Source organism: Gossypium hirsutum, chromosome A02 (genome assembly GCF_007990345.1).
Source record: "Gossypium hirsutum isolate 1008001.06 chromosome A02, Gossypium_hirsutum_v2.1, whole genome shotgun sequence".
Taxonomy (NCBI): Eukaryota; Viridiplantae; Streptophyta; class Magnoliopsida; order Malvales; family Malvaceae; genus Gossypium; species Gossypium hirsutum.
In genome coordinates this window covers 104,304,781-104,376,869 of record NC_053425.1, presented here as the reverse complement: position 1 = coordinate 104,376,869, position 72,089 = coordinate 104,304,781, and the positions used below count along the sequence as shown (strand labels likewise).

Here is a 72,089-nt window from a genome sequence, read left to right as displayed (position 1 = left end):
CCAGTATATACCTAAAATATATGGAATTGATAAATGAACACAAGATGTAAAAAGATTATGAATATAGAAATTTGATATTTGATGAGCTCATACATGTTTCTTGATATTCATGTGAAATATATGACTAACATGTTTGATGAGGACATGTGTATAGGCTATTGGCCAAATTGCTTTGGATGTATTTTGTATGCTTACCTTAAATGTAAATGAATGGTAAGTTAATTTCCTGTTATACGAACTTACTAAGCTTAAAAGCTTACTTTGTTTTATTTTCCCTGTTTTATAGTACTCGGAAGCTCATAAAGCTTGGAAGCTGGTCGGAGCTACATCACACTATCCATCGGTCTTTTCAATATATATATATAGTAAACTTATTTTGGTTATAATAGCATGTATAGGTTTAATAGCCAATGTTGGCATGAAATTGTTTTGGATGTAACTAGCCATTAGAATGGCTTGTGATGAACATGTTTTAATTTGTATGTAAGTGGCCTTGTCATGATCAATGTGTGCTAGTATGGTTGAATGATGGATAATTTAAACATGTTAATGGTTGGTTTAAAATTTGGTAAATTAGGTACAAATAAGCATATATATGTAATTGGTCAAATTAGTAAGTAAAAATTCTTGAATGGTTATGGTAATATGTTAAGTGTAAAGCTTGATTTTGGTTTGGTTGAATGTTTTATTATGGTCTATTGATGTCCAAAAATGTTTGGTTAGGTTGTTGCCAAGTTTGGGTGAGAAATGTGGCCTTGGAAATGACATATTTTCGTCCACATGGGTAGATACACGAGCGTGTGTCTCGACACACAGCCTTACGCACGGGCATGTGGTTTGGCTCTATGTCCTTTGCATCTTTAAAATTGCAAAACAGAATGCTCAGATATTTTCACATGGCCTAGTACACGAGCATGTGGCTTGGCCGTATGACCCAAGTCAAAGAGCACCCTAATTTGGACACAGGCTGGGACATAATTGTGTGTCCCTATTTCGAATACCCAAACAACTCGACCACAAGGGCGTGTGTCCCCTACATTTTGGCAAAATTTTGATATTTTACGAAAATTTTCTGAGTATCCGGTTTAGTCCCGATTTGTTTCTAATGTGTATTTTGGGCCTCGAGGGCTCATATAAGAGACCATATGATTAATTTTAATTGATTTATGATATGAATGTCAAATGAAATGAAATGTCTGTAATTGATCTGTAAATTTTGGTAATGTTCTATAATCCTGTTTTCATGATGGATATAGGTTAAGGGTGTTACATTTATTGGTATCAGAGCTACGATTTAGTCGATTCTTAGGCTAATGTAGCATATACGAGTCTAGTTATACTTGCCATTCTATAACCTGTGATAGTGTGATATATCCTGACCATTTTAAAACATGTTTTCATATAGTAATGTCATCCAACCAAGCTGAGTCTAAAGAAGCTGAGAGCAATGCTCAAGCTTCAGTTAAAAGAGCAGCCTTGAGTAGTAGAAGGACCATATCTAAGGGCTGAGTAGAAGAGGCTAAATAAGCCTTCTTCCAAATGATGAACGAATGGTTTACAAAATTTGTAAGAACAAATTCGACTATACAACAACCTCCACCCCTTCCTGTTTCTCAACCGGTTCCCGAAATGCCTTAAGGTATAGAACTTGTTAGAATCGATAAGCCACCTATTGATAGAATTCGTAAATATGGTGTTGAAGAGTTTAGAGCTACAGCTGATGATGATCCAGAAAGAGCTGAATTTTGGTTAGAAAATACCAACAGAGTTCTAGATGAATTATCTTGTTCACCGGATGAATGTTTGAAATGTGTTGTATCTTTGGTAAAAGATTCAGCCTACCAATGGTGGAATACCTTAATTTCTGTTGTACTAAAAGAGAGGATTACATGGGAAACTTTTCAAACTGAATTAAAAAAGAAGTATATCAATCAAAGATTCCTTGATCAGAAGTGGGATGAATTTTTAAAACTTAAACAGGGGCATATGACAGTATCTGAGTATGAACGGGAATTTGTCCGACTGAGTAAATATGCCAGAGAATGTATCCCGACTGAAATCACCGTGTGTAAACGGTTTGAAAATGGTTTAAATGAAGATATAAAGTTGTTACCTGGGATTATTGAATTAAAAGAATTTATTGTACTGGTCGACCGAGCTCATAAAGCTAAAGAGCTAAGTAAAGAAAAAAACAAGCTGAGATGGAAGCCCGAACTTCAAGTAAAATATTTACGGGAAAGTCATAACAATCGGCCTCAAAGAAATTGAAAATATATTATGATCATTTTACCATATTTGCGAAGTACTCTGGGAGAGATAGAAATATTTAACACTCTAGTCCAAGATCTCAGGCTACATCTGTAGCAAGTTTGGGCAGTGTTAGAAACATTAAACATAGATGCAAGCACTGTAATAAATTGCATTTTAGAGAGTGCCGCATGAAAAGCGGAACATGTTTTGGATGTGGTTCATTTGACAACTATTTCAGAGACTGCCCAAAAAAGTCTAAACAAAATACCGTCCAAACTTCAAGGTCGAACAACCCCGCTACAAAAGGTAAACCACTTTATAATCTCAGTAATGTAAGTGGTAGCCGGGGTACGATAAAAGATTCAACCGTCAGATCTGAAGTAAGAGCACCAGCCAGAACATATGCTATTCGTGCATGTGAGGATGCTTCTGCACCCAATGGTATTATTGATACTTTCTCTCTTCTCAATACTGATATAACTGCTTTAATTGATCCCAGTTGAACTCATTCATACACCTGCACAAATTTAGTGTCTAATAAAAACTTACCTGTTGAGTCCACTGAATTCGTGGTTAAAGTATCGAACCCCCTAAGCCAGTATGTGATGATGGATAAAATTTGCAATAATTGTCCATTAAGGGTACGGAGTTACTGTTTCTCGACTGATTTGATGTTTTACCATTTGATAAGTTTGATGTAATTCTGGGCATTGACTGGTTAAGTCAGCATGATGGTGTATGAACTGTTCTGGAAACTCTGCGTGAGAAATAACTGTATGAAAAAATTTAGCAAATATGAATTTTGGCTTCGAGAAGTTCGTTTTCTTGGACATATAGTATCTGCTAAAGGCATTAGAGTGGATCCGAATAAAATTTCAATAATTGTTAACTGGAAACTACTGAAAAATGTGTCGAAAATTAGAATTTTTTTAGGATTAATTGGTTACTATCGGAGATTTGTAAAAAGGGTTTTCGATGATAGCTTCGCTGATGACAAGGCTACTACAGAAAGATGTGAAGTTTGAATAGACCGATAAATGTCAGTAAAGTTTTGGCCGGTTGAAAGCCCTGTTGATAGAAGCACCAGTTTTAGTTTAGCCTGAATCAGGTAAGGAATTTGTGATTTATAGTGATGCGTCATTGAATAGTTTAGGTTGTGTTTTGATGCAAGAAGGTAAAGTAATAGCCTATACTTTTAGACAACTAAAACCACATGAAAAGAATTACCCGATATATGATCTAGAACTGGCTGCTATTGTCTTTGCCCTAAAAATTTGGCGACACTATTTGTTTGGTGAAAAATGCTATATATTTACTGATCACAAAAGTTTAAAGTATGATATCGCAGAAAGATTTGAATCTGAGACAGCGCAGGTGGCTTAAGCTGTTGAAAAATTATGATCTGGTTATTGATTATCATCTGGGAAAAACAAATATGGTTGCGGATGCTTTAAGTAGAAAATCTCTGTTTGCTTTACAAGCCATGAATACCCGATTATCATTGTCTGATGATGGCTCAGTTTTAGCTGAGCTAAAAGCTAAATTGTTGTTTCTACAGCAGATCTGTGAAGCTTAGAAAAGTGATAATGAGTTGCAAGATAAGCGGGTACAATATGAATCTACTTTGATTCAAAATTTCAAATAGGACCCGATGATTGTCTGTTGTTCAAAGGAAGAGTACGTGTACCGAATAATTCAGAGCTTGTACAGAAAATTTTGCATGAAGCTTATAATGGTACTATATATGTTCATCCAGGGAGTAAGAAAATGTACAATGATTTGAAAAAGATGTACTGGTGGTAGGGAATGAAACGATATATTTTTGAATTTGTATCTAAATGTTTGATATGTCAGCAAGTTAAAGCTGAACATTAGGTACCTTCAGGATTGTTATAGTCAGTTTCGATACCAGAATAGAAGTGGGATAGAGTTACAATCGACTTTGTATCGGGGTTACCCTTATCTTTGAAAAAGAAAGATGCCATTTAGGTAATCATTAATAGTTTGACAAAGTCTGCACATTTTATTTCGGTACGTATGAATTCCTTCTAGGACAAATTAGCAGAATTATATGATTCAGAAATTGTTAGATTACATGGTGTGCCAGTTTCTATTATTTCTGATAGAGATCCGCGGTTTACATCCCGATTTTGGAACAAGTTACAAGAGGCACTGGGTACACAATTACATTTCAGTACTGTATTTCATCCTCAAAATGATGGTCAGTCAGAGCGTGTAATTCAGATTCTTGAAGATATGCTTCTGTGTTGTGTATTAGAATTCAAAGGCAATTGGGAAAAATATCTGCCATTAGTTTAATTCACATATAATAACAGTTATCAGTCAAGTATAAAGATGGCACCATACGAAGCTCTGTATGGTTGTAAATGTAGAACTCTATTGTATTGGACTGAGCTCGGTGAGAAAAAGATACATGGAGTTGATTTTATTTGTGAAACAGAAGAAAAGTTGAAAGTGATCCGGGATAACTTGAAAGCAGCCTCTGATCGTCAGAAATATTGTGTAGATTTTAAAAGAAAGGAAATAAAATTTCATGTTGGCGACAAAGTATTTCTGAAATTTTTGACTTAGAAGAAAGTTCTTCGGTTTGGTCGTAAAAGAAGATTGATTCCACGATTTATCGGGCCATATGAGATCATTAAAAGAATCAGACCTGTTGCTTACCGATTGACTTTACCGCCAGAGCTTGACAGAATTCACAATGTTTTTTTATGTGTCTATGTTACGACGGTATCGGTCAGATCCTTCACATGTTATCTTCCCGATAGTGGTTGAGATTCAGCCTGACATGACTTACAGTGAGGAGTCGATTAGAATTTTGGCATGTGAGACAAAAGAACTGAGAAATAAAAAGGTAGCTTTAGTAAAAGTTCTCTGGCAACGACATGGTATGGAAGAAGCTACCTGGGAACCTGAGGAAATAATAAGAAAGCAATATCTGAACCTCTTTACTGGTAAGACATTCGGGGATGAAAATTCTTTAAGGGGGGAGAGTTGTAACAGCCCGTTTTCAGTGAAACTGGAACAGTGGTTTCGGGACCACAAATTCGAGTCCGAAAGAAAAATAATTTTAATATTATTTCATGGTTTGCGTTTTGATTGAAATATCATATGAAAATTTCGTAGAGAAATTTTATCGGTTACATATTTATTTAGATGGAAAGGACCAAATTGCATAAAATGCAAAAGTTGAGTTCTAGTAGCTATAGGTATCAAATAGCTATGGAATTCAAAATTGGAGGTCTTTATATGACAACTAGACCATTAAAAGGAGTTAGTAGATAAGTATGATGATTCATCATTGAAAAATTTAATAAAGAAAAGGATAAAATTGAAAAGATGAAATAATTAAATATGATAAATAATAAAATAAAACAAAATATCATCATATTATCCTCTTTTCTAAATTAAAAACACGGAAACCCTAGCTATGGAGACTTGAAGAAAGACAAGCTTTTTGGCTTAATTAGGTGAGTATCATTGTCCCGTTTTTAGTAATTTTTATATTTCTGAGATTATAATAACTTAATCTAGTATCTCGAGGATTAATTTGTAAAGTTATCAAAGTATTAGGGTTTTTCCATGGATGAATATAGTAGAATTATGAAGTTTTATAGTAGAAAATGAAAGGTTGTTGATAGATAACCAACTTTTGTAAAGGGAATTTTGATGAAATTATGATTTAGGGACTAAATTGAAAAGATGTAAAATTCATGGAAAAATTATAAATTTTATGAAATATATGGGCTGATATAATTACATATAAAAATCGGCTAGGCTTGGAATAAGGATTAAATTGTATAAATTTTATTTTCTGAGCCTAGGGATAAAATCGTAATTAGTTAAAAGTATAGGGGTAAAATAGTAATTTTTCCAAAGTTGTATTGAACTGAATGGAGTATGAATTGTATTAAATTGATGTCAAATTCAATCGTATAGATCCGAATAAATCAAATAAGGAGTTAAATCGAGGAACATAGAGTAACGAATTAATAACTTTTGAGTACACGAACATTGTCAAGGTAAGTTCGTGTAACTAAATTGTAAATTTATATGTTTTAAATTGAATATTATTGTGTGTGACTTGTACGTTTTTCATGAATATTATTGATCATATATCCGAATATATCTGATAAGTACTAAATCCTGTATGAATAAATGAAATTCGATGGATACAGGGTTCCCGAATTGGTTGTGGTCCTACATGTGTTACGGACACACCACAGCTAGAAAGAGCGTCCCGATATTTGGCTCTTATAAGCTTCTCGTTATATGGTTCTTGTGAGCTTCTCGGTTATGACTCTTATAAGCTTCTAGATAATTGGCTCTTTGGAGCTTCCCGATAACTGGCTTTTATGAGCTTCCTGATTAATGGCTCTCCAGAGCTTTTCGATATTGGCTCGCTTGAACTTCTCGATTATAGGCTCTTTCATGAGCTTCCCGTTATATGGCTCTAAAGAGCTTCCCGTTTATGTGCTCGTATAAGCATTCCTGAATATGAATTGACGGATTACAGATTTGTATACTTCGTGTGTACTACTCGTGTATCCATTGATATTTTAAATGATTCTATGAGAAAAGTTCTGACATGAGACAACATGAAATTGAAATGAACTATACCAATATATACCTAAAATATATGGAATTGATAAATGAACACAAGATGTAAAAAGATTATGAATATGAAAATTTGATATTTGATGAGCTCATACATGTTTCTTGATATTCATGTGAAATACATTACTAACATGTTTGATGAGGACATGTGTATAGGCTATTGGCCAAACTACTTTGGATGTATTTTGTATGCTTACCTTAAATGTAAATGAATGGTAAGTTAATTTCCTGTTATACGAACTTACTAAGCTTAAAAGTTTACTCTGTTTTATTTTCCCTGTTTTATAGTACTCGGAAGCTTGTAAAGGTTGGAAGCTGGTTGGAGCTATATCACACTATCCATCAGCCTTTTCGGTATATATATATATATATATAGTAAACTTATTTTGGTTATAATGGCATGTATAGATTTAATAGTTAATGTTGGCATGAAAATGTTTTGGATGTAACTAGCCATTGGAATGACTTGTGATGAACATGTTTTAATGTGTATGTAAGTGGCCTTGTTATGATCAATGTGTGCTAGTATGGTTGAATGATGGATAATTTATAAACATGTTAATGTTTGGTTTAAATTTTGGTAAATTAGGTACAAATAAGCATATATATGTAATTAGTCAAATTGGTAAGTAAAAATTCTTGACAAATTGGTAAGTAAAAATTCTTGAATGGTTGTGGTAATATGTTAAGTGTAAAGCTTGATTTTGGTTTGGTTAAATATTTTATTATGGTCTATTGATGTCCAAAAACGTTTGGTTAGGTTGTTGCCAAGTTTGGGTGAGAAATGTGGCATTGGAAATGGCATATTTTTATCCATATGGGCAGAGACATGGGTGTGTGTTTTGGCACTGTATCCCTGCATATTTAAAATTGCAAAACAAAATGTTTAGATATTTTCACACGGCCTAGCACACGGGCGTGTGGCTTGGTTGTGTGACCTATGCACCTATTTATTATAAGTCAGTATGCTTACATGGCCTAGCACATGGGCGTGTGGTTTGGCCGTGTGACCCAAGTTAGAGAGCACCCTAATTTGGACATGGGCTGGGACAAGGCCGTGTCCTTATTTCGAATGCCCACATGTCCCGGCCACACGAGTGTGTGCCCCTTGCACATTGGCAAAATTTTGATATTTTGCAAAAAATTCTCTGAGTACCGGGTTTAGTCCCGATTTGTTTCTAATGTGTATTTTGGGCCTCGAAGGCTCATATAAGGGACCATATGATTAATTCTGATTGATTTATAATATGAATGTCAAATGAAATGAAATGTATGTAATTGATATGTAAATTCTAGTAATACTTTGTAAGCCTGTTCCAACAACGGATATGGGTTAGGGGTGTTACATATAATAAAATTATTAAAAAAATAAAAAATAAAAAAATATTTATACATACACCAAGAGATTATATACTACTCTAAGTTGCTTCTTTTAATTTAACAGTGACAATTCCCTCAACCTTTTGGATGGATTCCATGTTATCCCTTGAAAGTCCCATGTCTCACATTCCACACTTATAATATACTATAAATTTTTATAATTAAACATTAAGGATTAGTGTTTTTAACCGCATATACATATATAATTTTGTATTTTTTTTCTTTTTATTATATTAATAAATTTTAAATTAAAAAATAATATATATGAAATTCAATTCAATTCGAGCTTTACCTGGACATAATCCGGACAAAATAAGATTACTATACTAGAAAGTTACAAATTTAATTTCTGTACTCTAATTTGGTCAGTTTTAGTCTTTATATTTTTCAAATTATAAATTTTAATCCTGACTCAAATGCCAGTTATTAAATTTATTAAGTTAAACTATGTTATCTCTAAAGCCTTATACATCAAACATATTGTCACACATGCAATATCATGTTAACTTGCTATTATCACATAACACTCATAAAAAAGTCACATCCTTTTAGTTAATAACAACTACTGTTTGAATCATAATTGAAATTTTAAAATTCAAAAAATATAAAGACAAAAAATAATAAATATGAATTAAATCTATAATTTATACTTCGAGACTAATAATAGAATTTGACCTAAAAGACTTTATTGCTACTGACTGGATTAAAACTAAAATTTACCAAATTATACCGAGAATAATCTGACGGCGGGCGGCTTTTATGTTGTAAGATTATAAGCTAAGCAGTGACATCAAAATGAAAGAAGTAGTGGCCCTTTTAACTTTTTTTTTTCTCTTGATTTAATTGGACAATCGAGGAACACAAATAATTTTGTATTAAAATTGTTAATGCATTGGAGAACAATATTTCATAAAATAATGACACTGAAAATTAAAGAAAATATTAATGTAGGTGAGTTGTCTCCTTAATGAAAATGATAGCTTTTTTGCTCTAAATTTTCTTTATTAATACAATTTCTTTCTTTGTCCATCTCTTAATTAATCTGCCATAGAATGACTTAGTGGGGATTACGAAGATCCGCATTTCTTAATTATTTAATTAATATATTAATTAAGACAAAACTTGATCTACTTTAGGCATAAATTCAAAGAAAATAGCGTGTCATTAACGATAATCAGATTGTTTTAACCATTAAATTATATATTAGATTATGACATGTGGGTGAAAATTTTTGAATAATGTAACAATACGAATTTTAATTCAATGTGTAATGTCATACATAATTTTGATTTAATTAATTATTCATAAATCACTAATAAGATTGTCGATATTGTATACACAAACAATTATACTAATTCAATATGAAGATAAATGTATTTATTCGTTTATTTAAATGTATACAATTGAATCAAAATCAAAATATCATGTATATATATATGAACCACAATTCAACTTTCATATATAAATTCAATAGTTATTCCTATAAAAAACAACATAAAAACAATTGAGGCTTCGGTTGAAATAGTAAAAAGATGTTGAAAAATATAAAGTCTCACGTTTAAATCTCATTATGTATGCGTTTTTTAATTTTTATGTAAAAGATAAAAACATCCTCAAAATAATATAATTTATTTTGTAAAATAATGATATTGTTATTACCCAATTGAGTTAATGTCAATTGCCTCGTGATACCAATTCAATTAAGACATTAATATATATATAGTATTGTAACCCCTAGAGATTTTCAATTTTTTTTTTATAATTTATAATCTATAAAAGATGTATAAATGAAACAAAATATATTTTCTCTCTTTTTCTTTATTTTTGTTAGAGTTTGTGTGACCTAAATCCAGTCACTTGTTGAAAAAAATAAATATAGTGGCAAAATAAGGAGATTTGTGAGGGCGAGAGGGTCGTAACCATTAAGCGCAAAACTAGAATGGGGGTGACCATACCGCACAAGCCTGTATAGGACTATACTTCTACTATTTGACTTTAATTAGAACATGATTTTTCAACCCTCAAATAGATGTAGTTGAAACTCCTATTGTATTATTCGTTTTTCAATATTAATGAATTTCTTCTTCTCTGTCCGTGCTTTTCACATAAAATCTATGTGTTTTTATTTTTCCTTTCTTATTGCTTTGTGATTGTTCTACCGTCATTATTCACATTTATTATAACAAATTTTTTTTTTGTCTCCACATCTTTTTCTCTCCCACACCTTAGAAGAAAAAAAGTCAACTGTCAAACATTGAGAGCTTAACATTTACAGTGCCATCAATGTACATTATTTTATATAACATTATAAATATTTATAGTAATTGGTCAAACAAATTGTTCATCATTGGTGGTGTCGTGTTGAGGAAAATAATAAAAAAGAAATGCTATTTGCGTTGGATTCTATCTAAATTTAGTAAGTTTAAAGATAAAAAAATTTATTTAGAATCCAATTATCAAAAGCTTTAAAAATATTTGAGTAGGCCTTCTTTGTTTAATTTTGCCATTAGGAGGCTGGCAAAGAACAAAGGAAAGAAAGGAACAGCTCTGTCACATGATCAACGGGGTTTAGCTTTTCTCCTCTAAACAAATTAGATGAGTGATTTAACAATTTAAAGTTATGCGCTTTTTTTTAGCTGTTATTTACTTAAACTCCTCCTACCCCCCTTTTGCTTCTCAAACGTAATAGTGTATAGCAGTCCCTGTATTATATCTCAAATTGCATTTTGATCCTTTTATTGAAAAAATGGATAAATTGATCTTTGTATATTAGATGAAACAAAATAGTTCCTCTGTTAAAATTTTGCTGTTAAATGATATTTTGGTGTTTTATATATAGGCATAATAATAAATTTAGCCTTCAATCTTTATACTTTTATTCAATTTGGCCACTACTATTTTATTTAAAACAATTTGGCTCTCAACCTTTCGTTGCTAACGTTAGAGGTTGTGTGACCCGAATTCTGTCACAAGTTGAATCCGTATAAAATTATTCTTCTTCTATTTGACTTTAATTAGAATAGGGTTTTTCAACCCTTAAATAGATGTAGTGTAAGCTCCTCTTTCATAATTCATTTTTCAACATTAGTGAATTTCTCCTCCTCTACTCGTAGTTTTTTCCCAAAAGGGTTTCCACGTAAAATCTGTGTGTTTTTTCTATTCTTTTATTTTGCTTTGCGATCGTTCTACTACCATTATCGACGTTTATTATAATAGCTAACGTGATACTATTTTTCCAATATGTCAAGTTAGCAAATCTAAGATAATAAAAAGTTTTTTAAAAAAATTATAAAAGAAGTTCAAATTTTCAATATGCTATCGTTTGCAGCGCTAATTACTGGCCCTAATTGCTGCTCGAGACAGACCGACCTGAATCCAGAACGTCACATTAGTCACTTACGTGACCTCCGTACAACCACCAATCACACCACAAAATTTTATATACATGCATATCCATCAATCATATAGTTCAAAGTAAACATACAACTCTAAAAAAAAAAAAATCCTTCCGCAACCCTACTCTGATAAGAATAACATCAGGGTAGAATTGTCATTTAACACATGACATAAGTAACATTCTTAATCCAACAAATAAATCATATGTACAATATAAAACAATTCAACAAGGACAATAATTGACAAAAAATACCCAAAACTGATAAGTAAAACTCATTTAGTTTTAAAGTAAAGTTTAAGGACCAAATCATAAATTTAGTAAAACATTTAGTTGTAACGCCCCAAATTTTTGAACTGTTGTTGTTAGTTTTTTTTAATAATTAAATATTCGTTTCAGCGATTAAGTGCTTTGGTTGTGTGATTGACGTTAGATGTTCAAATCTCGTTTTTAATTTTTTTTATTCTTTTGGTTCAACTCTTATCCTCGAATGTTTAACTTAAGTTTATTTCTGCATTAATTTATATCAAGAATGAGTCTATTGGTTTGATAGTTAAGTTCTGTGTATTATTGGGTCTTGTGTTTGAGTCTCTGTGTTTTATTTCTTTTTCTTTTTTTTTTCTTTTTGCTTGCCTCTATAAATTTTTATTGGGTCGAATTGGGAGTTCTATGTTGCCCATTGTGTTGATTGAAAGGTTATTGTGTAAGTTCTGTCATTATTCTCTTCTATTTTAGCGAGTTTTGCATTTGTTATCATTTGTTTTGTCGAAATGGGTTTTCTACTTATTTTGCTTGGATTATTTGTTTAAGTGTTTGATTGACTTTCTTTTTAGATAAAAATCTTACTGGAGATGCTCCTCTAATGTGCTAGTTTCGTTTTTTGCTTTTATGTGCAATGTGAGTGTGTGAATTTTAGGTTGGGGTTGTGTCGAAGCTTTTCAGACATAACTTTGGTTTGATTGTTATTTCTAGTGATTTATTTGAGAATAATTGTGTAATTGGTTGCTGGATTTTCATTTTTAAGCCTCAGATTCACCCCGGTTGCTTATACGTCAAAATCGTGTTAGGTACGTTATGAAAACCCGAATTTTTGCAATTCACAAACGCTGAAAAACATGGTTGTAAATGCCATACATCCGTGTATTAGGCCACGTGGTAAGTCATGTAACTCATTATTTTCGAGTTGGAGGCACAGAGCTAGGGATATGGGCGTGTGTCTAGGTTGTGTAACTCACTGTTTTGGATTTAGGGTCACATGGGCCAAGAACATGGGCGTCTGTTCAGGCCGTGTGAGGGGTTGTGAGTTACACGGGTGTGTGCTTGGCCGTGTTCCAGACCTTGTAACTCACTATTTTGAGCCACACAACCATATGAACCACATAGGCCAGAAATTCAGGTCGTCTAAATCCACATAGGCGTGTGAGTCAAAAATAAAAAATTTTCCCTAGGGCCTTAATCGTTGTTTAGACCAAATGTAGGCCTACTGTAGGGTCCGTACAAGCTAAATAGACAATGAAGCTATTACCTAACGATCTGTTACTGAGTAATCTGTTCTTTTTCTATATATATGTTCAATATGGAATCTGATAAGTAAGTTGTGATAGCATTATATGAACATGATCTAAATTTTTATTTCTGTATACACATATTTGATATCTGTTACCTCTGCATCTGTATTGGGTTGGAATTGTGAAAAGTAGAAAGTGTGGGCAGTTTAATAATTTGTCGAACCTGGTGGTTAAGCCACAAATTTATATATGATTCTGGAAAATTATCACATTTTCATCTGGTAGTTTGACTTCAAACATTCTGAAACGTGACACATGGTCACTATGTGGTGTGTAGGAATAGAAGGGTACTTGATACCCTATGTGGTGTGTAGGGATAGATGGAGATGGTGTGTAGCAGTTTGGGGTAAGAAATTGCATCTGTATCTGATATCTTTTGTTTCTGTTTCTGTATCCGATTTTAAGAATTGATTGATTAATAAGGAACTATAATTATATTTGTTATGTTGTTGTTTAATTGAGAATGTGAGTTATGCAATGAGTTGGAAACTCATTTTTTCTGTTTGTTTGGATTACATGTAACCTACAAACTTAGGAGGGTCGATGTGGCAGGAGCTCGATCATCTCTTTTCTTGTTACTTAACGTTTTACCTAGACTTATACTTTTGTGCGTCTATTCTGGACTTCAGTTTGTAACTTGGATTTATATATTGGTTTATCTATATAAATGATTTTCGATTGTTAAACTTTGGACAATTAAGATTGGATTTTTCTGATGGTTTGATGTAGCCCTTCAGATTTGGTTTTAGTGTCTAGGCCAGGTATGGGGTGATACATTAGTAAAACCATTTTGTAAAATCGAGAGTAAAATTTTGAAATTAACCATATAAGACTTAATCATACAAATTTTCAAGTCATTTCATAATATTTAAGGACTTCAATTGCGTAGCATAAAAATTAGGACACAATTGCAAAGATAACAAGACATGCCCAAAACTTGTATATGACACATTGACAATAATCCACACATACTATTTCATGTTTTCATGTCAATTTTCCTATTCTAACATATCATATAACATACATAGATCATACAAATCATGCTCAATTACACAAAAAACATTCATTAACATATTTTAACACTCTAACCAATTAGCTATACTAGCATGCCATCTTGAAGTCACAATTCATATTTTCACAACATGTCAAATTTGCAGTTTATACATTTTTAAGTGCATTATATGTTCATACCTTACCATTTGGTCATTTTAAGCTTATCTTAATGTTTAGTAAGTCATTCAACCATCTATATGAATAATTCACTAAGCACATGCATATCGTGCATCATGCAACCAAACCCTAATAATCATGCGTTTCAAACTTAAATCCAACCAATCAATCAACCAGAAACCCAATTCTTCTAACTCTGCTTTTAGGATGTGGTAGACTTCAAATAGGAGAATTACTTACTAAGGAGCTGATCATATTTAATTCAAGTTGGATTGAACTTGTTGAAGGTAACTTATCCTATTACAACTTGAAGATAAAGTTATTTGAAGCCTATTGATAGGTTGTTGATTCGACACAATTGGGATGCGCTTTTTGTGTGGTATTTTTCTTGAGATTTTGATTGTTGGTTATTGTGTATTCAAACACCTTTTACTTAGGTATTTATTGGAGAGTTATATTGATTGTATTGTGAGATTTTTGGGAGAGTGATTGTAACAATTTGGGTTTGACTTTGGGGATACAATTATCCATTGCTCTAAAGATAGATTGGCCTTAAGCCAATAGTTGTTTCGGATGAATTGTTGAAAAATATCATTTTCTGAACAAGATTCTCTAGAAGTAAGGTTGGTAAATCCGAACTACGTTAGTAAATATCGTATGCCAATCTTACTCGCCTTACTTTCATTGCATAATTATCTTGTCTCAACTCTTGTTCCTTCAACTAATAGAACATTTATTGGAGCAAAAGGCAAACCGCGGTGAAGCTTTTTCATTTGTATAGAGGGGTATATGGTAATGGTGGCCGAGGGTGCTTACCCCCTTCAAAAAAAAAATTAAGGAAATTTTTGTTACTCTTTTGAAAATTTTAATTAGGATCTCAATTTTTTGAAAATTCTGATTATGCCTTCTAATTTCTTTTTGAAAAAAATTTAATTAAGTTCTCTTAATTTTTATAAATTCTCATTAATCTCATAAAAAATATAAAAACTTCAATTTAACCCCTTAACTTTTTCTGATTAAACTCCTAAAATTTTAAAATTTTTAATTAAGCTCCCAAAACTTAGTCCCAAATACCATCACTTGGTCATTTCAATTAGAATTTGAAATTTTGGACCTAATGTTTACTAATTTAGAAAATGATGATGTCCATGCGTTCAACGTAAAGTTAATTAATCTTGTGCAACTCATTAAAATAGCCTCAAGATATAATAAATTAAAAGATCAGGATGTAGTGATAAAATCATATTTCAACTTTTAAGAAGAGAATGTAAATTCGAATTTTAAAGATAACAATGTTAAAAAGAACAATTACGAATCCCAAACTTGTAAATTGTTACTTCCATTAATCAATTTACGGCATTATTGGAGAAAATGTAATGAATTTTCACTAAAAAATGAAATATTTATTTACAACATTTATTGTTTTAGTTTAATTTTACTCTTAATCTTTGTCCTCTTCGTACATTTAAATTTTATTATTTTATTTTTAATTCTATAAATTTAGTAAGTCACACCTGAAGTGGTGAATACCCTAACCATCAGAGCATCACTTGAAATTATTTTATATATTACTTTAACCATGTATTAATTGACTTTCAAATCTTATTAATTAATAATATATAGTTTTCTTTCAAAAGAAATTAATAATATATAGTTTTGTGATCAAACTAATGACCATTTTAGATACTTGGTTAATAACGTGACAATAAATAAACTTTAATAACATAATATAAGACGATTTGTTTAAAAATGGATGAGTGGAAACTTGAAATGGCTTATCAAATAGGTTAACTAGGCAAGGGAAAATTATTCAACACTAACATATCACCAATTTCAAATTTTGTTTTGAGAATATTCCCCAAAAAAAAAATTGTGGTAATAATGCTATCAATCTCTGTATTCTTTCTAAATTTATAATTTAATTTTTGTATGAATTTAATTTTTTAATAAAATAATTTTAATAATATTAACAATTAAATTTAAATTTTAAAATTTTAAAAATAAAAGGACTAAATTCTTAAAAATAATAGTATAATTTTGAATTTAAAAAGAACATAGATACTTATTACAGGCGATGTTGAACTAATCACGCATTAAAACATCTTACGAGGTTAATTTGGATATTACCAAGTAGTTGGCTATCTATTTGGTTGTTTGATAACCCATTTTTTTCTACTACAAAAGCTGGCATATTATGAGTTACAGCATTGTTAGGTAGGGTTTAGAAAGTCAGAAGATAATCTTTTACTTTGGTACATTTGATGATTGTTTAAAATTTTTAATTTTACAAGTAAATTAAAAAGTCATTTTTATTAATTTTTAATTTCATTTATGAAATCTAAAAAATTATGAAGGGGCTATATTTACATGTACAACAAAATCTAGATGAAAGATATGATTGTATCACACAAAGTTAATGGGAGATAGAGATATTGTGGTAAATAGATAAAAGAAAAATTGACCATTTGAGATAGAGATTGTATCACACATGGAGGTGGTATGAATGCAAAATGTAAGGGAGTTGTTGATTTGCGGCTAGTTGAGTTGTAATTTAAAAAAAAATTAAGTTTATTTTCGAGTGAACTTGATTTGTCACTATTTAAAATCACAGGCGATTTTAAGAATTTTTAAGGACGGAACTAAATCATAAATTTTGGGATATTAAAATATAATTTTATCATTTATTAATTTATAGTTCTACTATTTTTGAAGGAACTAAAATGATTTTTTTTTTCATTTGGGGAAGTGTAAATTTACCATATGTTAATTTATAATTTCATTATTCATGGGGACTGAATTGTTAATTTTTCATTTTTTGGGGCCAAGACCTCCACCTACCCCTAGATTCACCCTTACTCAAAATATTAATAAAAATTAAACTTAAATTCAAAACTATATTTATTATTTAAATCAAATTCAAACGAGGCAGAACCAATAAAAAATTAAAATTTTTTATTCAAACTTGACCCAAACGAAGCTAACTAATTCCAATCTTGTTTTCATGGAGGGTGGAGCAAAATAATAGAAGTCAGCTATGAGATACTACGTTGGTTTAATAGTAAGAGCATTATGTTGTAGTCATGCGATCTTAGATTCCATTTCAAATAATTTCATTCTTTTTTCTCAATTAAAAAAAATACGAGGCGCTAACCATTATTATGTTAATCTAATTATGGTTTTAACCCGTTTCCTAAATTGCAATTAAGAATCCAATCCCCTTACTTTTATCATATTAAAATAATTTATAATTTTTGTATTAATCAGAATAATTTTAATACCTCTGTAAAGTGGATTAATTTATAATACTAAATTATTTAAATATCTAAAGTGTAATTAATTAATTATTTTTTTTCACTGATTCAAATAATTTATTCATTATTTTTTCAATAATGAGACATGCATTAATTTACTGTAAAAATATTAATGTGTCAAGCAATGAGGTTATTCACTTGTCAAAAAAGAAAATAGATATACCACATAATATTTTTCTTAAATGTATAAATGAAAGTGATTTTAAGGGTAATAATCATGACTTTTTAAAGCAATTTTTCGTTGTGGTTTTGTAGTCAAGTACCAATAGGACCAGTTGCAATTTTACTTTATTAATACCTGCTAGTTGGGGGTATATAAATACCCCAATTATTTGGTGTCACATTTTTCATAGGTCATCTAATTGATAATAGAGATTTAAAAGTGAAAAATAAAAGTTGAAATCTATTCTTTTTTTGGCACTTTTTGGGGGCGGCTATACTTTTTTGACTCTTGCAAATTTGGCAAAGAATTTGTTTAGTGTTTACTATAATCCAATCCCTTTACTTTTATTATATTTGTTAGGTTCGAATTAATATTTGAAGACATAATGAAAAGTAGAGAAAAATAAACAACACAAAAGATGTTTATGTTGTTCAGTTTTTCTTCATCTGTAGAGTCTTATCCAAAGAGAATATTCACTATCTTAAAACTTAGTACAACAAGTGTTTCTAATATGTAACACTCACCAGTTTAGACTTCTCACTTTTTTTTTACCTAAGATCCAAACATCTCCTCTCTAAGTTTTCCTTTTGAAGCCTTAAGACTTATTAAATCACACACTTATTATTATAGTTTGTTACACTCACAAAAACGTTCCTCACCTAACAAAATAAAGTGCTCTCAGTCAATACAAAACCTATACAAATCTCCACAATATGTAAGTGAATAAGACTTACTAACATGTTATATCTTTTACAATCAATTATCCCTTTGAGTTAGTAAGATAACTAGCACAAATAATATCTCCTAAAAAGCATAGGAGGCGTGGCTCGTGATCAGAATGGAAATTGGATAGTGGGATTTAACAGATTCCTAGGCGTGTGTTCTCCATTTGAAGCTGAAGTTTGGGCCATTCTAGACGGTATCCTTATTTTACTTAATAAGGGATATAAAAAAACTATTATCATGACTGATAATCTTGAAGTTGCCCAAATCTTGAATGATATGGATTCGGAAGATTCAGGAATCACTGTACTCCGAAGGACTCTTCGCATCATGCAATCAGAAGGGGAGTGGAGGATTAAGCATATATCAAGAAATCAAAACTTGGTAGCGGATCGTCTTGCTAAACTCAGTTTGAGTTGGAAATCAAGCTTACAAATTATGGATGAGGCTCCTAGGGACATTTTAGATTTACTTCAAGAGGATAAAATTAATGGTTGCTTTATGTAATTGATGTTTCTTTTCACCAAAAAAAAAGAGCATAGGATTGGGCTTGAATCATCTGGATATACTTCCCTCTATAGCTGGATATACTTCTTTCTATAGCTTGATTGGATTCGATCCATAAGTTAAGGGATATTGGTCGCTTCAATCTAATCTAAACATATTTCTAAGATCTCTTGCTAAGTGAAGTTCGGATATCAAGAATAAACTAATAGATAACCCAATCAATAAAGAAAACACAACCCAAAGAAATTTGTTGTCAAAATTTATTAATTCAAACACGACCATTTTTCTGAGTAATTGGTGGTACTACCAGTTGATATTGGTTCAAGCACTTCTTGAAAATTTATACATTACAAAAATAGCTATACCACATACAAGAATTTCTTGAATGTTTATATGAAAGTGATTTTAAGATAATAATCATGACTTCTTGTAGTAATTTTTCGTAGCCGTTTGTAGTCTAGTACCTATGGGACCAAATTGCAATTTAATTTTATTAATACCTGCCAACTGGGGGTATATAAATACCCCCAAATATTTGGTGTCACATTTTTCTTTGGTCATCTAATTGAAAATTGAAAAAGGAAATTGAAATCTGTTCTTTTTTTGGCACTTTTTGGGGGCGAGCATGCTTTTGACTCTTGCAAATTTGGCAAAGAATTTGTTTAGTGTTTATTATTTTGTGAGATTGAAAATTTAAGTATAAAAAAATAAAATAAAAACATTTAAATATTCAATCAAATTGACCCAAATAAATATGTATTATAAGATGAAAATATGATCAAAGTATGTATTATATTTTGGATTACATTTTAGTTTTTTTATTGAAAAATAGGTAAATTAGTCTATATTCGTTATATGAGTGAGCAAAATTGTCTCTCACTTAAAATTTGCTGTTTATATATAAAATATAATAACAAATTTATCCCTCAACCTTTACATATTTATTCAATTTGATCCCTACTCTTTTATTGGAAGTAAATTAGACATTTTAAAAACTAATGAGGCTAAAGGGTCAAAAATGCCATAGTAACAAATTTTAAAGGGTAATTTTTTTATTAAAAAATAAAAACAACCCATTAAAATCTAACGGTTATGAGATTTTTAAAAAAATTGACCCTTACTCTTTTATTGGGTCGGTATTGTTATTTTTAACTAAAAAGTTATAATTATAAATTTATTTTAATTTTAAAATGGCTTAATTGATTGTTTTTAAATTTGTTACTAAGGTCTTTTTTACCCTTTAGCCTTATCAGTTTAAAAATTTCTAATTTACTTCTAATAAAAAAGTAGGGGTCAAATTGAATAAACGTGTAAAGATTAAAGACTAAATTTATTATTATATCTTATATATAAACACTAAATTTTAATGTAGCACTCATTCAACGTAGAGAGACTATTTACCTATTTTTCAGTAAAAAATTAAAATACAATTTAAAATATAATACATGAGACTATTTATCTATTTTTCAGTAAAAAATTAAAATACAATTTAAAATATAAATACAAGAAGTTTTGTAATAATTTTACCGGAAAAAAAATACATGTTTTGTCTACATTTTGTCCCTTTGATGATGTAATGTGACATTCACATTAGTTTGACTTGAAGTTAGTATATAACTCAATGGTTATTTTAAACCAGAATTAAATTGATTTAATGAGTCATGCATGATGTTTATCATTTACCATATTAATATACACAATTTGCCATGTCATATGAAAAGGAATGAAGATGGACTCTACAAAATTAAAATGGGAAGATTGGTCGACTATTTATATATATAAGTAGAAGGGGGCGTGATTCGCGAATAAAAATAATCTTTCAACAATAATTGGTATGAGATTATTTTAGTACCTAATTATTATTAAAAAGTTTAATGATAAACAATATTTATTGTTATCATTGTAAGAGAACGTGAGTTCGAGTGCGTTGAAGTGTTTTATCTTTTTCTTTTACTTTAACTAAATTTCATCATTAACCTTTTAAAAAGAAATCAAATCGCTTGTTTCTTTTATCAAAATTCTTGATTAAAACATTAATTTTTTAGTAATGTTGGTATGACAACCGTCATGACTAAAATATAACACTATTTATCTTATATGTCATATCAAGAAATAATTTAAATTATTTAAAATATTTAAAATTAAAAAAATATAAAAAGTTCATAAAAATAGCATAAAATATACTTGGATTGTCATGTGAGCTGTCATGTTTAAAAATTTAACGTTTTAGTCAATATTTCCGTTAAAAAGCAACAATTCAATTTAGGGGCGAAGCCAGAAATTTTTTTAGGGGGAAAAATTAAATTGTAATTTTTAAAATAATAAAAATGTAATTTCACCATTTTAGTAGTCTCTATCTTTATACTTTTTTAAATGATTAAATCAATTTGTTATCATTTTAGGAGAGGCCAAAGTGTAATTTTACCTTTACTAATTGAGAATTTTAAAAATTTCAAAGAGCTTAAATAGAATATTTTTCATTTTAGGGGGTCAAGCCCTTGCCAGTCCCTTGGTTTCACCCATGATTCAATTACTTTTTAAAGGTAATTTAACTTTCTATTATAGGTTAAAGGTTAAATTGATAAAAAGAATAAGCATTAAGGGCTTAGTTAGTATTAAAACCTAATTTGATTGAAAACCAAACACTTAATTTAACGTATGGTTTCTGTGGCTACTTAATTTTTCAACTAAATTAAAAGAAAATAATTTAAAAAACCCCTAATTTGAGGGGAGCGATAGATGAACTGAAACAGTGTGTTCACATTTGTGGAGTAGCTTTCATTGAGGTTTTTACTTTGTTTCCTTTGCTTTATTTTATTTGTGATTAAGGTCATAGAAACCTCACATTATAAAATTAATCCTCTTGAAATTCTACATTTGTAGCATTAAAAAAGTTTAGGTAAGAATTATATTTATAAAAAAATAATATAAAGAATAAATGAGATTTCATAATTAAAATAATAAAGTTGAAATATTTAAAATTACAATGTTTTGGGTTCAAAATTTAGAAATGTTATTGTTTGGAGAGACAATTATAAACTTCGAAATAATTCATCTTTATGAATAATAAAATATAAAAAAATGGTTTTTTAATTAATAGCTTGATTTAGATAAAAATGTTCAAACTATAACTCAATAAAACTTAAACAAGTAATTTATATTTTAGGTCACTTAATTTAGCAATTTTTATTTAGGCCCTTTTTTAGCTTATTTACAATCATATCAATTAATTATTATAAAACACAAATCGAACATAACTTTCTTTCACTAGAATAGCTCTTGACAGGATCCACATGGGGTGGGATTTAAGTTAAAATAAATCTGGATAGTATCTACACATGATTTATGCAATGGGTGACTTGAACTTAGGCATTGGAGGTCTGAGGCCTCCTCATTGTCATTTCATTTAAGTCTTAACTCAGTTGACATCAGCATTGTTGCATTGCATTGTTGTCAGTATAGGAAGATGTAAATTCGAATACGCCAAAATGCATTTATTCTCCTATTTAAAAGTTAGAGAAAGTTATTGATAATTTTAAGTATTATATAAAAAATATATTACTCAACTTCTATTATTTAGAAATTAAGTCGTTAAATAATTCTCATGAAAAAAATTGACTCAAAATACATTTGTCACCTAACACAGAATTTCAAAATCAGTACCATATAGAAAATAAATAAAATTATTATAATAAATTAAGGAAAGCGGTCTAATTTGTTAATAATAACAAATAAAATAACATAATTTGATGAAATTAAAATGTTATGACTTTTATCCAGATTTGAGTGTAAAATTCAATGACATGAAGTACAAATTACCCAAACTTAGATTAACAACAAAATCCAGTAATTTTTTTTTCTACCAACCCTAATCATTATGTTGGTGAGAAATTCTTTTTCAACAATTAAATCTGAGCTTTTCTCCACTTGTCACCAATTATTGTGTTACTTTTTGAGTAATCATTTTAATAGTATCCTGGTTCACATTGAATTGATGATTTATTTATATTAAATTATAGAGTAAAATTTGAAAATTAAAATATACCCTAAGCTTATTTATATTTTTAAAAATTTAGATTCGATCGTTATTATTGTTATATGATATTTTAAAATTAAAAAAATTAATTAGTAATGTTTATATAGATTTTTTTTCTTAAAAACATTCTTTTGTCCTCGACATGATAAAATAATTTTTTTTTGTTAAAATAGTGTTCTTAAAAAAATTGATGTTAGTATTTTGATTAAAATAATTAATAATTTTTTAAATATTTAGACTAACTGAAGTTTGATGGTTGTCTTATAATATAAAAAAAGGAAAGTAGGACAAACTTAAAAGAAATAAAAAGCCACATATCCGTCTTTAAAACTCTTAAGGCATTTAAATTAAATATAACAATGTAATATTTTAATAGAAAAATTAATTATAATAACTATTTATAACATTATAAAGCTATAGGACCAAAAATATTAGAAATTAAAGTATAGTAGTTAAATATCGAATTTAGGCATAATAGAGGGACTAAAATTAAAATTTAACTATTTTTTTAAAACTTCAATAAAAAAGGTAAACTTAAAAAAAATAGAAAACCACGTGTCAATGTCTAACACTTTTAGGGTACTCAAATTTTATATAATCAAATAATGTTTTAACCGAAAAGTTAACTATATTAATTTTTTGAACTAATTAATAACATTATCAAAATATAAGAACCAATTTATGTTAAAAATTAAATTATATATCTTAAATATCAAATTTTAAGCATAATAGAGGGACCAAATGTGACATTTAACCATTTTTCATAAAAGGAAAGGAAACATAGTGAAAAAGCCACGTGTCAACAGTTTGGAGTTTCCTTTTATATATAGTATTGGCACATAAATTTTCTAACCCAAGGACTTCAATATGAATTTTTGATACATAATGTTAAATTATTTGATTGAATCCAAAAGAAAGGGGTTAACATTTCCCTTCTATATGTGTTATCCTTAAAAAATTCATGTAATTCTTCATTGGTACAGATTAATTTTTTATATATTTGTTATGGTTATAACTTATAAGCCATATTATTATTTATTGATAAATAAATAAATAACTTAGAAAGGAAAAATTCACATTTGATTTTATTTAGTGCAATCACTGAGGAAATTGAATGAAATATTGTCTTATTATAAGTATTAATTATTGACTTGGCTAAAAGTTAAAATGCGTAGACTTCTTTGTAATACAAAATATTAAATTGAAGTGAAATCCACTCTTACTTCATCATTAAATTTATATTACTATTTTTAACCTTTTAATTAAATATTAAAATTTAACTTTGTGAATTCATAATCTATTTAATTTTGTAAATTATTTGTAATTATTCGATTCAATTAAATTGGGTGTAAATTGAGTACCTCAATTACGTTCTCCAATTCTTAGAGAGATGATGAGAATCGTGGTAATTACAAATAATTATACTCAAATTCAATCATCCTATGACTTTCCAAAAACAACTGTATTTAATTGAGTTTAAATAATTATTTTATATAATAATATTTTATTTTTTAAAATATAATTATATATCATTTTATTGATCTTATCTAAATAACTTGAAATTTTTATTCACAATAAATAATTTCTTATACATTTTGAACTATTGAATATTTAGACTACATTACATAGTATTTGCCGACTTTTGGATCTAGCATTTTTTATGTTATTTACTATGGGTCTTTTATGGATATTTAAGTGATTAATTTTAAAAAGTTTTAATTTTTAAAGGGATTAAAAAAATTTAAGGTTTTGAAAGAAATATCAAGGACTAATTTAGACAAAAAAAAATTCAGGTCTTAGTGTAGGAACAATGTTAAGTTCAGGGACTAACTTCAGGTCCTAATATAGAAACAATTGACAAGTTCAAAGCTTAACTTAAACAAAAGAACAATTCAAACCTCAATATGAAAATAATTATCAAGTTCAGATCCAAAAAATGATTTAACCCTTTATAATTTAAGATCGTTCTTATTTGAATCGAAGATAATATTAAGGTAAAACCTTTCCAACAAACACAACACCAAAATTCCAACATGATAGAAATGCATGGAAAAAGAGGGTCTATTTTCGTTTTCATGTTTAAACAAAAAACAACTGTTTTGCTCACATGTATTTTTCTTATAGCTGAGCTGTAACAGGGAAATTGCATCATTAAAGCCCATATATTTGGTATTCATAGATAACTTAAACATGAAACAATTACTTGAGAATATGTACCTTTTCTGCCATTATTCTATCAAATGTTAAAATTGAAGAACAAATGAAGAAAAAATCATTTTCTAGAAGGATTGCCTAATCCTTACATTTCCCATGGAAGGATGAAAAAAAAACTAGATTCAAATTCTAAAAGGAACTTCTTAATTGCTTATTTCTCCATTGTAGAATAGACCAACATTTGATAAAAGTTTAATTAAGGCCCCAAATCTAGTTATAAAATTTAGCTCCTCTACTTTCATTTTTAAGAATTTAATCTTTTTATTTGTCTGATTTGAAAATTAAAACCCAATCACTAATGCTATTAATGAATTTCTATTAAATTTGAATAATATTACATTTTAACATTCAGTGTTTTTTTTTTATAAGTTAGTCCAATGTTATATATCAATCAGATATGAATTTTTAAGTAGAATGCCTAAATCCCTGAAATTAAAAGTAGAATGACTAAATTCAAAAGTCAAAAGAGTAGAGGGATTGAGGGATAGATAGTCCTTTGATAAACACACTTCAAATCTCTCAGTTCTCTCAAAACCCAATAAATTAATAAATTTCTATAGCCTTCACAAAAAAGGAAGAATTTACATATACAACACATAGAACTTCAAGAACTATTTCACACGAACTTCAATAAAGCCATTCTCAAATCCTTAACAAGATCCTTCACTGTCATATTGAATTCAGCATCTTTCTGGAAAAAAAAGAAAAGGATTTTCATAAAATTTTCAAGTTGAATTCAATTCCAATGAAATAAAAATCACCCATTTCTTTTTTTTTTTAAGTTGTTAATTACCTGAGCAATTATGGTGATGTCAAGTGTTGAATTCCCAAAAGGCAAAGCATTGGTATTAACAATTGAGACATGAAGGTTCTCAATTTCGCTTAGTATTTTGGCTATGAAACCTTTGTGTTTTTCACAATGGATTCGAATGAGGACGTCATTGTCTGAGACTTTAGCTTCGATTTCCGGCAGTGCCACATCCGAAGATTGGCCATCGGAGTTTTCTTCGCACGAAGAGGATTCGTCGTCGGCCGATAATAACTGGGATTTCTTCACGAAAACTACGGATTCCACTGTTCTTTTCTTGGTTTGCTCTTCTAGCACCTTCAACCGTTCTTGAAGTTGTTTCACGTACTTAATTGCATCACCAAGAACTGAAGCTTTATCCATCTATAACAAAAACAGCAACGTATCTTGTCATGGAACTAACTTCTTAATTTTCATAAAGTAGGGGGACTAAACTCAAAATTAGAGCCGAAAGAAATTACTATGAAGAAAGATGTAAACTTTACCTTCTTAAGGCCAGGAACAATTGCTGAGAGAGCAATGAAACGCTGGTTGAGCTTTTCTCTTCTTTTTCTTTCGGCCATTATATGATCTTGAGCATGTGAAGGGCTTCTCGTCATTGAATAACTCCTACTGTTTTTCGCAGTATAATTTGTGCTTTGAAATGGACCAAAATAGTTCATATTATTTCCTAAACATACAGTTTCGTCTTTAGGCTTAACGATATTGTCGATACCGTAAAGCTGCTTAGAATTTGCAGGCAATGAAGCTGCTGGTTTCTCGAATGAAAGAATGTGAGAGCTCGGGGAAGAAGGTTTTTTTGGGACAGGGACATGGTCGATGTTTGTGGTGGTGCTAGAGTTCCAACTGGTACCGGTTTTCAGCTGTTTTATCGGTCTATCGGAAGCTTCATTAATGGAGGAGACGCTGTTGTTTTTGGTGTTAAAATTTGGGTAGGAAGAATAGCTCTCGGAGGAAAATGAAGATTGCTTGAAGTTCCCTCCGGTGAGTACTGTTGCCGTTATATATTCACCTGGGGTAAGTTCGGCTAATGAGTTCATATGACATTGGTGGATGATGTCGTATTCATCCATTCCCTGGTCATCAAAACCCCAAATTAGATCATAAAATGAAAATGGATTACTCACACAATGGTCTTTAAAATTTCAAAATGTTTAAATTAAGTGTTCAAAGTCTATCAATTTTTCATCCATCCAACGTGGAGGGCTTCAATTTGATATGAAACATTTTTAAAACATGTGTACCAAATTTTAAGCAGATTGAATCTAACTAGTGGATGGCTATACATCGCATTTTATACATCGTATTTAAATTGTCAAAGTAATGTGTTTAAACTTCATGTCATATCAAAATTAACATATCATACCTAAGCTGAAAGTTAAGTGTACTTTACAGATTTAATTAAAACATTTTGAAAGTTGTGGCTAACATAGAATCTAAATCATACTTTGAAGATAGGAGTCTAAAATTTTGAAAATTTTTCAAAAAATTTAAATATATTAAGCTCCTCTAAACATTTTAAAAATTTTAATTAGACCCTTTATTTTTTTATTACAAATTCTCATTAATCCTTTCAAAAAAATTTGAAAATTTTAATTAAGCCCCCAAATGAAGATATTATGTTAATCTTACCAGTTCAGATAACCATTTTGCTGATGAAGAGTCCATAGCTGTAGCCAATTATGATGAATAAAGATTATTCTGAAAAAATGAAATAAAGTATTATAATTGAAATTAAAACAAGAAGAGTAAATAAATAAAAAAAGCTGGAAAAACAAGAGATTAATGATATGATTATTTACCGTTATTTCTTTTCTAGTAATAAATAAAATTGCAGCAAAATTCTGAATTTTTCTCTTTGTGGCTGAAAACTGGGAAAACAGACTTCACCACTCTTCCCTTCTTATACTTGCGTATGGTGATCCATCAAATTCTTCGATCCCTAAGCCACGTTTGAAAACTTTTGTCCTTATCTTGAAATTAAACCATTATTTAATTCAAAAGCAAAATGAGAGAGATTGAAAAATAAATGAAACGTGGGGACTGGTTAATAAAATAATCTCAACTTGATCCAAGAAGAGATTGCGAATCAATAAGGAGCAAGCAAAATTTAAAAAAAAAATAATATATTGTCTCTCAGTTTGCCAACCAGGACCCTAAAAATTAAATAATTATTGAATTAGTCATTACTGTCGCTGTCAAACATTTATATATGTATTTTTTTGTTTATCAATATTTTAAATCAAATAACTATTTGTTTAATAATTATAAGTCGAAAAAGTAAATAACTGTTTGTGAGATCGAATAGTGAAGAATTCGATACTACTCTACTAACAGCTCATCGATGCTACTCTACTAATAACTCGTGGGATCGAATGGTAAGTAGCTGGATGCTACTTAAGCAAACTATCAATCTCGGAAAAGGATCAAACATTAATGCTGCTGAGTGCTGTTCATTATCCATACCCTGCGTTGTAGTTATTAAAACTAATTGGTGGATGATCCAATCCAGGGTGTGAAAACCCATCACAATAATTGCTAATTTTATTTTATTATTATTATTATTATTATTATTCGTTCATTGACTCACATGTGTTAAATTTCTCAAGCAAAAACAAAATCATTGGTAAAAAAATCATGGTAGATTTTTTATTAAGATTTATATTGTATTTTGTTTGTTTTATTGAGAAAAAAGAGAGTAATTTAATCCTTGTCTTTTAATCAAAGAGCAAACTAATTCATTTTGTTAAACTTTTCATCTAAATCTAATGATAAAAACTGATATGGCTAACAAAATAACCAGATAACACGCCATGTGCAACTCATGCCAACGTATAAGGATCAGTTTTTAATTGTAAAAATGGATAAAAACTTTAACAAAAAAATCAGTTAACTCTTTAATTTACCATACAATAATTTTACTCATTTTTTAAGTAAAAAGAATAAAATGTAATCCGTCTTTCAATACAAAAATCTTCATGATACTTTTCTTTTTTGGAAAAAAGCCAAATCCCTAATTTTGAGACTAAAGATATAATGTATCAATGATTGAATCAAATACTCAAACTGAAATAACAAATCTTTGTATATGTAATTGGGGAAATGTATTTGAATTAAAGCTCAAAATAAGATCAGTTGGGAAAAAGTTAATTAATATTAATTAAGGGTTAATGGAAAACCAATAAATCAATTTCTAAATTAATCTTTAATTTTTAAATTATTTTAAATGAATCATTTCGTCAGCTTCTGTTAGTTTTTGTATTAAATACAAGTTTAAATAATGCACGAATTAAATTTTAAACACATATAAAGATGATGAATAATATGAAATTAATTAATTTCTTTTATATTTATTTTATAGTTCATAAAATTTATTTTTTTCAGTATTTATAACTACTCTCAATAATATTATTTCAATGGTTCAAATCTAAATTATTTTTTCGAGAATACAATGTGCCACCCAACACTTGTTAGCAACTTAATTTATTTATTAGTACACGAATTGCAGTTTGTTACAAGTTGAAACATTGCCCCACCTGCTGATCTCCAAGATCTTTTTGCGCCTGTTCCTTAATTAAATTGCCAATCCACTATTTTGATCAATTCAATTCATTGATTAAAAAAAAAACTAATATACTAAAAAAACCCTTAAATTACTATACTTTATTCAAATAAGCCCTTATCCTTTTCTTAAACCAAAATAAGACCTGTTCTTATTCATGAAAACCCTTAATTTTAAGGTAAAAAAAAAGTTTTTAATTTTTAATCTATTTATTATTTCATGCTAAATTACTAATGTGGTAGAATCACATAACAAGATTTTGTTAATTTAAAAAAAAATATAGTTTTAACCCATCACAATTTTATTTAAGACTATTTTGTGTATAAGTTTAATCATGTGCAAGTTCATGAGCTTTTTGTGAAAAAGGTACCGAAGTTCCTTAAACAAGACCCAAAAAGGAAAAAAGACTAAATAACCAATTTTAGATTAGGTATTAATCATATAGATTGTAGGGGTAGATTGAGAAAGAATGAAAATATTTTACTAGAAAAAAATAATAATAATTTCACATGCACTGATGATTCTATAGCATTTATCCACAGTATGTAAAACTATTAGTTGATATATCTACAAATGATTAAATTCAAAGCTGAAAGGGGAAAAAAATGTAAAAATTAACAGCAAAATACCTCTAATTAGGATGCCAGCTTCTTATTCATCTACCTTCTGCGAGACCGGCTTCAAAAACTTATATCTTCACGTATTCCTTAGTGGCAAACTCACCATTTGTCATCGTAGACCGGGATGTATAAGAATGCCACCATATTTCTGTGTTTGTTCCCACTTCTGATTTCGTTTATGTTTATGTTTGCGAGACCGGTGCAAGGTTTTTTTTTAGCATGGAGGTCTGAAATTAGAGCCTTGGACTTCAGCAGGACCCTTATCTCCATTTCCATCAGGCAATGTCTTCGTATCGACCATTGGGTTAGGAGAGACTTGAGTTTCATTTTCATCATTACTCTTGTCGACACTAGGTAGGAAAATACCTGTCAAAGAACAACAATAACAAAAATCTTGATTAAAATCCAAGTCTCGATTTAGTACAGCTCAAGAATCAAAGAATGTTCGACCCTAAACCGGCAATCCTAGGAAAGAAAATGTTGGCCTTGAGTTCACATGGAAAGAGGTTACTGCCCGAAATTTAAAGCACATGAATTGTTACTCTTAAACCAGGAACAGAAAAGACTTATCATTACTTACCTATAAACCAGAATCCGGCAGCAAGGAAGAAGATCGAGGTGAGCATAAGTGTAGTTGTCTTCCAATTGTTAATATGATCCTGCTCGAAACATCACCGGTCATAATGATGCTATAAAAATTTTAAATATTTTAGTTCCCCTGACAATTTATAGGACAACTGCAAGGCATGCTATGTTAGTCAAGATAAATGCATCCATTCAATAGCGGTTGAAAGTGATCTATTGAACTAAGCAGAAAAAACTGTGAAACAGCATAGCAATGAGTAAAGAAATCTACCACATTAAAACACATGTGCCTACACAAGCTCAGATGTAAATAATTGCACCTGGACAACCCCAAAAAGTGGGAAGGATGGCACGTCACCGAATATGTGAATCGAGACAGTAGACATGGCCATAGCTAATGGTCTCAAACTCGGTTTGACACAATGAAGACACACAAAATTGACTGGAGCCTGCAAAATTGGTTTTTGATGAGAAAATGACTAGGAAAACAGCATAACTGGCGGAAAATTCATGATAATACTAGTCCAAAATAATAAATATGGTTCCAGCACCAATGTATCCATTACAGGGAGAAATGTACAGCAGAAATGTTCCAACATTGAAGAAAAAAAAGATAAAAAATCTAACATACTCGACTTTTTGTTTTACCTGTGCAGCAAAAAGAAGTAATTCACCGACTGCAAAGAGTACCAGGAAACCATACAAATTCCTGAGACAAAAAGCAGAAAAGCAAGATATTGCACCCAGAAATGTCGCACCTGAAAGAAGCTGTTACAGAGCGAAGTAAGCCATAAACACCGAAAAAAACCAGCAAACTAAAAAGAGACATGTAAAAGGGAACTGTTCGCACTAGACACTATCGGAGAAAATAATACTCACGATAAAAGCATGATTTATCGTAGCACTCATGCGATCTAGGATGAAGCCACCGGCTATTGTTCCGAAGATCCCACAAACAACTGTAATCCCTCCAAACAACATATCTGCACTCTTCTGCAAAAATCATGATTTATATGAGTACGGAACCAAAAGAAGGGCCAACTATGATTCTCTCTTATGTCAAGAAGAAAAGATTATGGTGTAACTTGGGACGGACTATACCATATGATAAATATTGTAACCAGCCTTTGGCCCCCAATACCCATATGCTCCAAGGACAAAGGTGTATGCTACATAACCTGGAAGTTCACAATCCAAAGTAATATCATACATCGTAAATACAAGCATATACATCATAAATACAAGCATAGTATTTAGGAGAAAAGAATAGTTTATCTTAGAAATAACATGTATGGGGTGGAGAATATACCTAAAACATTTACAACATAAACTTTGTCCACCAAAAGCACTTTCATATCTTTCCCAAACTGAGATAACCGGTTCAAAATGTTGTGTATGTCTAGTGACCTGCCCCACAAATATTGAAGTACACAGTAAAAGTTTTTATGCGTATAAAAAGTTAAATATTAGTCTAGGTTTTGATAAGATAAATTTGTTTCAAGTTTAAACCAAAGACACATGACCCTCTTCCAAAATTACATTGGACATCAGTCTATTCCCTGCGGCCCGTTTATAAGAAGGCTGATGGGTACAGTACAGAAAAGGGTTGTGAACCCAGTGTGAACAAACATTCTTAATGCAACTAAAAATCCAATGAACCATTTATCATAATTCCTTTCAAATCTTTCTTATTTGTTGACTCCTCCCCGTTTCCGTTAATAGAACTTTTTATAGCAAATAAGATCTGTAAGTGTATATTGTTTCAAAGCAGTTTGCCCCGTCATAAGGAACAATGACTATTAAGTCATGAGAGATTTAATAGGTCGAAGAACCACTCACTTGGAAGTTTTATTCAATTCATCAGCACTGATACCATCACCTCCAACCAAAATAGGACCTTTTACTTTCAATGCATCCGAATCTGCAATTAGGATAGATTAGACATGGAAAGACAAGAGTGCTAGAAAAAGGCACTTCACTTGCCAGCAGGACAGCTTATTACAAGACAAACTTATGAATCATTCAGTCCCGGATTAGTGCTTTTAGTATGCAGAACAAAAGAAAATGAGGGATTAAAACATCAGAAAACTTGTACAAAACATTCATAGAGTAATATAGAATAAAGACGACCTTGAATTTTGATCAAGTCTGATTTTTGGCTATATACCTTGAGACGTACTGAACCACTTCTTAGGTAAAATATTCGGTTATCGGAAACAGGTGAGACTAATAAATACGTATGACATGCATATATACATTACAGGTACGTAGCTCCCGATAATTAAAAGTGACTTCTCACTAAACAGTGGACCAATAACAAAAAACAGAATAAGAACGATGCAGAGCATGTACCATCAGTTACAGTAGAACTGTCTCCATAGGTGTCAATGCTTTTTTGGATTCAACCGAAGAAAAACCTATGATTCAAAGTTCAATGATGTTTAATTGTTGTGAGATTATAAAATAAAATCTCTAAAGTGCAGATGACACGCCAGAGCAGTTACCTTTCAACTGCAATGGTTTCACTACAAAACCAAAAACAGCAAATGGAAACATTAACAATGCCTCTCCCCAGAATGCATAGCGCCAGTTAAGATGTTCCCCGACCTATATGAGAAGCAAACACAATTCGTGGTTAATAATCAAACATCCAGTGCAGCCAACATGCCTACACAGTCAGAAGGACCCGACCAAGTGAATTCATCAAGGTGTACAAATCACATCTATAACTTATGACCAACAATGAAGAGAGAAAGAACGAGAGGGATATGCTAACTCACTAATCCGCCATAAACATATCCAAGAGCAATTCCAGTAGGTATGCACATATAAAACACTGCAAGCCAGGCTGTTTTCTGAAGCATGATAGAGATTTAGTACGATAGTGTAGTCTGGGGCCAGAAGATAGATGTTTCAAAGTTTGGAACGAAATAAAACAAATGAACCTGAGAAACGGGAGCGTTATCGTCAATAAATGGAGCTGCAAGACTTATGAAAGAAGCTTCCCCAACACCAACCAGCCTAAAACATCAAGATCCAGCCACATTTTTTTTCGTGAAGAACATATTGTAGCACAAGGGAATAACACCACACCGGATTATTAGAGTGTACTGAAAATAATTACACTTACATGCGGCATATTGCAATAAACCAAAAGGAAGGTGCAGCACCACATCCGGCAGTAGCCAAGGTAAAAACAGATAATCCAACTCCGATAAGCCTAAAAGGGTTGTGGCTGCAGTCACAGAAATCAACTATAATTATTATAAACCATATTGACAAGTAAATAAATGCCAAAAATACTGCAGTAATTAGTTAATTACAGCAATAAAACGATGAACCCTGAAATTGAACTGATTCTATTTAGCATTCAACATGCTAGTGCTAAGTGAAATACCAAAATGCCATATCAAAGAACTTCAGATTTTAACGAAAAAATCAAAGGAAATTCACCTCTTTGCTAAGGAAGCAAATACCGGGGATGAAACAAGAAGTCCAACCATGAATGCAGACGATAAGAGACCGTCTTGAAAATTAGTCAAATCAAAATCTCCCCTGCAAGCAAACATCTTTCAGTAAAACAACTAAGAAATAAGTCAATAACAAGAAAAAGTTCACTTATTCGATACTTTTTGCAGCGAAAAAAACGAAACATTGTGAGTTAAAAAAAAGTTCTTACTGAATTCCACTACCAGATTTGCAAATTCCCTTGTCATCTCAAGTCCTTTTCTTCCCATTAACACCATTGCTAGCTATGGTTCCTCGATCCAAATAGTTTATCATATTAACCACACAAAATATAAACAATAACCTAAAATAGCAAACCAAAAAAATAGAAAAGAAAAGTTAGAAATTTATCATCTTTATCCAAAAAAAAAAAGAGTAAACTTTAAAAGAAAAATAAATCTACATTCACTTAACTTTTTGTCCCATATACCCTAATTACAGTTCAAATCAACCCCAAGTAGGAAAGATTCAGCTTTAGTCAAATTAAAGCAGAATTTCTATAGAAAAGAGCTTAACAATAAACTGTTGAAAAAGTTGAAGTCTTTTTTTTTTTTTTTAAGTTAAAAGGAAATTTCACCGTTTGGGTGTGAACCAAGAAGGATTAGAAGGAAGATCCATGGTGGAGGAAGAAGCAGCAATGTGTTGTGATTGAGGGTTTGATTGTTGAATTGAGACTGAGCCTTCTTTTTCCTCTTCCATTGAAGGAGTTGAAGATAGTGACGCCATAAAAATAAGATTTTTAGTGTACTTTCTCTTTCTTTTTCTTTTTCTTTTTCTTTTTCCTTTCTTTTTGCACTTATACAATAAAACGATTTTTCTTCTTTTAACTTATTAAAAATTTTGTAATTGTTAGTCGATCAAATTATTTATGGATTAATGAATTTAATTATTAAGTTAGGACTAGAATTTTAAATTTTAAAAAAATATAAATATTAATATTAACATTAATATATAAAAAATAAAAACTAAATCCATGAACAGAAAAATTAATAACAAATTGTAGCATTTACTAAAAAGTTTTAGATCATAACTTAAGCCTAATTTTTCTTTGGATATTTGGTTGATTACCAAAATGTTAGGCACTTATTGGGTAACAAGAACCAACTAATTAATCTCACTTCATATTTTGGAACATACATAATCTCGTTTCTTATGATTCGTCCCTTTGATTTTAATCATGACATCAATTTAGTATAATATTACAATAATAACCAAATTCACATCCTTCATTTTTTTTCTAAAATATTATTTATTAAAATTATTAATTGAACTATTAATGGAATGGTAGAAATCTCTCCGATTTTTCTCAATTTTAATATGAAGTAAAGTGGTTCATCATCTCAAAAGAAGAAGGAAATAGTTTAATATCTATCAATTTTGAATATGAACAATTAAGGATAAGTGATTACAACTTCAATTATATATAAATTTAATTGATATACTAATAAATTTAGCCCTAAATATTTATTTATTTTATATAAATGCTAGCAAAATATGTAAATTTTAAGGGCTAAATTTGTTAAAGTGAGACCAGAGAATGTGTAAATTTTAAAGCTAAATTTGTTATTATAACAATAAAAAATATGTTCAAATGACAAAAAAAATTAAAGTTGTGATAAATTATTTTTAGTTACTCACTTTTGAAATTTGAAAGTAAAAAATGAATATTTTCTCTTTTATTTCTCAATGTATCCTATTAAAGATAAAATTGGTCATAAATTTTAAAACTACTTTATATCTAGAATAAGTATCAAACCATTTACCTATCATTAACGTAAAAAATACCATTGCGTCTCACCTAGGTGATATTTTTTCTTTAATTCTTAAATTTCTCCATTTACTTTTTAAAGTATCACGTGCAGTATTTCTTAAAATACTTCTTCACTTCCCTAGAATTTCCCGTGAATAATGGATGTGACTACTTCTAGTAGATATGAAATGCACGATTATTCCTTTCAAAAGAAAAAAAAAAACCAAGGAAATGTACGTACGATTGAATGGGAATCGTAATAGGAGTTCAATTGAATTTATTTTGAATAGCTTTTTTATTTTTATTAAAACATTATTTTAGGAAATGATCACTTGAATCAGTAAATTTCAAAATCTGGAAAGCTTTATATTTATATATTTTTATTTTTATTTAAAATTATATTTTTTATAGATTTTATATAAAAGTATAAAAAAATTAAAACACTCCATAATAATAATTATTAATTCGTTTAAAATTTATAACAAATAAATAAAGTTTTAATTGAAATGGTAAAGTTAATACATTAAAAATAACAATATTGGATAAAAGCATCATAGATACTCTAAGTACTAAAAGTTAGATTTCATTTTGATTCCTCTATTTAAAAAATAGATAAATTAATCCTTAAATTTTAAATTAAAGAGCAAACTGGTCATGTTAAAAATTTAAAATTAGTCATTGTTCATCAACATTATGTATAAGTGGCATGCCACGTAAAGTACCAATATGCTCTTTGAACTAGACTAATTTGTTCATTTTTTAGTAGAGGAAGAAAAATATAATCTAACTTCTAATAAAATTGCCCTCATAATAATATTTATTACTTTATAAAAGGAAATAACTTTAGCAATTACTTAGCTAAGTTGTGATTTGATTAATGAGTATCACCAACTCAACTAGTTCTTTAAATCTAATATAGATAGATTAGATAGTATATTAAACTCATAAGACAGAAAATATGCTAAAAAGTATATGGTATATTAAAACTGTACTTTTTAACACTCACTACCAAAACTAACTATAAATTACTGTTACATATATATCTATAATAATATAAAATTAACCAACTGTTGACATTGGTTACCAACAAGAGGAGATGGATGTGGAGGAGAGAGTTGGTTCACTTCAGTTAACTGGAGAGCCGACCAAGAGGAGTGGGGATATTGTTGTCAGGGAGGTAAAAGGGGATGGTGGAGAGAGAAAGAGACCTCATTCTCTCATGCACCTTGACTTATATAGTGGGTTACTCTTTGACTCGTAGTGCCATGCAATAGATTGTAATGTGACCTGCATAGTTGTGTGGGCTGGCTAGGTATCGGTGCCAATACTGGTTAGTTATTGCCATGGTACAAAATGTGTGGTCTCGCTCATGTTGTAGGTCATCTTGGTTTAACACCTACTCTTGAGACTGTACAAAACAGTTAAGCCAGGTAACCTCAGTGAGGGGTGCTACGCTAAGGGTGCATAGCGGACCGTTCACAGATTAGTCCAACTTGAGGTCTGCAAAGGGTTGACCACGGGCCATACGGAAGCCCTCCATGTGGCCCGCTCTACTTGGGTATAATAATAACTATATTTTTTTATGTTTTTATTATTTTTCTTGTTTTGCATGCAAAATTATCGGGTCTTATACAAGGAACTAAAAATGAAGTTCATAGAGGAAAACTTTCACTATCCTTAATAGTACTGAGGACTATATGCCATACAATTGGTCATTTATCAGGTTATTTAATTACAGCTAAGGGAGGAAGGTAAATCCTCTAATATGTAAACTACATATACATGCATAAGTATGAACCAAGTTACCTCGTAATAAGTCATGGCACTTGCGATTTCGGGGCTGGAAACAAGCTTTTCCATCCCAAAGACTGATGATACGCGTCGATCTTCGTTGATGGCGAGCATCATAGATTCTGACTTTAGAGCCGCAACTTCAACTTTTTGCTTTTGCCCATGGTGATGGCAACATTGATACATGTAAAGAAGCATGCATGTAATTTTGACATTCATTGCTGCTTTCACAGACTTTTAACAGCAGTGTATGCCGAGACATGAGTTTCATAGCATTCTGAATCCCACGAGAAGTCCTTCTTCATGGCGTTCAATATCTTTGTTTTCCATGTCGATGGGTTGTTTTTCTGCAGTAAGGATAGTGACAACAAGCTTTTGATTAAAGGAGACGCAAATACTTCAGAAACAAGTTGTCTGAATAAGAGACTGGAACTGAAAAAGTACGGAAATTTTTCGACTGCAAAACACTCACCATTTCATCAAGGGCTTGGCTAAGAGACATAACTCCGAAGGTAGATCTCATGAACTGTGAGAACCTAGTGATCTCATGGTCATGATCTGACGAGTATCTGCTAGATATCGCAGAAAAACAAATGCTTTGTGTCATTCTCCATTTCTTTATCAAATAAGTACACGGTGCTTTTTGAATCATTCAAGTCCTCGGCAAGATACGGTTTACCTGAGGTGGTTATCACCTGAGGCTTCTGAAACCGGAGCAGCTCCATATCTTAAAGCCTTAAGCTACAATTTAAGGATCAACCATAAGGGGGAGTAAAATATATGAACAAGGATATAGACAGGGTGGTCAATTAAGAATAATGAAGTCCAATCTAAAGGTCAAGTATACAAACATACACAGCCACACACAGGTCAAGAAACAAACTAGGCTCCAATGATCCTCACACCCCTTTTATCACATTCAATTACGTAACATGTAGCCCTTGATGGAGATTACAGTTAGTTTTCAGGTTGTAGTAGTTCTCACTTGAATATTTAGCATATCTATCTAGACAGTATAATCACGATTATACTAAATTCCTCTGTTACAATGCTCAAAAGTTAGTATAGAAGGTTGCGTGGACTGTGACCTCATAATATTGCTCCCAAAGGGAAAAGCCAATCTGTTCATAATAAGCATTTTATATTTCCTCAAATGGCACTTAGTTTTCATTACGGGATAATGCATTGAACTTACTGGAACTTGAAGTAGAGGATCGTGAAAGGAATGGCACAATATAATGTCAGATCCTGCAAAAACCAAATGTGATAGCGCTTCGTCATAGTTGTAAAAGAATTTCACGTTTGAATCCTGGGTAGAGAGGAAAGCATCAAAAAGGGATTAGCAGCAAAATAAAGGAAACAAGGGAAAGGATTGGAGGAATGAAAGAGATGAAAAGAAAAACAGATCATCAAAGTGACAGGACAAACTCCGTGAAGGAAATTAGTTTCAGTCACATACAACCTTAAGTTTCAAACAAGTAGTTCATGAACTAGAGAAAACCTATTTTGCTTCATTGAAATATGAACGGAATATTTCTCAAGACATTAGCTCTAGGTTAGTTGCACTTTGCATTTTGTATGCTTTTGAACTACGTTACTCCAACTCATTTTTATTGCAGTGTCGGTCTGACAACCATGTCCAATATACATCCAGATATGGGTATGGGTATGGGATATGACCTTCAAAAGATCCTCCAAATACATGAAAAATTAGGGAAAAAATTAAACTTACATGTGCAGGACACATATTCATATCCAGCACTCACACCCAAGTCCAAGTGACAGTTTCAGAAAAGGCTATACCTCAACTGCTTCCTGGAAAGATCTGAGTGCTCTATATGTAGTCGACACTGAACCATTCCCCAAGAATACAAACTGCAGACGGTTGATAAACAATCAGGTTCAGAGAAATCATTAAGCAGGAAAGAAGGAAATGGAAAATAAGCATAGGAAACCCCTATGGCCCTACCTACAGCCGGTTGTAGCTAAGAACTAAAAAGACACTACAGTTTGCAGTAACTCTAAAAGTACACTCATGATGCATTTAAGGAAAAGAAAAATAAAAGAATGAAGGATGCAAATACTATGGTTAATTAATTAAAAGAAATTTGTTAACTTACACAGAAAGCACCCTATAAAACATCAGGTAACAAGACTTTTTAAAACAAAAACCATGCATTTCTTTTTGTTTCTCTGTAATGAACTCAATTTCAGAGAGAAATATATACCTGTGCACCCTCTCTGGTAGCATTCCGCACAACTGCCTTCAGCTTCTCCAAATCAAAACCTGATACTTCTGAGATGATGCATCCAACCTTGAAAAAAAATAATTTTTAGCATCTAACTATTCCAAGTCTGGTCAAAAGTTATAGAAATGAGGAATGTGACAACATGAAATGTTTTAAGCAACACTATAATAACTACTTTCTTCACTGTACAAATAGAATATACAGTTCTAGAACATTTTAGGTATAATTGCTCCTCATGGCTTGTTGGCTTTGAGCATTTGGTAATGGACATAAGTTACAGTTCCAGGTCTCAAGGGATGATGAGAAAGAGGAGCAAAAGAGCATTTACATATTAATAGTTGATACCCCTGGCAATTAAAAGGGTACAACAGTGCATAAGTGCATTTAGGTTCCAGAAGATATCCATGCTAACAATTAAGTTGCAACATAGTTACATTTATATTTAGCACATCTCAAAGGAATACCACTCTGATGTCAATGCATGAAGCAAAATTAGTAAATTTATGTTCATATCTAAAAATAGTTGACAAGATATAGGTTTAGGGTATATCCTTACGTTGCATTAGGTAGAGCATCAAGATCTAAATACATTAAAGTACAAAACACTAGGCACAAAAGCATAATTTCAACAGACTGTGCTCCCCATTTCTTTTTCCTGAACACTTAAACTTACCCCATGATACTTCTTGAAGTTATATAATTAAAGACTTACCCCATGATACTTCTTGAAGTCATATAAATAATGACTTACCCCTCCTCCACAAGGCTAAGAAGAAATTATTTATAAGAAAGAAATTAACAAAGAACTACATTTCATGGGGGCAGATGTATTTAGAAAAAGAAACTTAGCAGGATGGTTTTAGTGGGCTATATCACCAAGGAGTTTTCTGTAATTAACCCTATAATTACGAAAAAGAAGTCGATATACACAACATTCTTGTGGAACATATACCAGAATAGAAGAAGCATGCGTTGCTATGCCAGCCTGCTGTTGTAATGCAACTTTGCATGCATATTTTCCTCTCATGTTCTCTGTACTATAATTTACTGGAAGAAATTTATCTGTGGATGGATCCCAGGTAGAATTATCAAAGCCATAAGGAGCAACAAGCAATTTTTCCCTTTGGTAACACAAACAGAACAGAAATAAATGTATTGAAATCAAATACTTCTCAAGATGCAAGAGAGAAATTTCTACCTCATTCCACTGCAGGAATGGAATGAGTTGTCCTTACTTGTGCATGGTTAAGGTAGGTTCCAATCCATGACTCATACTGTGAATGATCCTTCCTTTAGAATGCATGGATGACATAACTATAACCTTGTTAGAATACACTACCCCACCCTGCAAATGACTCAGAAAGTGTGCTTAATGCTGGACAGAAATAAATAAATAAACAAACAAACAAAAATAAATTTCAGTCAAATAGTTCAAGGGCCATCATGGATTTCATAATGTGGCACAATATCAAATAAGCACATAGGTTCTAAAATGAGAGTCTTTAGAAAGATAAAATAGAAACCTAATAAACAGAGCTTTAGTCATTGTAACAATTTTATAAGATAAACTAAGTCTATGCTTTATGTGATGTTTTGAAAAGTGGAACCAAATATATCAACTCTTTCTTGCAAACTAAGACAATGGATTACATAAAGAGAATATTCAATGGCTAGAACCTTACTTGACAAAATAAAAAACACAGGTATAACCATTTACCTTCAAAATGTTCACAAGATGTGTCTTAGTTGTATCTTGAAAACGGTCAGGACGATGAAGTCTACCAGGATCAAGTCCACAAAGTGCTAGCTTATCAGGTTCATCGAGACACTGAAAATTTTAACATTAAAAGCAGGTAAAATAAAATTCAAATTTTGAAAAACAAAATGTTCAAGTTAAAATGACCTAAGAGAAACTGTGAAACAAGAAAGGAAATAGAGATCGTAACTTGCCTGTGAGTCAAAGCCTTGGCAAGTTAATAATATTCTAGTATTTCCTAGCCCCTGTCACAAAATATCAAGAAAGTGAAGAGGTAAGGGTGATTTCCTGTTTCCCGCAATTCATAACCTCTTTTGCTGCAAGTTAGAAACTATCCAGAGAGGTATGCAATAAAGACAGAGCAACAATTAATTTGTCCCACATCATGCAAAAGCAATCTTGGATGCAAGCACATCAATTTTCAGATTTCTATCTCCCAAACCAAAAGGAAATAATGGAGTGATATAGGTTTCGGCAACTAGAAGTTCAAGAAATGAACTCAACATGGCTATGACGTGTTCCAAAAGTTTCAATCAGATTCAGCCTCATCTTATGCCTTGACTGTAGTCTCACCACACCTCTCCCAATCATGAACTCCAGTAAATGCCATCTTACAGGAAGAAGGACAGGTTATTAAGTGCAGTACCAATTAAACAACACATCTGTCTGAGTTTGTTTTTACTTTTTAACACCGTATACAGTTCCTACTTTCTTTGCTCACCAGCCCTCTTACTTTATCTACACATCACTCATGTTGCGCTCCAGGTTAAAATACTTAAAAAGAAAGGAAAAGTCTGCAGTTAGGAGAAGCCATAGGACCAAATCATTCATCTACTTATTTGCTAAAACTGCCTCTACTGTTTTCTTTTGTGATTTTTTTCACTTCACTATGTTTTCCAGCAAGTTACACATCAATACGACTAAAAGAAACTGTGAGAAGATGCACCTGTTTAGCAAAAATATCCCAGAATAGAGGTCCAACAATAGCAGTCTCCCAGTTATGTAAGTGTAACACATCAGGTTGCTTTCCGGATTTGGCTATATAATCCAATGAAGCACGAGAGAAATAGGTAAATCTGAATGCATAAAATGGATAAACCATCATGAAACAATCCACAAATTGATATGAATATATGATACGACAAGTTAAGTAGGAAAATTCTAATGAAATTACTCAAAACAAATTCATACTATAAGTGCAAAAGAGTAGTCCACTAAAAATGATTTAGAATGTCAATTGATTTATTCAGAAATTGAGCTAACTCAAACTGTGCAACACAGACTTTTTTTACACAGTCATAGTTTGATAAAAAAAAATCAGTCACGGTGGAAATGAAAGTGATACAGGTCTATCATCTTCTTTTCATGAACAATCTCTTGTAAAAAATAAACAGTCCTTTTAGATTGGAAGTTCAACAAATATTATGTCACCAATAGCTTTAGCATTCAATCTGAATCATTAAGGTTATTTTGTGCAAAATTTATGCACCTCTCGAAACTGCACCTCATATCTCAAATTCCAGTACAATGAAGCACGAACCAACTCATGCTACCTCTTAGAGCAGGTGCTACAGATACCAGACATACAAGCAGATTCTTCTCACCATGTATCTTTACAAGATTCAGTAAGCATTGCACCTAAATTGCAGGATGTGCAACAGCACTTCTCCAGTCAATCTCATCACTCGATTACCATCCCTAGCACTTCAAACTTTTTTTTTTTTTTACTTTATTTATTTTAACTCATGCTCTGATGTGCCTATGTCTGACCAGAACACTGCCTGTACACACTATTATCCATATATATAAAATAGTCAAAATAAGAAACAAAATGGACAATAAAAAACAAGTTGTGAGACAAGTGGACTCACCGTTCAAAGTCGTCTGGATGTTCATATATCCCATCTCGGTTGAAAAAAGATGAAAAATATAAAGGTTGAATAAAAGTAACTCCAATGCCACGGACAACCCTGGATAATAGGTAGAAAATATATCAATTAATTTTTTTGATAAATTAGACTGGAAAAACTTCTAACTCCCCTGCAGTTGAAACTAGCCAAAAGGAAAAGCAATCAGAAATTGACATTGCATTTTTTTTCCATTTTATAACTGAATCCCTACTCTTAGCATAAAGAATATAACCAGACTCACCCAGTCCAGATTCTGTTTCCATGCAGTTGTCCATTAAAGAAAGAATAAGAGTCTGCCTCAATTTCTCGCAACCCCTGAACCTCATCTAGGTCAAGACTAGCATACCTAACCAAACAGCAATCTCCTTTGTGTCAATATTTTAGAAAAAAGCTTCATAACCGAATTAATGGTTGGAATGCCGTCAGCAGCAGAACAATCTGGCATATCTCTACACATACAAGCTATTGGGGGAAGGCATAAATCAGGCACTTGTATACTCTTCTCATAGATTAACAGGTAAAACAGTTTATGTCTGTGTGCTTGCATGAAAATAGGCATAGCTAAGGGGAGGAATAGAGATTTCCTGTCTTATTTTTTAGTAAAATAATCAAGACATGTACCTTAAGGTTTACTAACCTATAAATAGTTTAACCATATATCAAAGTTCATAAAATTAAACATAAAGGTCAATCTGATTCCGGAGAAAGGAAGAAAATTGCTAAGTCGGAAGCATGTCTCATGAATTATTACCATCAAGATCTTTCTTTCACTTTCCCCTGGAATGTAAGCCATATAAATGGCATTCATAAAATTCCTAAATTAATATGACAAAATGAGGTCTAGATAGCTACATAATGACAAAGCACCTTCAATGAATAAAAGAGACAAGTTCCATTACTTTGGCAAAATAACTTCCACCAAATGACCCTTTCTTTGCAGCGCACGAGATAAGCCAGTTATGTATGGTGCTAAGGGCCCTACTGAGATCAACGGTTCCATTTCAGTACATATGTGAATGACGTGATAACCTTTCCTGTGTTAATAACAAATTGATTTATTTTAGAAGAGGAGGAAAAAAATATAACTGGAAAAGCAATTTTGCAAAAAAAAAAAAAAGAAGAAGAAGGTAGAATCAACATCATGCATAGGTAATAAAAAGTAAAGATTTATGATTGTGGAAAAACACAAATGAGCTTCTTGGCAAGAATGCAGAAACCCCAGTCATGGATTAAGATTTTGTCAATAAGAAAAGAATGGTGGCATAGCTCAGATGATGCCTTCATTATTCACCTAATGTTAAGTACCTTGGATTTTCTATCAAAAGAATTACTTTTGACGTAGTTGAAGACATTAAACCAGAGAAATCAAAAGAACCAATTAATAATCCCAAGTTTCATAAAACAGATAGAGAAAAAGGATCCAGGACTTTTACACTGCACCAGAGTATGGTTATAAAACTGCCAAGTTTTTGTGTTCACCATGTCAGAGTAAATTTATTGTAACTTCCACAGGCCAGTTCTACCTTTTGCTTCCTTCAGAGAAGTGGCGGAGTTCTGTGAGAAGTTCAGCATCTCTTTGCTGCAGCAAACCTGAGAATACATCCACTAGACTAACTTTACTATCTATGACCATCCTTCTCAATTTAGATGCCTCTTCAGTGCTAACCATTCCACCAAGGACCATTGAATCTATCCGAAGTAACAGTTCCCAGCACACAACTAGATTATCTGGTGAAAACAGGACATATCAAAATCTCATTGTTGAACTTGAACTGGTAATTAGCTTACACTCAAGAATTACTATACTAAAAACACATTATCCTCATCTATAGAAGTCCAAAGAAATTAAAATGTTGACCAACATAAATCATATAAACTTTTATCCCTCTCAGGCAAAACAAACATGGCTGATGCCTTTGCAACATCACAAATGGCAATGATTGGATAATAATTCCACGTGGATGGCCAAAATAAAAAAAGAACATTAAGCCTCCTACACTAACTAACCAAAGGCATCCCGTCTTGAAAGGCATTCTCAAGTATCATCATAAACACCCAAGTTTTGACAGCTCAAACATATTTGAGATGTATGAAAGTAGCCCTAAAGGAATATAGGACATACTAGCAACAGCATTATCATTTTGGCAATAACCAAATTCAGCTTAAATATATATTTCTCAAGTATATATTTCTTGTTGAAACACTAAAATGAGCAAACTAGACACACTCAAAGTTTGTAAACTTTCTATGAAACTACAATAAACCCATAACTAACGGTTGCAAATACAATAAGCCAAGTTCGAAATTCACCTTTCCCACTAACTCTTTTGTTTTCTTTCTCCAATTGCTCTATCTTATTAAGCAATAATTGCTTCTCCCTCTTTGCTTTGTTCAGCTCATCAACAGCCTTCACCCGTTGTTTATTCAAATACAAAATATCTGAAATAACACACAAAAATACACTTAATAAAAGTAAACAAAGGAAATTTTATCATTTTTTTCCGTCAAATGAAGACTTACTCTGTTGAGCTTCCTTGAATAATCGCCATATCTCATTATTCTTTGATTCCAGCTCAACATTGGATGACTCTTCCTATTTAGAAAATAATATATTTAAACCTTTGTATTAACAGACAAATCTTCAAAAATCAAATTACTAATTAAAATAATGTTCACAAAATTTAACTAACAAAATCAACAATTTCACTTCAACCTCCAACTTAATATTTAAATCGCCATTACAATTTTTCATACAAATACGAATAAAAAAAAAGGAGCAAGTAATTAAAAAATTACCAGTGACGTTTCGGCATCATCTTCACCTCCATTACTAAAAATGAAGATGAAAAAATATTTAATTCACCAAATAAATATTATAAATTCAACAAAAATGAGGAAAAAAAAAGAGAAGCTCACTCCATCGGCGGTGGAGTTCTAGATAAGCCATTGATTTCACCATTCTTCCTAAAATCAAAACAAACATTGATTAAAAAACTTACCCCAACAAAAAAAATATAGAGTTAATTACTGGTGAAAAGAAATTGAAAGAGCTAATTTTGAAGTATATACCTAACGCAACGAAGGAGCGAAGGAGCTTTAACGAAGTGAGAATTAGGGTTAGTTAAGGGAATGGAGAAGCGACGAGAAGGTGAAGAAGGGATCGCGGGGTTTATCAGAGTTGCCATTGACATCCTCCAACCAAAATCCTCACGCGCGCACCACTGCGGTCTGCGGGTGAGTTATTGTTTTGCTACGTTTTCTTTTTCCTACTTTCCGTTTAAATAAAAATAAATAAATAGTTTTTAACGGTTAAATGAATGGACGGTTTTGTTTGTTGAAAACTTGCTTTTTTCACCTTTTCGTTTTCCTCGTAAAAAAATTACAATTTACTCTTGCATAAACCCGGTCCGGCTTAACTTAGTGGGATTTGAATATGAATTTTTGTACCAATTGAATTTAAACTAAATGATTAATTCTTAAAATATTTAAAAATAAAAAAAATATCTAGTTAATTAGATTGTTGGTTTTCAATTAAAATTTGGTTTAATTATCGAATTTTTCACTTTTTAACTCTCATATTTTTATTAATTTATAATAATTTGCTTTAAATCTAATTGTATATCATTAATTAAAACACTAATTCCTGATTCAATTGTTTGATTCACTTCAATTCTTGATTAGGTTTATTGGATCTACAAAAAAATAATTTATGAGAATATTTGGAATTAATATTCTCAAGATTCTTTTATGTTTAAATTAGCTTAAAGTTCCTTTAGATGGCCAGTGTATTTATCTGTGATTAGTGTAAAAACGATGATGGTAGAACTAATTATTGCAGTGATAAGATTAAATACAATAACGTAAAACAAAACAAAACACACTATACTAGAACACACTGCCCATCTAAAAGGCCCTTATTCAATAATCCATGACAAATGGAGCTTAGAGAATAATAATGTAAAGTCTTTTGCCTATTTTAGAGTTTGTCTACTCAAAATTATGGTTTGAATCACACTATTTGTTACCAACTATTGTTGTTACTGTGATACCCCTCTTCAGCATTATGGCTTAAGCCTTGAAAATATTTTCCTTAATGTTCTATATATTAATATTTAAATTTTTTTAAGTTAGACTCTAAACTTAGGTAATTATTTTCACATTAGAGTTTGAATTAGGTAATTATTCTCATATTGAGGTATAAGCTTTTTTTTATCCAAATTAATTCCTAAATTTAACAATTATTCCCACATTATGGCTTGAATTTCTTTTTGGTCCAACTTTTTTCTACGGAAATATCAAGATTAACTTGGATAAAAACAATTTAAACCCTAATGTGAGAACAATTGTTAAGTTCATAGATTAACTTAGGCAAAAAAAAATTCAACTCCTAATCTTGGAACAATAGCTAAGTTCGGGTACTAAGACAGAAGGAATGTTGAAGTTCAATGCAAGGACAATTGCTAAATTCATCCCCAAATAATGCATATCAATATAATTTTATTAAATTAATTTTAATATGAACTTTATAACCTTTGATACAATACTAACTTTTATAATATTAATTAATTAGGTACCTACAGCTAAGGTCACTGAACTATTGTAAGGTTATGTTTTGGTCGCTCAACTTCAAAAAGTTACAAAATAGTTCAGTATTTAATAGCTTTCATTTAAATCACTAAACTATTCAAAAACATTATTGATGTCATTAGGTTGCTAAGTTTATTTTTTAAAGTTCAGTTATCAAACTCCAAGCGGCGATTTGATGATCGATATGATAAATCATTACCCATTAAGAAGTAGAAGAACATACCTTAAATCCAAACCGATTTGACAATCAATGTAAAAATTAAAGAAGAAAGTTATTTTGATTTTAGATCGGAAATTTTTTATATTCAAAACTATTTCATAAAAAAAAACTAATTGTAGAATAAAAGAGACGAAGAGCATTCAATTGATGTAGGAGATACAAACAAAAAAGGCGATTTTTAATAGCTTAAAGACTTAAATAATAACTTTCAAATAATTTTGTAACCATTTTATAGGGTTTTTATATAAATAATCCAAAAAAAATTAATTAATTACGAAAATGAGTTAGGGAAAAAAATATTTACGAAAATGAGTTATTTTCAACTGTGCCCAATGGTGTCGCCGCTATATCAAGCATCACTAGCCTACTTTTCCCTAAATCATGCTTTAATCATTACCTTTAAAAAATAATTTTTTAGTAGTGTCGTCTGACACAGTGGCGGCACCAAATTAAAGTGTGATTATATTAAACGTTCGGGGATCTAATGAAGCAATTACCCATTTTAGGTTTGATGAAATAAGGGGTGTCACACAATATCACTACACCAAATTAAATGGTTTTCAACTTTTTATCTATTTACATGTTAGGTTTGTCCCCTTTTAAAATTTGTTGATAATAGGAATCCTTTTTTCTTGTATATTAAAATAGAAAATCTACATGGTTATTTATACTAAAAGAATAGGCCTAACCAAGGAAACATAATCAATACATAAAATCAATAATCCTAATTTTAAGGTAATCTAATCTCTAATAATTAGTAATGAGATTAGTTGAGATAAGTTGTCAACACTCCCCTTCAAGTTGGTGCATAGACAATAGCAAATAGATATAGCTTCTGTTGTTAAGTCCTTTAGCAAGCACATCAGCTAATTGCTTGTCAGAAGCTACATGGCTTATGCCCAATGTAACACCCCTAACCCATATTTGTTGCCAAAACAAGATTACGGAGCATTACCGGAATTTACATATCAAATACAGACATTTCATATCACTTTACATTCATATCAGAAATCAATCATAAATCAACCACATTGTCCTCATATGAGTCCTCGAGGCCCAAAATACACATCAGAATTAAATCAAGACCAAATCGGGAACTCAGAATTTTTTTTTCAAAATACCAAAATTTTCAAGGATGTACAGGACACACACCCGTGTAGCCAAGTTGTGTGGCTCACACGGTCAAGAGACAAACCCATGTCTTAGACCGTGTGGATATTTGAAATAAGGGCACACGGTCGTGTCCTAGCCCGTGTCCAAATTAAGGTGCTCACTAACTTAGGTCACACTGTCAAGCCAGACACCCGTGTGAGCATACCAACTTGCATTAAATAGGTGAAGAGGTAACACAGCCAAGCCACACGCCGGTGTGCTAGGCCATGTGAATAATTTTAGGTATTCTATTTTACAATTTACAATATGCAGGAGACACAGAGCCGAACCACATGCCCATGTGCTAGGCCGTGTGTTACACACGGCTAAGACACATGTCCATGTCTCTATCCTTGTGGACAAAAATAGGCTATGTCCAAGCCATATTTCTTACCCAATTTTGGTATCAACCTAAACACAACAATTTGCACAATTACAAGTCACAATAAGACCCTCAATTCAAACCAAACTCAAGTTGAATACATGTCATAACACCCCACATGTCTAAGTATTACCAAATTGACCATATATACATATATGCATAATTCTTCAATCATGTTATCTCAAACCATCACTAACATGCCTATATGATTTCCATCATTCATCCATTTTAAACACACATCAAACATATCAATGCCACTTTTTACACATAAAAAATATACCAATTACAAGTCATACCAATGGCTAGTTTCAACCAAAACATTTACTTGTCAAATTTATTCTACTAACCTATACATGTCATTAAAAGCAAAAGTAATTTACTATTTATACCGAAATGAGCCGAAAGATAGTGTGATGTAGCTCCAACCAGCTTCCAACCTTTACGAGCTTCCGAGTACTATAAAACAGGGAAAATAAAATGGAGTAAGCTTTTAAGCTTAGTAAGTTCGTATAACAAAAAATTAACTTACCATTCATTTACATTTAAGGTAAGCATACAAAATACATCCAAAGCAATTTGGCCAATAGCTTATACACATATCCTCATCAAATAACAAAAAATTAACTTACCATTCATTTACATTTAAGGTAAGCATACAAAATACATCCAAAGCAATTTGGCCAATAGCTTATACACATATCCTCATCAAACATGACAGTCATGTCTTTCACATGAATATCAAGAAACATGTATGAGCTCATCAAATATCAAATTTCCATGTTCATAAACTTTCTAGATCTTGATGTACCGTCCAGAATTTTGGGCCTTGAAGTTTTGAGACTTGAGCATAGGGTCAGTGAGGAGGTGGCACATTTGTGTTTAGTCGTGCAAGGTAGAGACAGAATGGGCCCGCTGGTCTGGTGGGTTAGTGAGTGATTAGTGAACCTTAGGGTTGTGGGTTCAAGTATTATGAGTGAAAGTTTAGAAACATTTTATTTTGCTTGATTTTAAGTTAATATTTTTTATTTTTTTATTTACTTATTGTACTTATTTTAATTTTTTTACACGTTCTCCTCTCCTCTCTTCTTCTTTACTTTTTGGGTTTTTCAAAACAATTCTGTAAAACGGTATTTGTGAATTCGGGAATCTCGCGCCTCAATTGTCATCTCTGATAGTATAACAGGTGTGGGAATGGAACTCTAACTAAGTTATTTAAATCGTTTATTATTTCTGCAAGTTTTCTATTTGGCTTTTCTTAACTATATGCTAACCCATTGATTTTGGGTTTTTATTGATGGAAGTGATGAGAAATCGTCACTTTTTGATGATTGTTGAAAGGGCAAAGGTTAGGGGCAAGTTTAATGGCTAAAGCGGTGGTTTTGGAGCTGTTTTGGGGTGGTTTTGTACCTCTCCGACGGCCACACGGGTGTGTGACGGCTCACACGGTTGTGTACTTTTAGGAATTAAGGTTTTGTGAATTTTGGTGTCACAAGGCCTAGCCACACGGGCATATGTCCCACACAGGCGTGTGATGACTCACACGACTCTGTGCTTTTGGGAATTAGGGTTTCGGGTGAATTTTGGTACCACCCGGCCTGGCCACAAAGGCATGTGTCCCACACGGGCGTGTGACGACTCTACACGACCGTGTCTCCTCCGTTCCTAATTTTTAGCATTTTTTGACAAAGAGTTACACAGGCTGTTCAAAAGGGCGTGTGCCCCCTCCACACGGGTGTATAGGGCTTTTATACGGGTGTGTGTGGCCTCCACATAGACATGTAGACACTCACACGGCCGAGGCACATGGCCATGTGGTTCTACCTTACGAAATTATTGTATTATGTTGATTTATACCCTGTTTGTGGTTCTGTGTGTTTCAATCCTTGACTAAGCCTTACTGAGGTATTTAGGATTCTGATTTGGCTTGATATGTGTATTAAATGTGATTGTTGGTGCAATGATTTCGAACTCAAGTTATGAATGTGCTCATGTCTGATTCTATAACTGACTGATTGGGTGTGAGTTGTTGCTTCTAATTAAATGTCTGGAATTGGTATTTTGACTGTGTACATCTGACTGCATACATGCATATGCATATACTATTTTTGGGTGGGATTGTGAAGAGCAGGGAGTCTGATCTGAACTAACAGCTGCTCTGCTGGTTATTATTGATAGCCCTTAATACCCAGAGGGTCGTGGGTGGTTCCAATGCCCTAAGGGTCATGGACATTACTGAATACGGTATGGCAGATTACCGCATTGCACTGTACCGTATGTACATTAGCTACGCTACGTACCATTATCTGATCCGGCAGTTTACACTGCATGTCTGTATCGCGCTTTATCATATTAGACAGTACAACTCATACATTAGCCTTGCTGTGTAATATATCTGATCTGGAAGTTCATGCTGCATGTTTGTACCGCGATTTCCGCATGAAACTGTACGGCTTATTGATAGCCCCTAATACCTAGAGGGTTATGGGCGGTCCCAATTCTCTGAGGGTCGAGGACAATACTGATATCCATTATTACCAGGCAACTCTGGATGACATTATATGGAGTGCAGGGTTGGATAGATAGGTTGAATATATCTCCATATGGAGTGATTGGTTGGATGAGCTCAATAACTTTATTGAGGTGTGATGGGGGACGGAGAGGTGTGTTGGCTGGATGGGTGGGTGCATTTTGTAACTCATCTTCACTCATATGCATTTGATTGAATCTGTCTAACTGGATAGTTACTGAGAGGGGCTAAGGCCCCAACTGTAAACTGATACTAATTCTGAAACTGGGATCAGGCTCAGATTGTGACCATTAGGAATTACTGTTATTGTGTTTGACAGAGCTATATGACTGTAAAGTTACATATGGTCTATATTTTTATAGTCGCTCTGTAAGTATGTTCCGCTGCTGAACTATTTTTAGGTTTACTGTATCTGTTTCTATTTCAGTAGTTAGATAGTTTGATCTCACACTGAGCTCTTGTATCTCACCCCCTCTTTTGTTTTCCTTTCAGGTACCTTTCTGATTTCTGAAGCTAGACTGGGTATGCGGAGGTCTCGAACAGTCTCGCAAACTAATAAATTATCAATTTTGTTTTCAGTTATGATTTTGTTATTTGGGTTATTTGAAACGTAAGGCTTTATAATACTGTGGAACAGCTTCTGTTTTAGAATTTCATTCGTACGTTTACTTCGGGTTCTACATTAAGTTTTACTGTAAATTCTATTGACTGGTTATTAAATGGTTTTAAGTACTTTTGGTTTATTGAAAAGAGTTGTTTTGTAAAATTTTTCCTACGGTCACTTTGGTGATCAATGTAGCATTCCGGATTCGGTCTAGACTTTTAGGCCGGGTTTGGGGTGTTACATTTAGTGATATCAGAGCTAAGTTTGCAAAAACTCAACCTATGCTTTTACGCTTTCGTATGCATACGTGTTGGTTTAAAAAGAAATTTTTGAAAAACTTTATCGCAGTAAGTTTAATGATTGCATTTTGGAAATGTTTTACGAAAGTGAACTGTCTGATAATACTCTAAAATGACGTGTTTTTATATATTAATCATGTGTTTATTTTGAGCTTGAGCCTACTAATTTGAGCTATTTATGTCTTTTTATCTTTTAGGGACTAAATTGGAGGCGAAAAGTAAATTCAAGGGAAAAAGCGTCAATTCGGAGATTAAATGGGCCAATATGCAACGTGGGACAAATATGGTGCCAAAAGTGCGAACATGGAAGGCACAAGGACATAAAAGCAAATAGAAGAGATTTTATTTTGGAAGACTCTATTTTATTTTATTCTATTAGGATAATTAATATTAAGATAATTATTAGGATTATTCAAATTTAGGATTTTATTTTAATTATCTTTGTTTATCTTTAATTAAATATATTTATCTTTTTAGAATTTAAGTTCAATTAGACTATCTCCTTAGCACTATAAATAGGGGGTGAAGTGACTCTATTTGGGAGGATCTTTTTCTGTAAACACTCTCCCCCAAAAGTATTTTGTTCTTTCATATTTCTTTTCAATAAAATTTCTTTTTCCATATTTTAATTTATTTTCTTTCCCACAATTATCATGAGCCACTAAAACCCTTCTAGCCAAAAGTTGTCAATATTTCCCCAAAAAAAGGTTCTTGAGGCCTAGAATCCGTACTTAGCCTTCTCGCCAAGTATTCATCGTTTCTCCGCACTACAGGCTGACGCTTCCGTTCATGGCCCTTAAGAAGTAAGTTTTTCAGCATATGCAAAGGCAGCCGCTTTGTATGTTTTGAAAGGATTGCATAGTCGGTTCGTTAACTTACTGCGTCAGAGGTTGGTGAGCCAAAGAGACAAAATGGCGTGGGATTCGCCATTGAGAAGCGTTGATCTAGCATAGATTACTGGCTAGAGTCAGGTTCCCTAAAAATCGTAAGTCTAATCTTTGGAGCTGGTGGTCGTAGGCGTCCTCTTCCACTATAACTGGCTTACTCGAGTCAAGAAGGATCATCCAAAAGCCAAGGATTGAGCCCAAGGCGGAATGAGACAACCGGAGGCTGGAACTTTCCCATAAGAATTTCTTTTCACTTAAAACTCTCTTTATTATTTTCGTAATCATAATTTCAGTAAACTTTAAACTCTGTTTTTATTTTATTTTCGCTTCCAAAATCAATTCTTAAAATCTGTTTTTTTTCAGTAACACAGGTTTTCTTGGGCACGATTCTGTCCAGGATTTCGAGAAACAAGCATTCGTATAATCCGGTCCCTGAGGATTCGATCCCACTTCCCCTTTACTGTTCTTTTTCTATTTTTATTATTTTACAGGGAATAGGTTATTTTTGGTGCTCTCAACGACCGCATCACTGTCTGAGACTCCGATGCTGGTCTAGGTAAAATTCGGAACTGTAAAATTAGAAATGTAGACACTGTTTTACAACTATTTCTGTGTTCTGATATTGTAGGCCTTCTAAGTTAGCCATACGCCAGATATGACTTCTGAAGGTGAGCATGATCACGAGGAGTCATTTGCCTCTCCGGAATGTATGACTGGTTAGGAGTTGGAGGACAATGTGAGTCCGCCAACTTTAGGTAGCGATAACTCAGAGCTTGGTACTGAGGCACTGACCCGGGTAGTAAGGGAAGTTGTAATAGCCCGATTTTAGGCTTAGTCGGAACAGTGGTTTCGGGACCACAAATCCGACGAAAAAAAAATGTAATGGCTTGAATTTTCAGAGGTGTCGAAACGGTGATTCGAGATCACTAAATTCGACAAATGGGTAGAAAATATTATTAATTTAGTAAGTATAAGTTAAATATGAAGTTAGGAAAATTTTTGAAATAGTGAATAGTGCACTAGAAATAAATATTAAATAATTAGAATCGAAATGAGGTATCAAGACCTCGGGGATTTTAAACTGAGCCATAAATATTTTTATAAATATTTATGGCGTGTTAAAAAGTTAGTATTAAAGTTTCGTTAAGAAATTTTAAAGTTCCGATAATTAATTGAACAAAAAGGACTAAATTGTAACAAATGCAAAATTTTGGGAAATGATTAAATAGCTTAAATGATAAAAGGAAGAGGGCTTAAAAGGCAAATAGACCCAAGGTCTATTTGGGCTGGACGGCAGAGGCATGAAATCAGCAAGAAAGTAAGGAGAATTAAGGGCAAAATTGGAAAATTGCAAAATTTGCTTAATAAAGTTAGGACCCAAGTGGAATTATCTAGATTTCTCTTCATTTTTCTGAATTCTCATCAGCTAAAACACCATGGAAGGGCTTCTTCAAGCTGGTTCTTCATATTTTTATTACAAGTAAGTTCAATTCTTGACTATTTCTTGAAATTTTTGTATTTTTATGACTTTTACAACTAGGCCCACTTGTTAAATTCATTAGTTTTTGATTTTATGAAAGAAGTTGAAAGTTGATATGAATATGTGCTGGAAGTATATGATGATTTAGCATGAAATTAGAGCTTTAAATTGTTCATATGCTGATTTTATTGAAAGAATTGAATAGAAAGTGAATGTTTGGGACCTAATAGTAAAAGAGTTTGAAGATAGAGTTATATGTGGCAATTCTGAATTTCAATAGTTGTGTAACAACTTATAATGTCTAGTAAAGTACTAATTGAGAAAATTAGATTAATTGAGGGGTTAATTGAGAAAGGACCGAATTGTATAAACTGTGAAATTTGGGGCAAAATGGAAATCAACATTTTGCACTAAAGCAGTTTTGGACAGCAGCAGTAGTGTAACTTTGAAAAATCACCAAAAATTGTAGAGATTGAATTAGAGGATGAATAAAATATGAAATTAAAGCTTATTGAGTCTAGTTTCTTATAAAAGAAATGATGTGAGCAATGGAATTGTAAATCATGAGATATAATAGATTTTGTGAGAAAATGTCAGAATGAATTCGGGTTCCCCTGTTCTGACTTTGGAAAATCATTAAAAATTGTACAGAAATGATTATGAGTTATAGTTTATATGGTTAGAATCCTTAATGAGTCTATTTTTAGAAGAAACAAGCTAAAACATCATCCGAATTCTGTACAATGAGATAATTAATTTTTAGTGAAGAGTGGTCGGAACTGTCACACAGCGAAACAGGGGAAACTTTAAAGAATAAACTGTACTATTTGGCTGAACCAAAAATTATGAAAATTTTATGGTATGAAGATATGTGAGTCTAGTTTCAGGGAAAATTAACGGATCTTAATTTGGAGCTCTGTAGCTCCGGATAAAAATAATTTAGTGACTCTGACTCGGATAAACAGCTTTGAATATACATGTTAGTGAATATTGAAATTATGATTAATGTTGTTTAAGTGTGTTATACACATTAAGGATGTGGAATGGAGAGGAGGAGGAGGAAAATTGGGAAATATATGAATGATTCGTGTATAAATGGTCATATGTTTGATTATAACTCATAAACGATGAAATATGAATGATGCTTATTTTTGTGCATTATTGGTCATGGTTTAAGCTCATGTGTGAAAATAAAGTTTCATAGTATGTGTGTATGGTATATTCAGTATATGATTTGGCATGAAATAATACCATGAATGGTTTATGAATTAACACATGTTGGTAAGCCTGATATATGAATAAATGATCAAATTGAGCGGAACGCCGGATTTGAGTACTTCTGATCAAATGACAAAGTGATAAGTGGTAGCTTTAGCTACACTTATCTGATCAAGTGACAAGTGGAAAGTGATAAGTAATAGCTTCGGCTATACTTATCTGATCAAGTGACAAAGTGATAAGTGATAGCTTCGGCTACACTTATCTGATCAAGTGACAAGTGAAAAGTGATAAGTGATAGCTTCGGCTATACTTATCTGATCAAGAGACAAAGTGATAAGTGATAGCTTTAGCTACACTTATCTGATCAAGAGACAAAGTGATAAGTGGCTACACTTATCTGATCAAGAAACAAAGTGATAGGTGGCTACACTTATCTGATCAGGGACAAGTGATAAGTGATCATACGTAAGACCATAGTTATACTATGGCAAAGTGAAAGTGAAGTACTCAATTTTCCGTGACCGTTCCCTAATTTGATTAAGGATGGTAAGTGACAAATGGGCCCAAAAGAATTAAAGTAAATGGATAAGTGGTAGTGTATTTATATCAGGATGATGTTGTTATTCAAACTAAGGTGATATTTTCATTGCTAAATTGAGAATTGAATGAAATGGAAATGAAGCATTAAATTGACAAAGTGATAAGTGGTAGCTTTAGCTACACTTATCTGATCAAGTGACAAGTGGAAAGTGATAAGTAATAGCTTCGGCTATACTTATCTGATCAAGTGACAAAGTGATAAGTGATAGCTTCGGCTACACTTATCTGATCAAGTGACAAGTGAAAAGTGATAAGTGATAGCTTCGGCTATACTTATCTGATCAAGAGACAAAGTGATAAGTGATAGCTTTAGCTACACTTATCTGATCAAGAGACAAAGTGATAAGTGGCTACACTTATCTGATCAAGAAACAAAGTGATAAGTGGCTACACTTATCTGATCAAGAAACAAAGTGATAGGTGGCTACACTTATCTGATCAGGGACAAGTGATAAGTGATCATACGTAAGACCATAGTTATACTATGGCAAAGTGAAAGTGAAGTACTCAATTTTCCGTGACCGTTCCCTAATTTGATTAAGGATGGTAAGTGACAAATGAGCCCAAAAGAATTAAAGTAAATGGATAAGTGGTAGTGTATTTATATCAGGACGATGTTGTTATTCAAACTAAGGTGATATTTTCATTGCTAAATTGAGAATTTCATAAATGTGTTATTAAATGGTATAATCAATAAACATTGAGTTAAATGGTAAATACGTATTAGTTTTGAATTTGATGTCATTGAATTGTACGTGAATTAAATGGAAATTGCTAGTGATATGATTTAAATTATGAGCATGAGAAATTGCGAATTGAATGAAATGGAAATGAAGCATTAAATTGCATGAGTATGTATCGGGTCTCGCAGGCCCTAATTATTATGATTATAATATTTTGAGGATATATTGTGAAAAGTTATAGAAACATGTTAATTATTTTGAAAGTTTTAATTTTGATGAAATTTTATAACTCGGTTAAATACGTTTACAAGTGTATGTGTTTTGGTAATGCCTCGTACCCTATTCCGGTGTTGGATACGGGTAAGGGGTGTTACAGAAGTACTAGAAGGAGTGTTTGAGGTAGGATAGGAGAGATCAGTGAAATGCTATAGTCTAGATGAGTAGACTGTGGGAAGAAGAGAGATCGTAGTTCTCCGAGGTTGAAGCCTCATTCTGCAAAGCATGTCGGACGCATCCGAGTATTGCAAGAGACGTCACTCGGGCAACTGCTAGAAAAATTTTGGATCGTATCTCAGGTGTAGATCTAAAGATCATCGGGTTCGAGATTGTCCTCTACGATTTTGAGTCAAGTATGTTTGGAAATATTTGGATGTGTTGATTTGAGTATAGAAATTGTGTGTGTACTATGTGTATCTACTTCAGTGGTTGAGTGTTCTGAGTGTGTGTAAGGGGTTCCAAGTCCAAGTTTAGTGAGCTAGTGTTCTAGGATTAGAGTGCGCAGCAAGAGCATAGTGGTCTAATTTGTGTTATACCACTGTTCTGTTAGTTGGAAAATTTCGAGGACGAAATTTCTTTAAGGAGTGGTGAGTTGTAACGCCCCAAATTTTGGGCTTCAAAGTTTTGAGACTTGAGCATAGGATCAGTGAGGAGGCGGCACATTTGTGTTTAGTAGTGCAAGTTAGAGACAGAATTGGCTTACTGCCCTGGTGGGTTAGTGAGTGATTAGTGAACCTTAGGGTTGTGGGTTCGAGTCTTATGAGTGAAATTTTAGAAACATTTTATTTTGCTTGATTTTAAGTTAATATTTTATTTTTTATTTTTTATTGTATTTATTTTAATTTTTTTTACACGTTCTCCTCCCCTCTCTTCTTCTTTATTTTTTGGGTTTTTCAAAACAATTCTCTAAAACGATATTTGTGAATTTGGGAATCTCGCACCTTAGTTCTCATCTCCTATCGTATAACAGGTGTGGTAATCGAACTCTAACTATGTTATTTAAAGCGTTTATTATTTCTGCAAGTTTTCTGTTCGGCTTTTCTTAATTGTATACTAACCCATTGATTTTGGGTTTTATTTATGGAAGTGATGAGAAATCATCACTTTTTGATGATTGTTAATAGGGCAAAGGTTAAGGACAAGTTTAATGGCTAAAGCAGTGGTTTTGAGGTTGTTTTAGGGTGGTTTCATGACCTCTTCGATGGCCACACGGGCGTATGACGACTCACATGGCTGTATGCTTTTTGGAATTAGGGTTTTTGGTGAATTTTGGTACCACGCGGCCTGGCCACACGGGTATGTGTCCCACACGGGCGTGTGATGACTCACACAGCCGTGTGCTTTTAGAAATTAGGGTTTCAGGTAAATTTTGGTGCCACCCGACTTGGCCTTACAAGCATGTGTCCCACACGGGCGTGTGACGACTCTACACGGTCATGTCTCCTCCGTTCTTAATTTTTAGCATTTTTCGATAGAAAGTTACACGGGCTATTCACACGGGCGTGTACCCCTTCCACACGAGTGTGTAGGGCTTTCACACAGGTGTGTGTGGCCTTCACATGGGCGTGTAGACTCTCATACTGCCTGGGCAATTCCACACAGTTGGGCCACAAGGCTATGTGGTTCTACCTTGCGAAATTATTGTATTATGTTGATTTATACCCTGTTTGTGGTTCTGTGTGTTTCAATCCTTGACTAAGCCTTACCGAGGTATTTAGAATTCTGATTTAGCTTGATATGTGTATTACATGTGATTGTTGGTGCAATGATTCTGAACTCGAGTTATGAATGTACTCATGTCTGATTCTATAACTGACTGATTGGGTGTGAGTTGTTGCTTCTAATTTAATGTCTGGAATTGGTATTTTGATTGTGTACATCTGACTGCATACATGCATATGCATATACTATTTTTGGGTGGGATTGTGAAGAGCAGGGAGTCTGATCTGAACTAGCAACTGCTCTGCTGGTTATTACTGATAGCCCCTAATAACCAGAGGGTCGTGGTCGGTTCCAATGCCCTGAGGGTCATGGACATTACTGAATACAGTATGGCAGATTACCGCCTTGCACTATACCGCATATACGTTAGCTACGCTACGTACCATTATCTGATCCGGCAGTTTACACTTCACGTCTGTATCGCAGTTTACCATATTACACAGTACAACTTATACGCTAGCCTTGCTGCGTAATATATCTGATCTGACAGTTCATACTGCATGTCTGTACCGCGGTTTCCGCATGGAACTGTACGGCTTACTGATAACCCCTAATACCTAGAGGGTTGTGGGCGGTCCCAATTCCCTGAAGGTCGAGGACAATGCTGATGTCCATCATTGCCAGGCAACCCGGGATGACATCATATGGAGTGTAGGGTTGGATAGATGGGTTGATTATATCTCCATATAGAGTGATTGGTTGGATGAGCTCAATAGCTCTATTGAGGTGTGATGAGGGATGAAGAGGTGTGTTGGCTGGATGGGAGGGTGCATTTTGTAACTCATCTGCACTCATATGCATTTGATTGAATCTGTCTAACTGGATAGTTACTGAGAGGGGCTAAAGCCCTAACTGTAAACTGATACTAATTCTGGAACTGGCTCAGGCCTAGATTGTGACCATTGGGAATTGTTGTTATTGTGTTTGACAGAGTCATATGACTGTAAAGTTACATATAGTCTGTATTTGTTATAGTCGCTCTGTAAGTATGTTCTGCTGCTGAACTATTTTTAAGTACTGTATCTATTTCTATTTCGGTAGTTAGATTGTTTGATCTCACACTGAGCTCCTGTAGCTTACCCCCTCTTCTGTTTCCCTTTTAGGTACCTTTCTGATTTCTGAAGCTAGACTGGGCATGCGGAGGTCTCGGACAGTCTCGCAAACTAATAAATTATTAGTTTTATTTTTAGTTACGATTTTGTTATTTGGGTTATTTGAACTATAAGGCTTTATAATACTGTGGAACAACTTCTGTTTTAGAATTTCATTCGTACATTTACTTCGGGTTCTACATTAAGTTTTACTGTAAATTCTATTGACTGGTTATTAAATGGTTTTAGGTACTTTTGGTTTACCGAAAAGAGTTGTTTTGTAGAATTTTTCCTATGGTCGGTCTAGACTTCTAGGTCGGGTTTAGGGTGTTACACTTGCGTTCATATATCAATTCATATACTTCGGGTTTATACTGGTATAGTTCATTTTAATTTCATGTTGTCTCATGTCAAAACTCTATCCGTTCAATTATTTAAAATATCGATGGATACACGGGTAGTACACATAAAGTGTACAAATCTGTAATCCATTAATTCATATTTGAGAATGCTCATACGAGCACATAAACGGGAAACTCTTTTGAGCCATATAACGGAAAACTCAAAAGAGCCATTAACGGAAAGCTCATACGAGCCAATATTGGGAAGCTTAAAAGACCCATTAATCAGGAAGCTCATGAAAGAGCCTTTAATCAGGAAGTTCAAGCGAGCAAATATCAGGAAGCTTCGGAGAGCTATTAATCAGGAAGCTTCGAAGAGCCAATTATCGAGAAGCTCCGAAGAGCCAATTATCAGGAAGCTCATAAGAGCCATAATCGGGAAGCTCGCAAGAACCATATAATGGGAAGCTCGTGAGAGCCAAATATCGGGACATTCGTAAGAGCTGGGGTATGTCCGCAACACATGCAGGATCACAACCAATCGGAATGTAACAGCCTGTTTTCAGTAAAATGGAACAGTGGTTTCTTGACCACAAATCCAGTTAGAAAGAAAATTTATTTTAAAATTTTTGTATGGTTTTCATCATGATAGGAAAGATGTATGAAGATTTCGATAAGAAAATTTTATCGATTTCATGTTTAATTATGGAAAGGACCAAATTACATAAAATGCAAAATTTTAGTTCTAGTAACTATAAGTATCAAATAGCTATAGAATTCAAAAATTGAGGTCCTTATATGGTAATTAGACCATTAAGAGAAGTTAGTAGATATTTTTTATGATTCATCCATGTAAAATTAGAAAAAGAAAAGGACTAAATTGGAAATTGAAATAAATAAAAGATGATAAATAAAATAAATATCAAATATCATCATTTTATATCATCTTCTTCCCCAAATTTTATGGAAACCCTAGGAAAGAGAAAGAAAATCAAGCAAGCCGAACTGGGTAAGTAATCTTGTCCCGTTTTTAGTAATTTTTATATTTTTGAGATCGAAATAACCTAATCTATCTATTTTGGGGATCAATTTGAAAAGATATTAAATTATTGAAATTTTTTCATGGATGGATATGCTGAAATTTTGAAATTTATGGTAGAAAATGAAAGGTTGTTGATAGATAAACAACTTTTGTGAAGTGAATTTTCATGAAATTGTGATTTAGGAACTATATTGTAAATATGTAAAATTCATGGAAAATTTTTTATTTTTGTGAAATACATGAGCTGTAAATGTTATATGAAAAAATCGGCTAGGCTTGGAATAAGGATTAAATTGCACGAATTTCATTTTCTGAGCCTAGTGACGAAATCGTCATTTATGAAAAGTATAGAGGCAAAATGGTAATTTTGCCTAGGATGTGAATTGAATTAAATTGAGTATGAAATGGATTAAATTGAATTAAGTTCATTTATATAAATCCAGAAAGACCTAATACTAAGTTGGATCGAGGAAAACAAAAAGTATCAGATTAGTAGATCCTTGTATACGAACTTTTATCGAGGTAAGTTCGTGTAACTAAATTATGTATTTATGTGTTTTAAATTAAATAGTATGTATGTGAATTGTATCATTGTCATGAATATGAAATAAATCTTATATTCGACAAAGCCCGATACATGATAAGTCTTGTTTGAATAATGGAATTCAATGGATACGGGATTTCCCGAATTTTTTATAGTCTTGCATATGTTGCGGACACACTACAGCTCTTATGAGAATTCTATTATAAGTCCTCTCAAGCTTCCCGATACATGGTTCCTGCGAGCATCCTGATCGGTAGTGATCCTGCATGTGTTGCAGACTACCGCAACTCTTTGTGAGCGTCCTGTTATATAATCGGTTGTGATCCTGCATATATTGCAGACACAAATGTAGCTCTTTATGAGCGTCCTGATATAGGCTCTTTGTGAGCTTCCTGAAATGGCTCACTTAAACTTCTTGTTATATGGCTATCCGGAGCTCCCTGATAATAACTCTTCGGAGTTACCAGTTACCTGTTAAGCTCATTGAGTTTCCTGTTTTGAACTCTTATGAGTTTCCTATTACAGCCTAGATAAGCTTTTTGTTACATGGCTGACATGAGCATCCTATTATATGGCTCGAGAGAGTGTTTCATGATTATGTACCCTAATCGGGTACCCTTGAATATGAGTTGACGGTTTACAGTTTTGTACACTTTGAGTGTACTACATGTGTATCCATCGATATTACAAATAAATTCAACGGAAAAAGTTCTGACATGGTTAAAATAAACTTAAGATGATTGATTATGGAAATGCACATGTTATATGGAAATATGATATGAAAAGCACATGCTTATGAAAGTTATTACATGATGAGCTCATCCTTGATTTTTGATGTTTATATGATATACATGACTAACAAGTTTCTTGACATCATATGTGTTTAGGCAAATGGCCATAATGATTTGGATGCATGTTTGTATACTTATTTTGAATGTACATGGTTGGTAAGTTAAATTCTTATTATACAAACTTACTAAGCATTTGAAATGCTTACTCGGTTTTCTCTTCTCTATTTTATAATGCTCGAAAGCTCGTAAAGGTTGGAATCGGTCAGAGCTTCATCACACTATCCTTCAACTCGTTTTGGTATAAATAGCAAACTTGTTTTGGTATAATGGCATGTATAGGCTAACTTGGCCAATGATGGCATGTAAATGGTTGTTTGTAATCTAGCCATTGGAATGGCTAGTGATGGTATATTTAGTGAATATATGCTTGAAGTTATAATATTGAAACACCCCTTACCCGAGACTGTCGCCGGAGTCGAGGACGAGGCGTTACCTGACTTAACTTACTAATTCGGGGCATAAAATTTGCTTTAAAAATTAATTTATTTACATTCATTCAATATGTCCCTAAAAAAGGCCCTCGAGACCCTAAAACATGCAATTGAAACGGTTCGGGACCAAACCGGGAACATTAAATTTTTTTTGAATACTTAGATAAATCAAAACAATTTATTTCATTATTTCTTATAAAACTCCCCATCTGCGTCATAGTCACTAAATAAATCATAACTCGAGTCACAAAACTCAAAATTTAAATTCGTGAATTTTCCCTGAAACTATACTCATATATCTTCTTACTAATTTTTTTCCAGAGTTTTTGGTCTAGCCAATTAGTATAGTTTATTAGTTAAATTTTCCCCTATTGCACTGTTAGACTATTTTGACCTCTCCTCACTACGAATCAATTTTCTCCCTGTACAGAATTCAAATAATCATTCTGTTTGTTTCTCTTGAAAATAGATTCACTAAGGAATATATAAATATAAACTATAACTCCTAATTCTTTTTTTTTTTAATTTTTAGTGAATTTATAAAGTCAGAATAGGGGATTCAGAAATTACTCTGACCCTATCTCACTAAAATTCAAATATATCTTAATATACACTTCTATTGTTTACTCTGTTTCTTTCATATGAAAATAGACTCAATAAGCTTTAATTTTATATCTCATTCATCATATAATTCCCTTTCTTCTATTCTTGGTGATTTTTCAAGGTCACATTACTGCTGCTATTCAATACTGTTTTAATGCTAATTTCACTTTTTCATGATTTCTTTGTATTAACTACCATTTAGGCATACATAACACCGAAGCATGTTCTTCATTAGCCATTTCAATATCTAATCATTATCAAATATTTACATACCATTATTTAGCCATATTATAAGGGCATACACACAAAATGGCTAAGTCCCTATACATGCCACAAATTAGAATGTTAGTAAACGAAGATACCCATTTGGTAACTTGATAGTCGATAGTGTAAAGTGATCTCCGACGACCTCCAACCGGAGCTTACTTTTAAGTACTATGAAACATGGAAAAGTGAAAGAAGTAAGCTTATAAAGCTTAGTAAGTTCACATGTAAAATAATAAGCATTAGCAATCAATTTAGCTTATTACTATGCTGTCATAATTTGCTTAAATAATGTTTAGTTCTTACTTTCCCATCTTACTCATCGGTAACCTTATCAAAGGCTCAAAATAAAAAAGGCACCTTACTTAATAACTTGCTTACATACCTGCAACATCTCACTTAACACATAAGTACTCTTTCATAATATAGGCATATTGCCAATCATGTCATAAAGTGTCACAAGCATAACTGAAAACTCATCACTTACTTGATAATCTCAATTACTTACAATCTCAATATTAAATAAGCCTTAAATGCATACCTGTACTCTTTCTTCATGTTCTCACCTTGTCGTTTCTTTGACTTACTCTTTGGATTACTTGGGAACCTTTTCCTTTTTGAACTTACCATTGTCATGTCTTGACATGGTCTTACGTGGTATCCTTACCTTATGAACTCACTAATGTCATGCCTTGGCATGGTTTTACATGGGATGTTTGCCTTATAGTAACTCATCAATGTCATGTCTTGACATGGTCTTACATGATTTCCTTGCCTTATAGAACTTATCAATGACATGCCTTGGCATGGTCTTACATGATATCCTTATCTTACCAAATGTCATGTTCCAAACATGGTCTTACATGGTATCCTTGTCTTACCAAATGCCATGTTCCAAACATGGTCTTACATGGTATCCTTATCTTAGTGTCAATGCCACATCTTGATGTGGTCTTACATGGAGTCCTTAATCAATGTCGATGCCATGTCTTGACACTGTCTTACACGGGATCCTTGCTTTACCAATACCATGTCTTGACATGGTCTTACATGGTATCCTTGACCGTTAATTCCTCCTTAAATGCCATGTTATGAACATGGAATTTTCCGTTAATTCTTCCTCAATTGCCATGGTACAACCATGGACTTTGAGATATCAATGCCTTTGTCAAATCATAGTTAAAATATACTTGCTCAAATTCTTAAGGTTAGTCGCATAACTCAATAATAACAATACTAATAACAATAATTGCATAATAATAAAATGCTACTCAACTTACATACTTACATTCTCAATCTCATCATATCATCAACTTAACTTATTCTCATCAAACTATGCTAGTCAATACTTTCTTGTTATCATACAAAGCCATAATACAAAATATGGTCTTACATATAAATTATACAAGTTCTCTTTCCAATATTGAATTATTATCGAACATTAATCATTATATCTGAAACTCAATACTAAAGTATTTATGGCCAAAATATCAATTTATAATTCCAATATGCATAATTAAATACTTATTAAACATATGAACTTACCTCGATACCAAAACGACCATTTTAAAAACTTTCTCGATTTTTTATTTTTCTCCCGTTCTAGGTCCAAATCTCACTTTCCGGGATTATTGAGCTTGGAAACCCTAACCATGGCTTTCCTCATGCTATATTCAGCCTCCATGAAGAAGATGGACCAATTTTGGCTCTATTTTCCCTTTTTAATTCTTTTAATTACTAAATGACCAAAATGCCCTTAAAGGTTTTTCTTTCAAATTTGTCCTATTCTTGTCCATTTTTATCCAAACCTAAATATAATGGTCTAATTACTAAATAAGGACCTCCAATTTAAGAACCTATTTCAATTAAATCCCCTTTATTATCTAGAACACACATTTTGCTAATTTTACAATTTAGTCCTAATTATCAAATTAGACACTTATACATAAAATTTCTTCACGAAATTTTCACACAATTATTCAATCAATGAATAAACCTTAAAACTTAATCGAAATAATTTTTTTGACCTCGAATTCGTGGTTTTGCAACCACTATTCTATTTAGGCCTTATTTCGAGATGTTACAAATATGGTTAATATATATGTGTGCTTAGTATGGTTAGATTGAAATATGGTAAACATATGTGTCTTTAAATAGGTAAGTTTGAATAATGTGATAATATATATATCATGTATAATGTTAATATTGCCTTGGTTTTAATGTCTTGAATTAATTGGTATATGATGCAAGTATCAATGTAGGTTGAAGACAATTTGGGTAAGAAAAGTGATCATGAAAATGGCCTATTTTCATCCACATGGGTAGACACACGGGCGTGTGTCTCAACTGTGTGTGACGTACAGCCATGCGCACGGGCATATGGTTTGACTTTGTGTCCACTGCATCTTAAAAATTGAAAAACAAAATGCTCAGAATTGGTCACACAGGCAGAGACACAGGCATGTGTCTTAGTCGTGTGAATCCTGCACTTATTTTTGAAAATTAAATTGTCCACATGGCATAGCACACAGCCGTGAAGCTGCCCGTGTGACCTAAGTCAGTAGCTACCCTAATTTGAACACAAGCTGGGACATGACCGTATGCCTCACATCGAATGCCCACACAGCCTAAGACACGGACGTGTCACTTGGTAGTCTGAGCCACATGGCCTAACCACACGGGAGTGTGTGCCCTGCACCTAAGAAAAATTTTGAAATTTCGTGAAATTTTTTTTTTGAGTTTCCAGTTTAGTCCCGATTTGATTCTAACATGTATTTTGGGCCTTGAGGACCCAATTAAGGGATGATATGATTGATTTCGAATATGAATAATAAATGATATAAATTTTCTGTAATTGATCTGTAAACTCCGATAATGCTCCGTGACCCTGTTTCGGCGACGGATAAGAGTTAGGGGTGTTACACAAGACGCTCATAAGAGCTATTAACGGGACGCTTATGTGAGCTGTGGTGTGTCTGCAACATATGCAGGACCACAACCAATTCAGGAACCTTATATCCATCGAATTTTATTTGTTCAAATGAGACTTAATACTTATCGGACATTGTCGGATATGTGATTGATTATCAAACATGAAAATTACACAATTCACATACATAACATCCAGTTCAAACATATAATCATACAATTTAGTTACACAAACTTACCTCGACAAAGTTCGTGTACACAAAAGCTACTAATCCGCTACTTTCTCTTTTTCTCGATTTAACTCCATATTTGATCTATCCGGATCTATGCGAATGAATTTAATATCAATTTAATACAATTCACATCTTAGGAAAAATTACTATTTTGCCTCTATACTTTTAATTAATTTTGATTTTGTCCCTAGGCTCAGAAAATAAAATTCATGCAATTTAATCCTTATTCTCAGCCTAGCCAATTTTTACATGTAACATTAGCAGCCCATGTATTTCATAAAATTTAGAATTTTTTTCATGAATTTTACATCTTTTCAATTTAGTCCCTAAATTATAATTTCATCAAAATTCTCTTTACAAAAGTTGTTTATCTATCAACAACCTTTCATTTTCAACCATAAAACTTCATAATTCATCTATATTCATCCATGGTAAAACCCTAACACTTTGATAATTTTACAAATTAATCCCCGAGATAGCTAGATTAAGATATTACAATCTTGGAAATATAAAAATTACTAAAAACGGGAGAAGAATACTTACCTAATTAAGCCAAATAAGCTTGTCTTTATTCAAGTCTCTATAGCTAGGGTTTCCATGTTTTTAATTTAGAAAATATGATAATATGATGATATTTTCATTATTTAATTATTTATCATCTTTTTATCTTTTACTTTCCAATTTCATCATTTTCTTTATTAAATTTTCCATTGATGACTAATCATACTTATCTACTAACTCCTCTAATGGTCTATTTGCCATTTAAGGACCTCTAATTTTTTAATTCTATAGCTATTTGATACCTATAGCTACTAGAACTCAACTTTTACATTTTATACAATTTGGTCATTTCCATATAAATATACATGTAACCGCTAAAATTTTTTAACGAAATTTTCATATGATATTTAAATCATAATGTAAACCATAAAATAATATTAAAATAATTTTTTCCTCCAGACTCAGATTTTTAGTCCCGAAACCGCTGTTCTGATTTCATTGAAAACAGACTGTTACATCCAATATGTCAGTAGTTGAATTTTCTTTGATGAAGTGTTGATCAATTTCTATGTGTTTTGTTCAATCTGATAATGGCCTTGTTGTCGCAATATAAGGATAATTTTCCTTTATTTGACAACTTTAATTCCCCCATAACTTTCAATAACCACAGTAGCTGACAAACACATTGAGCCATACCTCTGTATTCTGCCTCTGCACTTAACTGAGCAACCACACTTTGCTTCTTACGTTTCCAAGTGACTAAGTTTCCTCCTACAAGTGTGCAATATCTAACTGTAAACCTCCTATCATCCAGAGATCCAACCCAATCTGCATCTATAAAATCTTGTGTCTGGAGATGACCATGTTTGGAAAAGATGAGACCTTTTCCTAGGGCAGACTTTAGGTAGCGTAGAATGCGAAAGACAACCTGCATATGAGACTCTCAAGGATCATGCATAAATTGACTTACCAAATTGACTGCATATGTTATGTCAGGTCTAGTGCGTGAAAGATAAAACAGTCTACCAACCAGTCTTTGATATATTTCTTTATCCATTAACTCTCCTATTCCAGCTTGCAACTTATGATTGCTTTCTATAGGTGATTTTGTAGGTTTACATCCTATCATACCCATCTCAGTCAAAAGGTCTAAGATGTATTTTCTCTAAAAGATGAAGATTCCTTTCTTTGATCCGGCAATTTCAATTTCTAAGAATTATTGTAACTTCCTTAGATCTTTTATTTCAAAATTTTGAGCCAAACACTATTTCAGCCGAGCCATTTCTTCCTCATCATCTCGTGTCATCACTACGTCATCAATATATACAATAAGGAGAGTGATCTTACCCTTATGATTTTTCATAAAAACGGTATGATCAGCATTGCTTTGTTGATAACCAAAAGTGATCATAGCTTTGTGGAATCTGTCAAATCATGCTCTGGGAGATTGTTTCAATCCATACAAAGCTTTCTTCAATCTGCATACTTTCTTTTGTGTTTTTGCATCATCAAATCTAGAAGGAATCTTCATATGTATTTCCTCTTTTAAGTCTCCATATAGGAATGCATTCTTCACATCAAACTGTTATAGGTTCCAGTCAAGGTTGGCTGCACAAGATAACAAAATTCTGATGGTGTTCATTTTTGCAAGAGGGGAAAACGTCTCTTGATAGTCCACTCTATAAGTTTGAATGAAGCCTTTAACAACCAATCTGGCTTTAAACCTTTCAATCAAACCATCAAACTTGTGTTTCACAATAAACACCCATTTCCAACCCACCAAATTATTATCTACTAAAGGAGTTACTAGCTCCCAAGTCTCATTCTTTGTCAGTGCCTTCATTTCTTCAACCATGGCTTCTTTTCACCTGGGATCTTCAAATACTTCACACTAATTCTGTGGAATAAGCACAGAGGACAAAGACAAGGAAAAGGCTTTATAGGGAGGGGACAATAAGTCATAAGAGATAAAGTTTGACATAGGATGCCTAGTACAAGATCTAACACCTTTTCTTTGGGCAATAAGTTTATCTAAATCATTAGGGAGTAACTCACCAAAAGAGGAAGATTCTTGGCACATAGTAGGTTGCATGATGGCTTCTTTTGTTCTAAGCCTTCTTGAATACTTCTTAAAATATGGTTTGTCCAAACACCCAACAATCTCTTTTTGGATAGTAGTCTCCCCCTAAATAGCAACTTCCTCTTGAATAATGATGTTTTCTGGAATAAGTTTTTCAATAGTTACTAAGCTAGGTATCACTTATTCTCTCTTATTGCTCTCCCCCTGAAGAGGTGATTGAGTTGTACCATAATAGGGCTTAGTTTCTCTGAATGTAACATCCATACTAATAAAAGTTCTTTATGAAAAGGATGATAACACTTTTAACATTTCTGTGTTGGAGATACCTAATGAACACGCATTTAAGGGTTCGTGGATCTAATTTGTCTACTTTCCGATCATGGACATAACAGACACATCCAAATACCCTTGGAGGAACAGTATAATTATTTTTACTTTGTAAAGTTTCCAAGGGACTCTTGAAATTAAGGGTTCTAACTGGCATTCGATTAATAAGGTAGGCGGCTACAAGAATTGCATCCCCTATAATGGTTTTGGAAGGTTCATGGTAAACATAAGAGATTTGGCGACTTCTAGCAAATGTATGTTTTTCCTTTCAGCAACCCCATTCTGTGAACCAGTGTAATGACCCAAAATTCACGGGCATCA

The 72,089-nt window shown here is 32.3% G+C and overlaps 3 protein-coding genes across 5 annotated transcripts; all 3 read right to left on the bottom strand.

The window, feature by feature from the left end:
• Positions 1-25,888: 25,888 nt before the first annotated feature.
• Positions 25,889-28,105, bottom strand: LOC107935249 (transcription factor bHLH18). The gene is made up of 5 exons (XM_016867817.2): positions 27,965-28,105; positions 27,795-27,863; positions 26,648-27,238; positions 26,148-26,525; positions 25,889-26,045 (listed from the first exon to the last, which is right to left on the bottom strand). The coding sequence occupies exons 2-5, from the start codon at positions 27,828-27,830 to the stop codon at positions 25,971-25,973; spliced, it is 1,080 nt and encodes a 359-aa protein (XP_016723306.1). The 5' UTR covers positions 27,831-27,863; positions 27,965-28,105; the 3' UTR covers positions 25,889-25,970.
• Positions 28,106-30,183: 2,078 nt separating this feature from the next.
• Positions 30,184-34,484, bottom strand: LOC107935240 (probable sphingolipid transporter spinster homolog 2). Its single transcript, XM_041079806.1, has 13 exons — positions 34,383-34,484; positions 34,060-34,164; positions 33,875-33,950; positions 33,710-33,784; positions 33,434-33,536; positions 33,292-33,346; positions 32,239-32,336; positions 32,031-32,107; positions 31,809-31,922; positions 31,578-31,697; positions 31,250-31,378; positions 30,925-31,003; positions 30,184-30,710 (listed from the first exon to the last, which is right to left on the bottom strand). The coding sequence occupies exons 1-13, from the start codon at positions 34,430-34,432 to the stop codon at positions 30,559-30,561; spliced, it is 1,233 nt and encodes a 410-aa protein (XP_040935740.1). The 5' UTR covers positions 34,433-34,484; the 3' UTR covers positions 30,184-30,558.
• A 3,342-nt stretch (positions 34,485-37,826) lies between these two features.
• Positions 37,827-47,166, bottom strand: LOC107935278 (probable starch synthase 4, chloroplastic/amyloplastic). Of its 3 annotated transcripts, XM_016867854.2 has the most exons (20): positions 46,962-47,164; positions 46,809-46,856; positions 46,689-46,722; positions 46,413-46,485; positions 46,203-46,331; positions 45,416-45,620; positions 44,792-44,926; positions 44,134-44,238; positions 43,854-43,952; positions 42,929-43,058; positions 42,177-42,227; positions 41,944-42,054; positions 41,462-41,571; positions 41,179-41,347; positions 40,206-40,292; positions 39,781-39,852; positions 39,173-39,286; positions 38,657-38,718; positions 38,450-38,546; positions 37,827-38,324 (listed from the first exon to the last, which is right to left on the bottom strand). In XM_016867854.2, exons 1-20 carry the CDS (start codon positions 47,081-47,083, stop codon positions 38,205-38,207), a joined length of 2,073 nt encoding a protein of 690 aa, XP_016723343.2. In that variant the 5' UTR covers positions 47,084-47,164; the 3' UTR covers positions 37,827-38,204. The 3 variants fall into 3 exon arrangements, 2 of the variants coding, with proteins under 2 accessions (XP_016723343.2, XP_016723345.2); XR_005904439.1 differs by lacking the exons at positions 37,827-38,324; positions 38,450-38,546 and adding an exon at positions 39,710-39,745 and having other exon boundaries at positions 38,686-38,718; positions 46,962-47,166; XM_016867856.2 differs by lacking the exons at positions 41,179-41,347; positions 41,462-41,571 and having other exon boundaries at positions 46,962-47,165.
• Between the last annotated feature and the right edge of the window lie 24,923 nt (positions 47,167-72,089).

Bases quoted from the DNA above. Each gene is read 5' to 3' on its own strand.
- LOC107935240 (XM_041079806.1), bottom strand. From the start codon at position 34,432: ATGGTTGGACTTCTTGTTTCATCCCCGGTATTTGCTTCCTTAGCAAAG. The intron at 31,923-32,030 runs GTATAGTCCGTC...TGATTTTTGCAG, and splicing joins GTTACAATATTTATCATATG to AAGAGTGCAGATATGTTGTT. The intron at 31,698-31,808 runs GTGAGTATTATT...GCTCTGTAACAG, and splicing joins CGATAAATCATGCTTTTATC to CTTCTTTCAGGTGCGACATT.
- LOC107935249 (XM_016867817.2), bottom strand. From the start codon at position 27,830: ATGGACTCTTCATCAGCAAAATGGTTATCTGAACTG. The intron at 26,526-26,647 runs GTAAAGTTTACA...TTTTTGTTATAG, and splicing joins TTGTTCCTGGCCTTAAGAAG to ATGGATAAAGCTTCAGTTCT. The intron at 26,046-26,147 runs GTAATTAACAAC...TTTTTTTTCCAG, and splicing joins ACATCACCATAATTGCTCAG to AAAGATGCTGAATTCAATAT.
- LOC107935278 (XM_016867854.2), bottom strand. From the start codon at position 47,083: ATGTCAATGGCAACTCTGATAAACCCCGCGATCCCTTCTTCACCTTCT. The intron at 46,486-46,688 runs GTAATTTTTTAA...TTTTCTAAATAG, and splicing joins ATGATGCCGAAACGTCACTG to GAAGAGTCATCCAATGTTGA. The intron at 43,059-43,853 runs GTGAGTCCACTT...TTATGCATTCAG, and splicing joins CATCCAGACGACTTTGAACG to ATTTACCTATTTCTCTCGTG.